General features: G+C 34.1%; 3 protein-coding genes and 1 non-coding gene across 6 annotated transcripts; 1 reads left to right on the top strand and 3 right to left on the bottom strand.

Moving 5' to 3' along the window:
- Positions 1-4,468: 4,468 nt before the first annotated feature.
- Positions 4,469-4,575, top strand: LOC139845804 (small nucleolar RNA R71). Its single transcript, XR_011758560.1, has one exon. It is a non-coding gene; the product is annotated as a small nucleolar RNA R71 (small nucleolar RNA).
- Positions 4,576-39,733: 35,158 nt separating this feature from the next.
- Positions 39,734-43,367, bottom strand: LOC139844220 (CSC1-like protein RXW8). Its single transcript, XM_071834442.1, has 8 exons — positions 43,090-43,367; positions 42,837-42,980; positions 42,534-42,597; positions 42,175-42,384; positions 41,627-41,809; positions 40,440-41,294; positions 40,105-40,338; positions 39,734-40,004 (listed from the first exon to the last, which is right to left on the bottom strand). Exons 1-8 carry the CDS (start codon positions 43,365-43,367, stop codon positions 39,735-39,737), a joined length of 2,238 nt encoding a protein of 745 aa, XP_071690543.1. The 3' UTR covers position 39,734.
- Positions 43,368-45,359: 1,992 nt separating this feature from the next.
- On the bottom strand, positions 45,360-48,191 carry LOC139844484 (uncharacterized). The gene is made up of 2 exons (XM_071834708.1): positions 48,157-48,191; positions 45,360-45,963 (listed from the first exon to the last, which is right to left on the bottom strand). The coding sequence occupies exon 2, from the start codon at positions 45,949-45,951 to the stop codon at positions 45,565-45,567; it is 387 nt and encodes a 128-aa protein (XP_071690809.1). The 5' UTR covers positions 45,952-45,963; positions 48,157-48,191; the 3' UTR covers positions 45,360-45,564.
- A 1,699-nt stretch (positions 48,192-49,890) lies between these two features.
- On the bottom strand, positions 49,891-60,315 carry LOC139904431 (coatomer subunit beta'-2-like). Of its 3 annotated transcripts, XM_071886367.1 has the most exons (27): positions 60,007-60,315; positions 59,732-59,752; positions 59,573-59,634; positions 59,342-59,396; positions 58,055-58,091; positions 57,627-57,952; positions 57,404-57,535; positions 57,162-57,310; positions 56,939-57,007; positions 56,473-56,623; positions 56,309-56,374; positions 56,003-56,191; positions 55,761-55,901; positions 55,597-55,671; positions 55,295-55,471; positions 55,117-55,208; positions 54,912-55,028; positions 54,626-54,740; positions 54,416-54,487; positions 54,040-54,236; positions 53,644-53,737; positions 53,125-53,231; positions 52,446-52,575; positions 51,883-52,030; positions 51,131-51,192; positions 50,173-50,235; positions 49,891-50,142 (listed from the first exon to the last, which is right to left on the bottom strand). In XM_071886367.1, the coding sequence occupies exons 1-25, from the start codon at positions 60,007-60,009 to the stop codon at positions 51,173-51,175; spliced, it is 2,745 nt and encodes a 914-aa protein (XP_071742468.1). In that variant the 5' UTR covers positions 60,010-60,315; the 3' UTR covers positions 49,891-50,142; positions 50,173-50,235; positions 51,131-51,172. The 3 variants fall into 3 exon arrangements, with proteins under 3 accessions (XP_071742468.1, XP_071742467.1, XP_071742466.1); XM_071886366.1 differs by lacking the exon at positions 49,891-50,142 and having other exon boundaries at positions 50,171-50,235; positions 51,833-52,030; positions 60,007-60,314; XM_071886365.1 differs by lacking the exon at positions 49,891-50,142 and having other exon boundaries at positions 50,171-50,235; positions 51,805-52,030; positions 60,007-60,313.
- Positions 60,316-72,089: the final 11,774 nt, after the last annotated feature.

Raw genomic sequence — 72,089 nt, 5'->3', positions numbered from 1 at the left:
TATCACATAATATTCACATGTTAAAAATATATAGTTTCGAACTAAATTTGTTAAGCAATCATTTTTCAAGTAAACACGGTCGAAGTCCAGACTCACTAATGCATCCTAACAAACTCGATAAGACACACTAATGCAAAATTCTGGTTCTCTAAGACCAACGCTCGGATACCAACTGAAATGTCCCGTTCTTATTGATTAAAAACGTTCCATATTAATTGATTTCGTTGCGAGGTTTTGACCTCTATATGAGACGTTTTTCAAAGACTGCATTCATTTTTAAAACAAACCATAACCTTTATTTCATAAATAAAGGTTTAAAAAGCTTTACGTAGATTATCAAATAATGATAATCTAAAATATCCTGTTTACACACGACCATTACATAATAGTTTACAATACAAATATGTTACATCGAAATCAGTTTCTTGAATGCAGTTTTTACACAATATCATACAAACATGGACTCCAAATCTTGTCCTTATTTTAGTATACAACAGCGGAAGCTCTTAGTATTCACCTGAGAATAAACATGCTTTAAATGTCAACAAAAATGTTGGTGAGTTATAGGTTTAACCTATATATATCAAATCGTAACAATAGACCACAAGATTTCATATTTCAATACACATCCCATACATAGAGATAAAAATCATTCATATGGTGAACACCTGGTAACTGACATTAACAAGATGCATATATATAAGAATATCCCCATCATTCTGGGACACCCTTCGGATATGATATAAATTTCGAAGTACTAAAGCATCCGGTACTTTGGATGGGGTTTGTTAGGCCCAATAGATCTATCTTTAGGATTCGCGTCAATTAGGGTGTCTGTTCCCTAATTCTTAGATTACCAGACTTAATAAAAAGGGGCATATTCGATTTCGATAATTCAACCATAGAATGTAGTTTCACGTACTTGTGTCTATTTTGTAAATCATTTATAAAACCTGCATGTATTCTCATCCCAAAAATATTAGATTTTAAAAGTGGGACTATAACTCACTTTCACAGATTTTTACTTCGTCAGGAAGTAAGACTTGGCCACTGGTTGATTCACGAACCTATAACAATATATACATATATATCAAAGTATGTTTAAAATATATTTACAACACTTTTAATATATTTTGATGTTTTAAGTTTATTAAGTCAGCTGTCCTCATTAGTAACCTACAACTAGTTGTCCACAGTTAGATGTACAGAAATAAATCGATAAATATTATCTTGAATCAATCCACGACCCAGTGTATACGTATCTCAGTATTGATCACAACTCAAACTATATATATTTTGGAATCAACCTCAACCCTGTATAGCTAACTCCAACATTCACATATAGAGTGTCTATGGTTGTTCCGAAATATATATAGATGTGTCGACATGATAGGTCGAAACATTGTATACGTGTCTATGGTATCTCAAGATTACATAATATACAATACAAGTTGAGTAAGTTATGTTTGGAATAGATTTGTTACCAATTTTCACGTAGCTAAAATGAGAAAAATTATCCAATCTTGTTTTACCCATAACTTCTTCATTTTAAATCCGTTTTGAGTGAATCAAATTGCTATGGTTTCATATTGAACTCTATTTTATGAATCTAAACAGAAAAATATAGGTTTATAGTCGGAAAAATAAGTTACAAGTCGTTTTTGTAAAGGTAGTCATTTCAGTCGAAAGAACGACGTCTAGATGACCATTTTAGAAAACATACTTCCACTTTGAGTTTAACCATAATTTTTGGATATAGTTTCATGTTCATAATAAAAATCATTTTCTCAGAATAACAAATTTTAAATCAAAGTTTATCATAGTTTTTAATTAACTAACCCAAAACTGCCCGCGGTGTTACTACGACGGCGTAAATCCGATTTTACGGTGTTTTTCGTGTTTCCAGGTTTTAAATCATTAAGTTAGCATATCATATAGATATAGAACATGTGTGTAGTTAATTTTAAAAGTCAAGTTAGAAGGATTAACTTTTGTTTGCGAACAAGTTTAGAATTAACTAAACTATGTTCTAGTGATTACGAGTTTAAACCTTCGAATAAGATAGTTTTATATATATGAATCGAATGATGTTATGAACATCATTACTACCTCAAGTTTAGTAGGTAAACCTACTGGAAGTGACAAGAAATGATCTAGCTTCAAAGGATCTTGGATGGCTTGAAAGTTCTTGAAGTAGGATCATGACACAAAAACAAGTTCAAGTAAGATTTTTACTCGAATTAAGATAGTTTATAGTTATGGAAATTGAATCAAAGTTTGAATATGAATATTACCTTGAATAAGAAAGATAACCTACTGTATATAATAAAGGTTTCTTGATCTTAGATGATTACTTGGAATGGATTAGAAAGCTTGGAAGTAAATTAGTAAACTTGAAGGGATTTTTGAAGTGTTCTTGAAGTGTTCTTCCTATGATGATTATAGCTTGATTCTTGAAGTGATTTTTGATGAAGATGATGATTAACTACTGGAAAAATACGTTCATAATAGTGTGTATGTGTTGAGAGAGAATTAGAAAGAGAATTGGAAGTGAAATGGAGTGAATGATGAGTGGTAATTGGTGAGTGGTGAGTGGGGTTAAAAGGAGTTCTAGTTAGTTGACTAGCTCATGGTAGAAGTTAAAATTGATTAGTCATACATGACATAATCAAGAGTGGAATCCCATGCTAGTTCCTATTGGTATATACTCATAGTAAGTACGTTTTGAAGCTGTGTATAATACGGGTAAGAATACGACTAGAATTCTTGATGAAAGAAAAGAATGGAAAAGTAACTGTAACCATTTTCGTTAAGTATGAGTGTTTTGATATATGTATTGAAGTCTTCCAAAAGTATTTTAATACATCTAAATACACTACTTGTATATACATTTTAACTGAGTCATTAAGTCATCGTTAGTCGTTACATGTAAGTGTTGTTTTGAAACCTTTAAGTTAACGATCTCAATTAATGTTGTTAGCCCATTGTTTATTATATCTAATGAGATGTTAAATTATTATATTATCATGATATTATGATATTTTAATATATCTTAATATGATATATATACATTTAAATGTCGTTACAACGATAATCGTTACATATATGTCTCGTTTCGAAATCCTTAAGTTAGTAGTCTTGTTTATATGTATATAACTCATTGTTAATATACTTATGGAGATACTTACTTATCATAATCTCATGTTAACCATATGTATATCCATATATATATATCGTCATGTCATTTTTACAAGTTTTAACGTTCGTGAATCGCCGGTCAACTTGGGTGGTCAATTGTCTATATGAAACATATTTGAATTAATCAAGTCTTAACAAGTTTGATTGCTTAACATGTTGGAAACATTTAATCATGTAAATATCAATCTCAATTAATATATATAAACATGGAAAAGTTCGGGTCACTACAGTTTGCTCGGCTTCAAGTCTCTCTTTTCTCATTTTACTCGGGTAAGGAAGTGGTGGTTGGTATGGTTTAACATAAGGTTTTGCCTTAACTGTGTTATCTTCATTAACCTTTTAAACTACCGGTTCTTTTTCCTTATCTTGATCAGAATGTGGATCTTGTGGAGTAGGAATAGCTTCATAAGAAATTACCGGTATTTCAGGTGGTTTAAGTGTAATACCACTTCTTGTGGTAATGGCTTTAGCTGTTTCATTCCGGGGGTTAGCATTTGTATCACTAGGTAGACTTTTCGGTTTTCTTTCACCTATTAACCTTGCTAGGTTACTTACTTCTTGTTCCAGATTTTGAATAGAAGCTTGTTGATTTCTAAATGCTTGAGCATTTTGTTCATTGGTTTGTTTCTGAGATGTGAAAAATTGCGTTTGAGATTCAACTAGCTTCGTCATCATATCTTCTAAATTCGGCTTTTTATCATCGGTTTGTGGTGGTTTGTTTTGAAAATTAGGTCTTTGCTGATTGTAAGTATTATTGGATACTTGTTGATTACTAGGACCTTGTTGGTTGTTGTATGGAACATTTCGATTATAATTCTAGTTTTGATTGTAAATTGGTCTTGGCGGTTGATAATTATTCTGATAATTATTTACAGGCCTTTGGTTTATATATGAAACATTCTCTCTTTGTTCCATTGTTAGTTCAACACTGAGACAATCTTTTGTCAAATGTGGTCCTCCACACTGCTCACAACTAATTCGTATTGAGTGTATATCCTTAGTCATCTTTTCCATTCGTCTCTCGACAACATCTATCTTTGCGGAAATGGAATCTAAGTCATGGCTAGAATCGGCTCTAGCTGCTTTAGATGATCTAACGATATCTTTTTCTAGGTGCCACTCATGTGAGTGGGAAGCAGTGTTATCAATAATTTTATAAGCATCAGTTTCGATTTTCTTCATAATGGAACCACCAGCTGCTATATCTATGTCTTTCCTTGTAGTGATGTCACATCCTTGGTAGAATATTTGTACTATTTGACAAGTGTCTAAACCATGTTGCGGACATCCTCTTAATAACTTACCAAATCTTGTCCATGCCTCATATAGAGTTTCATTTGGCTTCTGTGTGAAATAAATAATTTCTCCTTGAAGTCTTACGGCTTTAGATGCCGGAAAGAATTGTTTAAGAAATTTTTCAACTAAAACGTCCCATGTATCAATCGCCCCTTCAGGTAACGATTCTAACCAATCTTTGGCTTCTCCCTTTAAAGTCCAGGGAAATAACATGAGATATATCTGTTCATCTTCCACTTCTCTTATTTTAAATAGTGTGCAGATCCTATTAAAGGTACGAAGATGTTCATTTGGATCTTCCTTCGGCGCACCACTAAATTGGCATTGATTAGTTACCATGTGTAGAATTTGTCCTTTGATTTCATAATCTGGCGCATTAATGTCTGGATGAGTAATTGCGTGACCTTGGTCAATGCGTTTAGCTCTCATTCGATCTTCCATACTTAAAGGTTCCAGATTCTCCATGATTGAATTTGTTGAATCTGAATCACTAGAGGATTCTGATTTAATGGTTCGTTCCTCAACAATCTCTGTTTGAATGATTGGTGGTTTCGGAGGAAAGATTAATGGTTCAGGATCTATGAATTGTCCCTGAATATTCTCCGGATTCTCAATTGTGAGGTCGGGTTCAAAAAATGGATTATCGGAAATTTGAATTGGAGTACTTGGTCGACTGGATGACGATTCTAAAGAAAAATCAACGGCGACAATATTTGCTAGATGTCTTGATCGAGTTACAGGTGGTGAACGTACAAAAGGTGGTGAACGTTTTACTCGGTGCATTTACTGAATATCTTATTAGTTTTTAAAAAGAAAGAAAAATTATATAAGTTATCCAATTAATAGACTTTTCTGATTTTGCCCACGTTTCGAATAGCCAAAAGATGCAGCAGAGGGGCAGGATTCTTTTGGTCTTAATATAATTGAGTACTGTTTGGCTCCAATAACCCGGTCCACGTACAAATCCAACTATTACTACGAACCAGAAAATTTTGATGTCTATCAATTTAACCGCTTAAAATAATTTTTCGTTTGAAATTTAAAGAAATATTAGATAAGAAATAGAGAAAATTCTAAGTCCTAAAAACTAGAATGTCGAGAAATAAGAAAGAAAAAGTGCGCGTCGAAAAATAAAAGATTGAAAAATAATAGGCGTCGAAAAATAAAAATAAGAAAGTAGCGCGTCGAAACTTAAAAAGGAACTAAAAACTAAGAATTAAAAGTTGCGTCTAAAAATATTAAAGCTTAAAAAGAATTCTATATCCCAAATGGCAATATCTTAAAAAGGTACTAAAAACTTAGAACAGCGTCGCAAAATTCTAAAGCACCTAAATCTTAGTCTAAAGAAAAAGCACTTAAGGGATTTTACGGCAAAGCCTAAAAATCTAGAAATAAAAATAACTATGGCAAATACTATGATTTAAAACTAAATACGAGCGAAAAATACAAATATTATGCTAAAATAATTAAAAAGATACAAAATATAAAAATATACTTAAAGTTGTAAAAAGTAAAATTTTTATAAAAATATTATTTTTAGATTATTTACTTTATAAAACTATTAATTTTATAATTTAATTAAAACTAACTAAACTAAAATACAAATTAAATAATAAAAACTAAACTAACTAATTTAATACAAAACCCTAATTAGGGTTATAAATTAATTAATAATAATAATAATTACTCCGTAATGATTACAGAATTAGGGTTGTTTGGCGTGTCAGACACTCTCATGCAATCGCATAAGAAATTGCCTTCGGGCTCATGCGATCGCATGAGCTAGGGTTTCGGGCCAGTGACTGGGCTGCTACAGTACTGGACTCGAGTGTTTTTATTTTTATATATTTTCATTTCTGTTTTGCTGATTTATATATTTATAATATATTTATATAAATTAAATAAAACTTATATTTTTATAAAATAAAGATAAAGAAATTTTTTTAGAACATAAATATTTAACAAACTCTTAAAAATATTTATATTTTTGTTTTTCTTTTTATATTTTTGAATATTTAAAACGTATTTTTACAAAAGCTTATTTTTTATATAAGTAAACTAAAAAAAAATCTTTTTTTTTATATATAGCGTTGCGCTTCCGGCGTTTAAGCAAGAGTATATTCCCCGGCAGCGGCGCCAAAAAATACTTGATGTTATGCGAGGTGTATATGAAATAGCTTATATTTTACTAGAAAAAACTATTAAATACGATACAATTTTACACAAGATATTTATTTATTTATAGAATGGATATACTTAAACCTTGCTACAACACTTATAGGCAGTGTACCTAATCGTACAGTAGTGTAGTTTTTAGTAAGTCCGGTTCGTTCCACAGGGAAATCTTTTAAACAAAGCTTAACGCTATATTAGTTTTACTTTATAAAAATACAAATATATATATAAGTAATATTATTAATATAAAGGGAGTTTTTACCGTTTAATGACCGGTTTGTCGATTTTAAAACTTTAGTCACAGTTAAAACCTAATGTAAAATATTAAAAATAAATACAACTTAATTTAAAGCATAAAGTAAATAATGATAATGAAATTGCGATAAATAAAATTGTGATAATTAAAATTGCGATAATTAAAAAGTACGATAATTAAAAGTGCAATTAAATACAATGACAATAAATAAAAGTGCGATAATTAGAAGTGCAATTAAATATGAAAATAAAGGAATTATGCTTATTTAAACTTCCGTAATCATGATGTTTGACGTGTTGATTTTTAGTTTATTCCCATGGGTTAATTGTCCTTTGTCCTGGATTATTTAATATGTCCGTCTGGTTTTGTCCATAACAGTCCATCAGTCATAAATATAAAGTGCGAGTGTCCTCGTCAAATTATCCTTATACCCGAAGTCAAATATTCCAACTAATTGGGGACTTAAACTGTAACAAGGTTTTAATACTTTGTTAAATAATTACACCAGGATATCGACTGCGTGTAACCCAAGGTTTTAATATTTTGTTAACAATTATGCCAAGTGTCCTTGTACATAATTTCACCCTTGTTTTAATAAGTCTATTAACTATTAATCCATTCCCGTGTCCGGTTAAATGAACGATTATTCGTACATATAAATACCCTGCCCATCGTGTCCGATCGAGTGTATATGGTTATTTATAGGTATGTCTAATTGTAAATCTTTATATTAAAATTAACAAACTATCATTTAGTTAAACAAATATAAAGCCCATTAATATCCCATAGTCTACTTTTCACAAGTGTCGTTCTTTTGTCCAAACCCCAATTATGGTACAAAGCTCAATTACCCAATTTTAGTATTTAGCCCAACATCATGATTACTTCGTTTTAAATGAGCATAATAATAACTTAGCTACGAGACATTAATGTAAAAAGGTTGAACATAACTTACAATGATTAAAAATAGCGTAGCGTTACACGGACAGAATTTCGAATTACACCCTTACAATATTCGCTAACATACCCTTATTATTAGGATTTAAAATTAAAATTAAAATTGAAATTAAAATATATATACATATACGTTGATGAATGAAGAAGGAAAAAAGATGTGTTATATGATGCTCCAAACTGCGAATTTTATAGGCCTGTGAACTGAAAAAGAGGCTCATGCGATCGCATGAGTTTTGCTCCTTCAGCTCATGCGATATCATGGCCAGCTGGGGAGGCTCACATGTTGTTGTTTTCTTCTGCTGACGGTTTATATAATATAATATAATATAATATAATATAATATAATATAATATAATATATAAATTAATTTTAAGAATTAATTATATATTATATTATATTCATGTGCATAGTTGACTTGTAATTTTTAGTCCGTTGCATCGAGCGTTGAGAGTTGACTCTGGTCCCGGTTCCGGATTTTCGAACGTCCTTGCGTATAATTTAATATCTTGTACTTTGTGTTCCGCAACTTGTACTTTTGTTATTTTTAGACGTTTCTCATCAATAAATTGAACCACTTGGATTGTATCTTGTACATTTGAGCATTTTGGACGTTTGCATCTTCAAATCTTCGTTTTTGCCTTTTGTCTTCGCACTTATTTAATATAAATGATTACAACTTAAAATAAGACAATTACAACTAAATAATTTACATATTGGGAGGATATTGCTACAAAATATATGTTCAATTGGAGCACTATCAGTAATCCACCCTTGTTTTAATGAGTCCATTGACTATTAATCCATCCCCTTGTCCGGTCAAATGAACAATTATTAGTATTTATAAATATCCCGCTCACCGTACCCGATCGAGCGTATGTGGTTATATATAAATACGTCAAATTATAAATCTCTATATTAAATTAACAAGATATCATTTAGTTAATATAAAGCCCATTAATAGCCCATAGTCCAATTTCCACAAGTGTCGGTCTTTTGTCCAAACCCCAATTATGGTCCAAAGTTCAATAACCCCGTCTTAATAATTAGTCCAACATTACGATTACTTCAGCTCAAATAAGCATAATAATAATGTAACGACCCAACCCGTTGTCCAACCGAAAAACGACAAAACTTTTTTTTTAAAACAAAAGCAGCGAACCAACCACAGGTGCGGCGCTTACAACTTACAGCCGAAAAGCGGCGCTTTTACCTCCAAAAGCGGCGCTCTTGGACCTGAACATGTGCAGTTTCAAAATATATAAGAGTTAAACCAACCCATTAAACCCAATTCCAAATCCATCAATTTAGTGACTCAAATACAAGTTTAATATGACTCAAAATACACTTGTTCACAATTTAAGTACTCCATAACCATAATGATTCATTAGTTTGTAACAAAACGATCCGTTTCATTTAAACACGACAAAAGACCGAGCATGGCGATTGGAGATACGCTACCCAATCCTAATCAATCCAAAAGCACGTCTTCTAAAGCACCTATGCGAGTATACTAGTTCCCACGCTTACCCGAGCCACCCCCTCCATGCAAATCTATAAAAAAATTTAAACAACGAGAGGGTAAGCTAACGCTTAGTGAGTGAGAATATACTACATACATACATCTGCATAAAATGAACACGCCACATAAATAATCAAATATCACATACCGGGGCATCCAAGTATAAGGCAAACTAAGCATACCGTTCAACCGCTATATAACAAGCTATTAACATCAACAATATAAGTACACCAACGATGATTCGTACAACGCCAATAAGCTACACCCGGAGGGTTAGCTACATCACAACAATACAACAATAAAGTATAAAACGCCCAAGGTTAACCCCTTAACCCAATACAAAAAGTCAATTACCAAAATACCAAAATGAAGATTGGCCGAACTACACGAGCCTTAGTAAATCCGCATCCACATGAGATTACTATCTTCAATACCACCACAACATCGAGGTTGGCCGAACTACACGAGCCTTAGTAGATCCGCAACCACACGAGATCACTACCTCAATAAGATGACCGAACTACACGCGTCATCGTGAATTCGAACTACACGAGACTCACTTTCTCAATAAGATGACCGAAACTACACGCGTCATCGTGAATCCGCATCCACATGTGATCCACTTCTGTAATTACAACTCAATACTAACCCTTCGCCATTGGGGTTGTATAATCCACATCACAAGCATATGTGATAACGTACACACAAAGTGTGCACCTCGCCAAAAGTGGTCAACCAAAATGCACAATCGTGTCAATTGGACATATTACACAAGTTCGTCAGATCCACCAATATGTGAAGTGAGCTCTATCACCGAGAACCACTTCACCCGACCCGCACCCATTCTACACATACATATGCACATAGGATATTAACACTCACCTTGTCATCTTGATGAATGCAACCGAACAAATCTGCAAACGCCAATGGAACGTACCTATTCCATTTATCACATAACAAACAACACAATTAGGGTGGATTTACAAACCAACCCAAATTGACAACTAGTGCAATTTCGACCCAAATGCACTTCCAAACACAAACCGCGCCCAAACTAACCAATAATCACTAATACAAGTGAGAATGGTCTTAATACGCCAACTAAACCCAATCATAAGGGTTAAACACCCATCTTGCCCAATTTGACACCTAAACCCAAATTTTAACCCAAATTCAAAATTAGTTAACCAATACACCCAAAATTGTTTCCAACACTTCTATAATCACTAACACTAGTGATTATACACCATTTACAAGCCTTAAACATGGTTAAATCATCATCCAACCCAAAACCCACCAAGTATCAAAAATAACTAGTCACCATAAACCCACTTCATCATCTAAATGGGTTTTACAACTAACAAGCTCAAAACCCTAACTTGAATATCAAATCATAAAGATGAAATTTGGAGTTGAGACTTACCAATACCACCAAAATGATTCCGTTGACAAGTAGAATAACTTTAACACTGGCACTTTAACCCGAATCAACCTTCTTCTTCTCAAAATGGAGCTTTCTCTCACTAAAATGGGTTTCTCACTCTAGGGTTTGATGAAAGTGTTTGTATGGGTGAAATGAGGATAAGAATGATCAATGGATCAGTTTTAATGGCTCAAAACCAACCCCAAGTGAAAAGACCCAAATACCCTTCATTTAACTCTTTTAAAATTTCCAACAGCACTCACTCAGGACCAAAAGCGGCGCTCCTGGGCCAGGAGCGGTGCTCCTATAGCCTTCCAGCTCACAACTTGAAATTTAAAATGTCTGGGCTTGAATTACGGTCATCTGGGCTTTTGATTCGCCTCAATCCAAGTCCGTATGAGGAAGTTATGACCAAAATGGTGAAAGTGCGCATAACCTCTCTTTACACACTCCATTCTCCACGTTTCCAACACCCAACACCTGAAACATTATTTTATTAATAAAATAATATACTTCATCATTTAAACACCTCTCGGAACATTTGTGCTACGAAAAACGGGGTGTTATAACTCTCCTCCACTTAAACTGGATCGCGTCCTCGCGATCCTAGTCACTTAACCAATCCGGACCTACACTCTACGGTCCTTCAGCAGTCGTCTCAATCTGACTTTCCTAGGCAACTCTTCCCAATGAATCACCTTTAACAACTAAAATCATCCCTCGCAATTTATCAAATCACAATCTGAGCACTAAAACCTCGCTCAATCCCTCGCATCGGGAAAACTTAACCAATCTCGTACCGAGATATCAACCCCTTTAGCGTATGCCTAACAAGTACAATGCTAAACTAACCAAGTCTCGACCTAAGGTCAACAACCCAAACGATGAAGACCGAACAACACGGATCCTTACGAATACACTTACCAATCAACGTCTCTCGTAGTGCGCAACACGACTAATACGCAACTATCATAAAATCGTAAGCAAACGACTAAATTCGCTAGTGCCCCAAATGACTATGGCAACACAAACCCAAGGTGTACAAAATCGACTATTGTCACACCCGTAGCAACATGTGAGCGAAACACGGCTATCGCATCACTAATCATACAACATGGTCTTCACGACCCCACCATCGGCGTATAAAACAACCAATAGTTCACACAACATGGTCCTTACGACCCCACCATTGGCGTATAAAACAACCAATAGTTCACACAACATGGTCCTTAAGACCCCACTATTGGCGTATAAAACAACCAATAGTTCACACAACATGGTCCTTATGACCCCACCATTGGCGTATAAAACAACCAATAGTTCACACATCCAACTACATGAAGGCTGGCTGAAAACTACACGCGCCTTAGTGAATCCGCACCACACGCGACTCAACTACCTCCACCGCACAACAATCGGGATTGGCCGAACTACACGCGCCCTAGTGAATCCAAACTACACGAGAATCACTACCCCAAAAGAATGACCGCATCCACACGTGTCATTATGAATCCGAACTACACGAGACTCACTTCCTCAATATAATGACCGCATCCACACATGTCATTGTGAATCCGAACTACACGAGACTCACTTCCACAATAAGATGACCGAACTACACGTGTCATTGTGAATCCGCAACCACACAAGATCCACTTCCCAAAACTCCACACAGGAATGGTACTCCCATTCCCCATCGGTACTCGAATTTCCCGGTAACGTTATACCATACCGATATAACACTCCTCCCATGATGAAGTTAGCGGACCGAGTCACGGCCATAACCCACCAATCACATACGCTCTTTTTCCCTCAAACAACGAGTAGTGTAACATCGCGCACTGCTACACCATAGTGAACCCTAGCGGGATACACTAACCATTCACCATAACAAAGTATACATACGCATACTTAAAATCATTCCATACCGCATGGAATTTTCGCACACGAATCATACGCCCACGCGAACATTGCTATCACAATCGAGCAAGAACCACCTATATCGCACATAGGCACAAAATAATAATTCTCTTGAAGAGAATCCGATACACACATCCCTTAAACGAGGGATCTCACCTTGCTCGTCAACACGTCCATTATCTCTCAACGAGATTTACCACATTACCACCTCGGGGATAATTCAATCTGAAACCATAAGTATAATTTAACCAAAATTGTACTCTACCACAAATCGACCAAATCTAGGTCCCGTCACAAATTCTAGATCTACTAAGAGCACCATCCGAAATCTCACACTAAAACGTCCTCGTGTGGGAGTGTAACTCCCCCACTAGGAACCGCGTCCCATAACCGTATCTTGTACAACCGTACAATGCTACCAAAGGTAGACTTTACTAACAATTGGGTTCACACGACCCATCACCACATCTTGCTCCCACCTTGAGCACACGAAGAATTTTAACCTATCCTTAAACACTTCGAACGAAGAGTTCACCACAAACTACACAAACTTTACTCTTGCAATTATCTAATTGCTATAGTTTGTCAAATTTTAACCTAGTCACTCGTGTACCTAAGGGTTTCTCTCCGGTACCCTAAGTACAACGTAACCGCAACACCATCGGAGTCAAACACCACGCTAGTAGGTATGAAAGGGGCACCTATCGTTGCGTCCCATAGACTCCATTACCAACCTTCATCGAGATTCAAAACACTCGACCTCAAGGGTTTCACCCACCCGATGAACAACACGGTTCATCAACTTCAACACGAGAGCGAACACGCTCTAACCACCGAACACCAAAGCCCACACCCATGGCTTGGTGAAAACATTTCCCAACACTAAGGAATGCTTGGTTGCACCAAGTCTTACGCCCTTCATCCATCAATCCAAACGCCACCGTAGGGTAATTCCATTAGGAACGTCACCCATAGCAAAAATATGCACAACGCAATGCATTCAACAAACCTGAACTCATCGGCACAAAATAAATAATCAAAGGGCATATTTATTAAAACGAAACGTACCTTAATGTCTCCTTGCCGCACCCGTCCTCACTAACTCGGGACATTCTGACTTACGATGTCCTTCCTCTTTGCAATTGAAGCACACCGTGCCCTCACCCTTTGGCACCGAACATTCCCAAGACTTGTGACCCCTCACACCACAATTGTAACATCTAGACGCACTAGAATCTGATATACTCATCCGTGTACCACCCGTGCTCACACTTGGACCCTTAGTCCTCTTACTTGGAGCACCATATGAAACAACCCTTCTCTCACTTGAAGGTTCACCCATCTTCGATCGCGAATACGACTCGGAACCTCTAGCCATGGCGAATAATTCCGCAAACGATTTCGCGTAACCTCTGCTAATTTTGTTCTTCAAGTCATCATTCAAAGTTCGATAGAAATTCTCCATCAACAAACGATCATTTCCCAAATACTCCGGGCAAAAATGAGCTTTCGTCATAAAGGTCGTCTTGAGAGTATTCAAATCCATCGAACCCTGTTGCAAATTTCGCAACTCATTACGCAATTCTGACAAATCGGCTGAAGTTCGGAACTCCTCGAAGAATTCCTTCTTAAAATCATCCCACGATAATTTCATAAACGGTTCACCACCGACATGATCAATCTTACCACCCAACCAATCCTTCGCCCTACCCCGCAACAAACTAGTAGAGAGTCTTGTCCTTTTCTCGGGAGGGCAATCAATAGTACGAAAACTGTAGTGCTCCGTCCCAATCCATCTGGATGAATACATTACATTTGATTACATCGCGAGGTACTTGACCTCTATATGATACATTTTACAAAACATTGCATTCGTTTTTAAAAGACAAACTTTCATTTCATCGAAAGTTGACGGCATGCATACCATTTCATAATATACCCAACTATAATTGAATTAATAATAATCTTGATGAACTCAACGACTCGAATGCAACGTCTTTTGAAATATGCCATGAATGACTCCAAGTAATATCTCTAAAATGAGCAAATGCACAGCGAAAGATTTCTTTCAAACCTGAGAATAAACATGCTTTAAAGTGTCAACCAAAAGGTTGGTGAGTTCATAGGTTTATCGTAATCAATCATTTTCATAATTTTAATAGACCACAAGATTTCCTTTATTCAATAATCATACACTCACAAGTGTTTAAAAATCATTCATATGGATTGAACACCTGATAACCGACATTAACATCATGCATATAGAATATCCCCAAAACAGAAATCCATATGTATAATATAAACTCGAAGTACTAAAGTATACCATTTTCCAGTATGGGGGTGTTAGTGCCCGTAGATCTACCTTTAAGATTCGCGTCAATTAGGGTGTCTGTTCCCTAATTCTTAGGCTACCAAGCTAAAAGGGGTGATATTCGATTCGATAATCCAACCATAGAATGTAGTTTCGATTACTTGTGTCTATTTCATAAAACATTTATAAAAGCAGCGCTTGTATTCTCAGTCCCAAAAATATATATTGCAAAAGCATTTAAAAAAGGGAGCAAATGAAACTCACTATACTGTATTTCGTAGTAAAAATACATATGACGTCATTGAACAAATGCAGGGTTGGCCTCGGATTCACGAACCTATATCAATTATGTATATTAACACATATAATAACAACTAACAAGTTTATATATATATATATAATTTACATATCATATTACTAAATAAGTTATATTTATCCTATATTCTTTAAGTAGTAATTATTTATTTCTATAATACATTTATTAATATTAATATAGTAAATACTTATTAAGGTAGTTTAATAATATAATATTTATCATTTATCATAATATATTAAAACAAAAATTTATTTCAAAATTTATATATGATAAGAATATATATATTTATATTATTAATATATTTTATATATAGCTTACTCAATATCATTTTAATAATAAAAAAATTTAGTAATATGTAATATTAATATATTTGTAATCTATTTTTGTAAAATTATTTTTATTTGTAATAATAACAATAATAGTGATAATAATAATGATAGTAATAATAATAAGAGTAATAATAAATGCTACCTCACAAGAAAAGCTTCAAAAAAGAAATAAACTGCCTCAACTCGGGCTCGAACCTGAGACCTCTCGCTTGAACCACAACACCCATAACCATCCATCTATCACAGCTTTTCTGATTTAACTAGGATCTTAATTTTTTTTAATTCGTTTTCTGTTACCATCATCTCCTTCATTGATTTACACAGGCCTAATAACCATCATGATCATCATCACTTTATAATCATAATCATAACCATCTATCCTAATATCAACCTCATTATCTATCATTCTTGCTTATATTCTCATCATGCCATAATCACCATTAGTTCATCGTACAACATGATCACATACCCGTATCATCTTCATGGATTTTTATAACATCTATCACTATTGTGTATTATCATACATCATCAAATTGTCTTACCACTATCAATAACTAAGTATCATCCTAATAATAATTATATATCCCGTCCTCAACTCCATCCTAGTCCAATATCTCTCAGCCTAAACAAAATAAAGAAATGGCAGCCCAATCAACAAAATAATCACAGCCCAATTATGCAGTCCCTATAATAATTTCTTTTAAATTGTGAATGACCCAACAGTGTCATAAAGTCCAAGAACGATCGTTTAGCCCAACCAACAAACGTGATTGAAGAAGTCTGTGTTTTTAAATGAAAGTTTTATGGTTACATGTAAAGAATGGGTCCACGGCAAGTGGTTGTTGTTTATTGACTGTCGGCCATAAGAAAAAAAAAATCAAACCGTGCAGTGGCAGCAACATTGATTGAGCAGAAAAATATTTTAGCAGCAGTGATGGATCACGATATTGTGTGGGTTTCTTGTGAATTGAAAACATAAAAGCAATAACAAAACGCAACCGTACAGTGATGGTTATGGGTCGATAAAAAAAATGGTGATTGGTTTGTTGTAGGGTTTCGGTGTACAGCAGAAGCATAAAATTTGCTTGTGGTTTTGTGATGTTAATCGAAAGTTGAATCAAGAATATGAGCTACAGTAGAGAAACAATATAGCAGTTGCAAGTTTCGATCACTAGTAGTCTGTAATGAATGACTTTTGGGGGTTTCTTGACTGTAAAATTGCTGCAAAAAGTGTGTTAATATGGTGGGTTTCGACTAAGTAACAACAAAAATATATAAGAATAATAGGAATATGAATGGTGTTCGATTTGGACATAATTTAGAACAGAAGGCGGGAAAAGTTCGAGTAGTTAAAGGGTGTTAATTCTTAGGCGATGGTGGTTCTAAACAGGTTTTCGGTGATTGTCTTGGTGTTCGAGGAAAAACAGAAAAGAGAAGTATAGAAGGAGAATATGAATATGAATGTAAATGGGTCTTGGTTTAAACAGAAAAACAGAAAATTGTAAGTGTGGTATCATACATGGTTGGGTTACGTTTGGGTATCAACAGAAACAAAAAAATATAAGCAGCACAGTAGCGAAATAGATGGGTTTCGATGGTTGTTATTGTTGTTGTAGAGTGGTGGGTTGTTATCGATGGACTTTAAATAGAGTACAAAGAAATCGAGCATTATAGGGTCGATGGTTATGGTAGTGATATGTTAGTGTATGTGTGTGCTCATAAGTTTCATGGTAGTGGAGATGGTGAGGTGAACCCATTTAGGGTGGTTCTTGTGGTTGTTGTCATGAAAAAAATATGGTGGAAGGTGATTGTACTCGGTGGTTAGTCAAGGTGAAAGATGGTTGTCGATGGTTTATGATTGCAGCTGAATATGATTTGTTTTGGTCGACATATTCAAAGAGGGAAGTGGATGATGGTTGTTAAATTTCATCCCAAAGTATATGTATATGCTCATTATATATAACCTTTAGTTGGATAATGATTAGGCAAAAAGACAGTGATTTAAATCAAGGAATGAAAAAGGTAACAGTAATCAATGAATGAAATGAAATAGTTTAGCCACCGGTTGTTTTTGGAATATTACTACCGACAGTTTATCCCGAATGACTATATCGTGTCCATTGCTAAACAGTTACGGATAATTTTAATTCAGAAAAATCCCATATTTTAAAATTAATTATATTTATTTATTTTGGTCATTATGGTATAAAATTCGATCCTTAATTTATTAAATAAAATTTACATCAACTGTCCCTCTCAATTCTGGGTAAAATATAAAAATGCAAAAATTTTAATAACTAGATCCTAAATACATTTTTAGTAATTCTAAAATTTATAGAACTCATTTTCGGATCACCGTTTATTTTAAAATTATATAAGTGTGAATTTAACTTACTTAATATCGATTGACTGACAAACGAGTGTTATTATCGTTTACTAAATAGATTCAAAATCACAAAATATATTTAATATACTTTATTTATAAAGATGTGTTTTAAATAATAATTATCATAATATCATATTTTTATTTTATTTTACATAATTAATTTCAATAACAACAACCTACAATATTTAAAGTTATATTTCCAAATTATTATATTTATATATACATATATATTTAAATACACACAAATCTATTTACAATTATCTGTTCGTGAATCGTCGGAATTGGTCGAAGGGTAATTGCATATATGAAACAATTCAAAAATTTTGAGACTCAACCTAACAGACTTTTCTTATCGTGTCAAAAATATTAAATCGTATTGAGAGTTTGATTTAAAATTAGTCGAAATTTTCTGGGTCGTCACAAAAACACCCTTCAACATCCGAGATCCATGTTGTGCTAACCAAAGGATCCAGTTTCCCATCATACATCGGGAGTTTAGTCCTCATAAAGCTCTTAAGACAACACTCCATTTCCCCACTACTTTGAAGTTCGGAATACTTCCCATCCGTTTCTTCTTGAAACGCACCCATTTGCTCCACAACAACGACCGCAACTCTAGCGTTAAACTCAACGTCGTTCGTCTTGATCTCGTTTCGCGTCGTCATTCTTAAGAATTCAAAATGATTAGTCCACGAACGTATAGAACCGCATGCACAACACCGCCCCATCTTGCTAAACACTCGTCCTACATCACTTGTTAGACACGATTTGCACCCGTAATAAGGTTTGCAAGTCCTTATTACGCACACACGCCGTATCAACTTGTTAGTACAACGACTATTTTGCTTGATGATATTCGCAAAACAAACAATAACAAAACACAACGCAATAATATTAATAATATCCACATATTAATATAAACGTTAGTCCACCTACAACCAAGGCACTAACTACAACCCGTTCTGACCCGTAATCCCTACAAGTCCCGCAACAAATTAAGCACACACAAAAGTTTAAGTCTAGGCACCTATCTCAAGTCACCTAAATCCCTTAGACCATGCTCTGATACCACTTGTAATGACCCAACCCGTTGTCCAATTGAAAAACGATAAAACTTTGTTTTTAAAACAAGAGCGGCGCACCAACCACAGGTGCGGCGCTTTTGGGGACACAAGAACGGCGCTCCTATTTCAGAAAGCGGCGCTCCTGTCGACTGACCAAAAAGTCTACAACTTACAGACGAAAAGCGGCACTTTTACCTCCAAAAGCGGCGCTCTTGGACCTGAACATATGCAGTTTCGAAATATATAAGAGTTAAACCAACCCATTAAACCCAATTCCAAATCCATCAATTTTGTGACTCAAATACAAGTTTAATATGACTCAAAATACACTCGTTCACAATTTAAGTACTCCATAACCATAACGATTCATTAGTTTGTAACAAAATGACCCGTTTCGTTTAAACACGACAAAAGACCGAGCATGGCGATTGGGGATACACTACCCAATCCTAATCAATCCAAAAGCACTTCTTCTAAAGCACCTATGCGAGTTCGCTAGTTCCCACGATTACCCAAGCCACCGCCTCCATGCAAATCTATAAAAAATGTAAACAACGAGAGGGTAAGCTAACGCTTTGTGAGTGAGAATATACTACATACATATATATGCATAAAATGAACACGCCACACAAATAATCAAATATCACATACCGGGGCATCCAAGTATAAGGAAAACTAAGCATACCGTTCAACCGCTATATAACAGGCTATTAACATCAACAATATAAGTACACCAACGATGATTCGTACAATGCCAATAAGCTACACCCGGAGGGTTAGCTACATCACAACAATACAACAATAAAGCGTAAAACGCCCAAGGTTAACCCCTTAACCCAATACCACCAAAATACCAAAATGAAGATTGGCCGAACTACACGAGCCTTAGTAAATCCACATCCACACGAGATTACTATCTTCAATACCACCACAACATCGAGGTTGGCCGAACTACACGAGCCTTAGTGGATCCGCAACCACACGAGATCACTACCTCAATAAGATGACCGAACTACATGCGTCATCGTGAATCCGAACTACATGAGACTCACTTTCTCAATAAGATGACCGAAACTACACACGTCATCGTGAATCTACATCCACATGTGATCCAGTTCTCCAATCACAACTCAATACTAACCCTTCATCATTGGGGTTGTATAATCCACATCACAAGCATATGTGATAATGTACACGCTAAGTGTGCACCTCGAAAAAGGTGGTCAACTAAAATGCACAACCGTGCAAATTGGACCTATTACACAAGTCCATCAGATCCACCTATATGTGAAGTGAGCTCTATCACCGAGAACCACTTCACCCGACCCGCACCCATCCTACACATACATATGCACATAGGATATTAACACTCACCTTGTCGTCTTGATGAATGCAACCGAACAAATCCGCAAACGCCAATGGAACGTACCTATTCCATTTATCACATAACAAAGAACACAATTAGGGTGGATTTACAAACCAACCCAATTTGACAACTAGTGCAATTTCGACCCAAATGCACTTTCAAACACAAACCGCGCCCAAACTAACCAATAATCACTAACACAAATGAGAATGGTCCTAATACGCCAACTAAACTCAATCATAAGGGTTAAACACCCATCTTTCCCAATTTGACACCTAAACCCAAATTTTGACCCAAATTCAAAATTAGTTAACCAATACACCCAAAATGGTTTCCAACACTTCTATAATCACTAACACTAGTGATTATACACCATTTACAAGTCTTAAACATGGTTAAATCATCATCCAACCCAAAGCCCGCCAAGTATCAAAAATAACTAGTCACCATAAACCACTTCATCATCTAAATGGGTTTTACAACTAACAAGCTCAAAACCCTAACTTGAATATCAAATCATAAAGATGAAATTCGGAGTTGAGACTTACCAATACCACCAAAATGATGCTGTTGACGAGTAGAACAACTTTAACACTTGCATTTTAACCCAAATCAACCTTCTTCTTCTCCAAATGGAGCTTTCTCTCACTAAAATGGGTTTCTCACTCTAGGGTTTGATGAAAGTGTTTGTGTGGGTGAAATGAGGATAATAATGATCAATGGATCAGTTTTAATGGCTCAAAACTGACCCTAAGTGAAAAGACCCAAATACCCCTCATTTAACTCTTTTAAAATTTCCAACAGCACTCACTTAGGACCAAAAGTGGCGCTCCTAGGCCAGGAGCGGCACTCCTAGAGCCTTCCAGCTCACAACTTAAAATTTAAAAAGTCCGGGCTCAAATTACGGTCGTCTGGGCTTTTGATTCGCCTCAATCCGAGTCCGTATGAGGAAGTTATGACCAAAATGGTGAAAGTGCGCATAACCTCTCTTTACACGCTCCATTTTTCACGTTTCCAACACCCGACACCTGAAACATTATTTTATTAATAAAATAATATACTTCATCGTTTAAACACCTCTCAGAACATTTGTGCTACGAAAAACGGGGTGTTACAACTCTCCCCCACTTAAACTGGATCGCGTCCTCGCGATCCTAGTCACTTAACCAATCCGGACCTACACTCTACGGTCCTTCAGCAGTTGTCTCAATCCGACTTTCCTAGGCAACTTTTCCCAACGAATCACCTTTAACAACTAAAATCGTCACTCGCGATTTATCAAATCACAATCTGAGCACTAAAACCTCGCTCAATCCCTCGCATCGGGAAAACTCAACCAATCTCGTACCGAGATATTAACACCTTTAGCGTACGCCTAACAAGTACAATGCTAAAGTAACCAAGTCTTGACCTAAGGACAACAACCCAAACGATGAAGACCGAACAACACGGATCCTTACGGATACACTTACCAATCAACGTCTCTCGTAGTGCGCAACACGACTAATACGCAACTAGCATAAAATCGTAAGCAAGCGACTAAATTCGTTAGTGCCCCAAACGATTATGGCAACACAAACCCAAGGTATACAAAATCGACTATTTTCACACCCGTAGCAACATGTGAGCGAAACACGGCTATCGCATCACTAATCACACAACATGGTCTTCACGACCCCATCATCGGCGTATAAAACAACCAATAGTTCACATAACATGGTCCTTACGACCCCACCATCGGCGTATAAAACAACCAATAGTTCACACAACATGGTCCTTACGACCCCACCATTGGCGTATAAAACAACCAATAGTTCACACATCCAACAACATGAAGGCTGGCCGAAAACTACACGCGCCTTAGTGAATCCGCACCACACGCGACTTAACTACCTCCACCGCACAACAATCGAGATTGGCCGAACTACACGTGCCCTAGTGAATCCGAACTACACAAGAATCACTATCCCAAAAAATGACCGCATCCACACGTGTCATTGTGAATCTGAACTACACGAGACTCACTTCCTCAATATAATGACCGCATCCACACGTGTCATTGTGAATCCGAACTACACGAGACTCACTTCCACAATAAGATGACCGAACTACACGTGTCATCGTGAATCCGCAACCACACGAGATCCACTTCCCAAAACTCCACACATGAATGGTACTCCCATTCCCCATCGGTACTTGAATTTCCCGGTAATGTTATACCATACTGATATAACACTCCTCCCATGATGAAGTTAGCGGACCGAGTCACGGCCATAACCCACCAATCACATACGCTCTTTTGGCCTCAAACAACGAGTAGTGTAACATCGCGCACTATTACACCATAGTGAACCCTAGCGGGATATACTAACCATTCACCACAACAAAGTATACATACGCATACTTAAAATCATTCCATACCGCCTGGAATTTTCGCACACGAATCATACGCCCACGCGAACATTGCTATCACAATCGTGCAAGAACCACCTATATCGCACATAGGCACAAAACAATAATTCTCTAGAAGAGAATCCGACACACACATCCCTTAAACGAGGGATCTCACCTTGCTCGTCAACACGTCCATTATCTCTCAACGAGATTTACCACATTACCACCTCGGGGATAATTCAATCTGAAACCATAAGTACAATTTAACCGAAATTGTACTTTACCACAAATCGATCAAATCTAGGTCCCGTCACAAATTCCGGATCTACTAAGAGCACCATCCGAAATCTCACACTAAAACCTCCTCGTGTGGGAGTGTAACTCCCCCACTTGGAACCACGTCCCATAACCGTATCTTGTACAACCGTACAATGCTACCAAAGGTAGACTTTACTAACAATTGGGTTCACATGACCCATCACCACATCTTGCTCCCACCTTGAGCACACGGAGGATTTTAACCTATCCTTAAACACTTCGAACGAAGAGTTCACCACAAACTACAAAAACTTTACTCTTGCAATTATCCAATTGCTATAGTTTGTCAAATTTCAACCTAGTCACTCGTGTACCTAAGGGTTTCTCTCCGGTACCCTAAGTACAACGTAACCGCAACACCATCGGAGTTAAACACTACGCTAGTAGGTATGAAAGGGGCACCTATCGTTGCGTCCCGTAGACTCCATTACCAACGTTCATCGAGATTCAAAACACTCGACCTCAAGGGTTTCACCCACCTGACGAACCACACGGTTCATCAATTTTAACACGAGAGCGAACACGCTCTAACCTCCGAACACCAAAGCCCACACCCATGGCTTGGTAAAAACATTTCCCAACACTAAGGAATGCTTGGTTGCACCAAGTCATACGCCCTTCATCCGCCAATCCAAATGCCACCGTAGGGTAATTCCATTAGGAACGTCACCCATAGCAAAAATATGCACAACGCAATGCATTCAACAAACCAGAACTCATCGGCACAAAATAAATAATCAAAGGGCATATTTATTAAAACAAAATGTACCTTAACGTCTCCTTGCCACACCCGTCCCCGCTAACTCGGGACATTCCGACTTACGATGTCCTTCCTCTTGGAAATTGAAGCACACCGTGCCCTCACCCTTTGGCACCGAACATTCCCAAGACTTGTGACCCCTCACGCCACAATTGTTACATCTAGAAGCACTAGAATTCGATATACTCGTCCGTGTACCACCCGTGCTCACACTTGGACCCTTAGTCCTCTTACTTAGAGCATCATACGAAACAACTCTTCTCTCACTTGAAGGTTCACCCATCTTCGATCGCGAATACGACTCGAAACCTCTAGCCACGGCTAATAATTCCGCAAACGATTTCGCGTAACCTCTGCTAATTTTGTTCTTCAAGTCATCATTCAAAGTTCGATAGAAATCCTCCATCAACAAACGATCATTTCCCAAATACTCCGGGAAAAAACGAGCCTTCGTCATAAAGGTCGTCTTGAGAGTATTCAAATCCATCGAACCCTGTTGCAAATTTCGCAACTCATTAAGCAATTCTGACAAATCGGCTGAAGTTCGGAACTCCTCGAAGAATTCTTTCTTAAAATCGTCCCACGATAACGCCATAAATGGTTCACCACCGACAAGATCAATCTTACCATCCAACTAATCTTTCGCCCTACCCCGCAACAAACTAGTAGCGAGTCTTGTCCTCTTCCCGAGAGGGCAATCAATAGTACGAAAACACCCTTCAACATCCGAGATCCATGTTGTGCTAACCAAAGGATCCGGTTTCCCATCATACATCGAGAGTTTAGTCCTCATGAAGCTCTTAAGACAATGCTCCATTTCCCCAGTACTTTGAAGTTCAGAATACTTCCTATCCATTTCTTCTCGAAACGCACCCATTTGCTCCGCAACGGCGGCCGCAACCCTAGCGTTAAACTCAACGTCGTTCTTCTCGATCTCATTTTGCGTCGTCATTCTAAAGAATTCAAAATGATTAGTGCACGAACGTATAGAACAGCATGCACAACACCGCCCCATCTTGCTAAACACTCATCGTACATCACTTGTTAGACACGATTTGCACCCGTAATAAGGTTTGCAAGTCCTTATTACGCACACATGCCATATCAACTTGTTAGTACAACGACTATCTTGCTTGATGATATTCGCAACGCAAACAATAACAAAACACAACGCAATAATATTAATAATATCCACATATTAATATAAACGTTAGTTCACCTACAACCAAGGCACTAACTACAACCCGTTCCGACCCGTAATCCCTACAAGTCCCGCAACAAAATAAGCACACACAAAAGTCTAAGTCTAGGCACCTATCTCAAGTCACCTAAATCCCTTAGACCATGCTCTGATACCACTTGTAACGACCCAACCCGTTGTCCAACCGAAAAACGACAAAACGTTTTTTTTTTAAAACAAGAGCGGCGCACCAACCACAGGTGCGGTGCTTTTGGGGACATAAGAACGGCGCTCCTATTTCAGAAAGCGGTGCTCTTGTCGACTGACCAAAAAGACTACAACTTACAGATGAAAAGCGGCGCTTTTACCTCCAAAAGCGGCGCTCTTGGACCTGAACATGTGCAGTTTCAAAATATATAAGAGTTAAACCAACCCATTAAACCCAATTTAAAATCCATCAATTTAGTGACTCAAATACAAGTTTAATATGACTCAAAATACACTCGTTCACAATTTAAGTACTCCATAACCATAACGATTCATTAGTTTGTAACAAAACGACCTGTTTCGTTTAAACACGACAAAAGACCGAGCATGGCGATTGGGGATATACTACGCAATCCTAATCGATCCAAAAGCACGTCTTCTAAAGCACCTATGCGAGTCCACTAGTTCCTACACTTACCCGAGCCACCGCCTCCATGCAAATCTATAAAAAATGTAAACAACGAGAGGGTAAGCTAACGCTTTGTGAGTGAGAATATACTACATACATATATATGCATAAAATGAACACGCCACACAAATAATCAAATATCACATACCGGGGCATCCAAGTATAAGGAAAACTAAGCATACCGTTCAACCGCTATATAACAAGCTATTAACATCAACAATATAAGTACACCATCGATGATTCGTACAACGCCAATAAGCTACACCCGGAGGGTTAGCTATATCACAACAATAAAACAATAAAGCATAAAACGCCCGAGGTTAACCCCTTAACCCAATACCAAAAGTCAATTACCAAAATACCAAAATGAAGATTGGCCGAACTACACGAGCCTTAGTAAATCCGCATCCACACGAGATTACTATCTTCAATACCACCACAACATCGAGGTTGGCCGAACTACACGAGCCTTAGTGGATCCGCAACCACACGAGATCACTACCTCAATAAGATGACCGAACTACACGCGTCATCGTGAATCCGAACTACACGAGACCCACTTTCTCAATAAGATGACCGAAACTACACGCGTCATCGTGAATCCGCATCTACATGTGATCCACTTCTCCAATCACAAATCAATACTAACCCTTCGCCATTGGGGTTGTATAATCCACATCACAAGCATATGTGATAACGTACATACAAAGTGTGCACCTCGCCAAAGGTGGTCAACCAAACTGCACAACCGTGCCAATTGGACCTACTGTAGTGACCCTAACTTTTCCATGTTCTTATATACTAAATGAAATTGATATTTTACATGATTAAATGTTTCCAACATGTTAAGCAATCAAACTTGTTAAAACTTGATTGATTGAATTGAGTTTCATGTAGACAATTGACCACCCAAGTTGACCGGCGATTCACGAACGTTAAAACTTGTAAAAACTATATGATGACATATATATGGATATATATATATATATATATATATATATATATATATATATATATATATATATATATATATATATATATATATATATATATATATGTATATATATAGTTAACATGATATTATGATAAGTAAGTATCTCACTAGGTATATTAACAATGAGTGTTATACATAAAAATGAGTTATTGAATAAAGAAACTCGAAACGATATATATAACGATTATCATTATAACAACGTCTTACTAAATACATATGAATCATATTAAGCTATTGATACACTATGTTTAAACATGATAAATGATAAGTAAACATATCATTAAGTGTATTAACAATGAACTACATATGTAAAAACAAGACTACTAACTTAAGGTTTTCGAAACAAGACATATATGTAACGATTATCGTTGTAACGACATTTAAATGTATATATATCATATTAAGATATATTAATACATCATAATATCTTGATAATGTAATAATTTAACATCTCATTAGATATAATAAACAATCGGTTAACAACATTTAACAAGATCGTTAACTTAAAGGTTTCAAAACAACACTTACATGTAACGACTAACGATGACTTAACGACTCAGTTAAAATATATATACATGTAGTGTTTTAATATGTATTTATACACTTTTGAAAGACTTCAAGACACTTATCAAAGTACTTCTACTTAACAAAAATGCTTACAGTTACATCCTCATTCATTTTCATCAACAATTCTACTCGTATGCACTCGTATTTGTACTCGTACAATACACAGCTTCTAAATGTATTTACTATTGGTATATACACTCCAATGATCAGCTCTTAGCAGCCCTTGTGAGTTACCTAACCATGTAGGAACCATCATTTAACATCTATCATGAAATATCTCACAAAATTACAAACTAATGGAGCCTATATGGGAGCATCAAATTCACGTAAAGTAGCATACTCACAAACACATTCACTTTGCAATTTTTTTGAATCAAATTACTCTCTCTCTCTCTCTCTCAAGTGTTCTTCAATTGTTCTAAGTGTTCTTCATCATCTTCATCAAAATCTAGCTCAATCTAGTTCATAAATCCATACATAAACCAAGTTACAAAACAACTACTCAAGAACATACCAACAACACTTCTAAGTTTGCTAGCTTACTTTCAATCTTGCAAATCCATTTCAAGTGATCATCCAACCTCAAGAAATCTTTCTTATTTACAGTAAGATATCTTTCTAATACAAGGTAGTACTCATATTCAAACTTTGATTCAATTTCTATAACTATAACAATCTTATTTCGAGTGGAAATCTTACTTGAACTTGTTTTCGTGTCATGATTTTGCTTCAAGAACTTTCAAGCCATCCAAGGATCCTTTGAAGCTAGATCTATTTTTATCATTTCTAGTAGGTTTATCCACAAAACTTGAGGTAGTAATGATGTTCATAACATCATTCGAATCATATATATAAAACTATCTTATTCGAAGGTTTAAACTTGTAATCACTAGAACATAGTTTAGTTAATTCTAAACTTGTTCGCAAACAAAAGTTAATCCTTCTAACTTGACTTTTAAAATCAATTATACACATGTTCTATATTTATATTATATGCTAACATAATGATTTAAAATCTGAAAACACGAAAAACACCGTAAAACTGGATATACGCCGTCGTAGTAACACCGCGGGCTGTTTTGGGTTAGTTAATTAAAAACTATGATAAACTTTGATTTAAAAGTTGTTCTTCTGGAAAAATAATTTTTTTTATGAACATGAAACTATGTCCAAAAATCAAGGTTAAACTCAAAGTGAAAGTATGTTTTCCAAAATGGTCATCAAGACGTCGTTCTTTCGACTGAAATGACTACCTCTTATAATATTGACTTGTAACCTGTATTTCCGACTATAAACTTATATTTTTCTGTTTAGATTCATAAACTTAAGTTCAATATGAAACTATAGCAACTTGAATCACTCAAAACGGATTTAAAACGAAGAAGTTATGGGTAAATCAAGATTAGATAATTTTGCTTGTTGTAGCTACGTGAAAATTGGTAACAAATCTATATTAATCATATCCTAGCTAACTTATATTGTATTATACATGTATTCTAATATATTATGTAATCTTGGGATACCATAGACACGTATACAAATGTTTTGACATATCATATCGACCCATGTATATATATTATTTGGAACAACCATAGACACTCTATATGCAGTAATGTTTGAGTTAGCTATACAGGGTTGAGGTTGATTCCAAAAATATATATACTTTGAGTTGTGATATAGCTTGAGACGTATATACACTGGGTCGTGGATTGATTCAAGATAATATATATCGATTTATTTTTGTACATCTAACTGTGGACAACTAGTTGTAGATTATAACCAACTGGGCAGTAGCTTGGTTGGTACCCACCTCCTTTGATCCCCGGGCCCACTGTTGGATACCCTTACCAAATATGGGGTGCAGGTTCAATTCTGGTCTGCGCCAACTGTTGGGTATTGGGGGGAGGAGTTTTACCTGGCATACTTAGTCCTTGTGGGGTGGGCGGTATGGGTTGTCAAAGGCAACACAGGGCTAAGGTGTCCCTGCCAATCTACACTTTGTTACCAAACTAATTGTAGGTTATTAACGAGGACAGCTGACTTAATAAACTTAAAACAGTAAAACGTATTAAAAATTTTGTACATATATTTTGAACATACTTTGATATATATGTACATATTTTTTATAGGTTTGTGAATCGACCAGTGGCCAAGTCTTACTTCCCGACGAAGTAAAAATCTGTGAAAGTGAGTTATAGTCCCACTTTTAAAATCTAATATTTTGGGATGAGAATACAGCAAGTTTTATAAATGTTTTACGAAATAGACACAAGTAAATGAAACTACATTATATGGGTGAATGATCGAAGCCAAATATGCCCCTTTTTGCTTGGTAGCCTAAGAATTAGGGAACATCACTAATTTTGAGAATTAGTGCACCCCTAATTGACACAAATCCTAAAGATAGATCTATTGGGCCTAACGAACCCCATCCAAAGTACCAGATGCTTTAGTACTTCGAATTCATTTTTATCATGTCCGATGGATGTCCCAGAATGATAGGGGATATTCTTATATGCATCTTGTTAATGTCGGTTACCAGTTGTTCACCATATGAATGATTTTTATCTCTATGTATGGGATGTATACTGAAATATGAAATCTTGTGGTCTATTATTACGATTTAATATATATAGGTTAAACCTATAACTCACCAACATTTTTGTTGACGTTTAAAGCATGTTTATTCTCAGGTAATTATTAAGAGCTTCCGCTGTTGCATGCTAAAATATGGACAAGATTCAGTGTCAGCATGACTGTATAATATTGTTTAAAACTGCATTCGAGATTTACTTTATTGTAACATATTAATATTGTAAAACAATATGTATTGGTCGTGTGTATGTGTGATATTTTTAGATTATCAACTCTTGATAATCTAGATGGTGTCCTTTTAGCCTTCCCGATAAAATAAAGGTTATGGTTTGTTTTAAAAACGAATGCAGTCTTTGAAAAACGTCTCATATAGAGGTCAAAACCTCGCAAAGAGATCAATTAATATGAAATGTTTATAATTGATATGAATGGGACATTTCACCTATTACACAAGTCCATCAAATCCACCTATATGTGAAGTGAGCTCTATCACCGAGAACCACTTCACCCGACCCGCACCCATCATACACATACATATGCACATAGGATATTAACACTCACCTTGTCGTCTTGATGAATGCAACCGAACAAATCCGCAAACGCCAATGGAACGTACCTATTCCATTTATCACATAACAAACAACACAATTAGGGTGGATTTACAAACCAACCTAATTTGACAACTAGTGCAATTTCGACCCAAATGCACTTCCAAACACAAACCGCGCCCAAACTAACCAATAATCACTAACACAAGTGAGAATGGTCCTAATACGCCAACTAAACCCAATCATAAGGGTTAAACACCCATCTTGCCCAATTTAACACCTAAACCTAAATTTTGACCCAAATTCAAAATTAGTTAACCAATACACCCAAAATGGTTTCCAACACTTCTATAATCACTAACACTAGTGATTATACACCATTATAAGCCTTAAACATATTTAAATCATCATCTAACCCAAAACCCACCAAGTATCAAAAATAACTAGTCACCATAAACTCACTTCATCATCTAAATGGGTTTTACAACTAACAAGCTCAAAACCCTAACTTGAATATCAAATCATAAAGATGAAATTCGGAGTTGAGACTTACCAATACCACCAAAATGATGCCGTTGACGAGTAGAACAACTTTAACACTTGCACTTTAACCCGAATCAACCTTCTTCTTCTCCAAATGGAGCTTTCTCTCAATAAAATGGGTTTCTCACTCTAGGGTTTGATGAAAGTGTTTGTGTGGGTGAAATGAGGATAAGAATGATCAATAGATCAGTTTTAATGGCTCAAAACTGACCCTAAGTGAAAAGACCCAAGTACCCCTCATTTAACTCTTTTAAAATTTCCAACAGCACTCACTCAGGACCAAAAGCGGTGCTCCTAGGCTAGTAGTGGCGCTCCTAGAGCCTTCCAGCTCACAAATTGAAATTTAAAATGTTCGGGCTTGAATTACGATCGTCTGGCCTTTTGATTCGCCTCAATCCGAGTCCGTATGAGGAAGTTATGACCAAAATGGTGAAAGTGCGCATAACCTCTCTTTACACGCTCCATTCTCCAGGTTTCCAACACCCGACACCTGAAACATTATTTTATTAATAAAATAATATACTTCATCGTTTAAACACCTCTCGGAACATTTGTACTACGAAAAACGGGGTGTTACAAATAACTTAAATACGAGACATTAATTTAAAAAGGAGAATTTAGCTTACAGTGATTATTAATCGCGTAGCGTTACACGGACAGAACTTCGACTTTAAAACCCGTAAATAATCTTTACATTACCTAAACTAACTAATATAAAACTAAACTAATTTATATTATATTATATATATATATATATATATATATATATATATATATATATATATATATATATATATATATTATACATATGGATAGATAGATTAATGATGGTGTGTGTAATTCGGCCAGAAAACATTGCCTTTTATAGAACCTAGCCTGCTACAGTAAGCCATGCGATCGCATGGTTTTTGTGCTTCCTGGCCATGCGATCGCATGACCAGCCTGTCCAGCTCCAATTGCTTCCAAAACGTGGGCGGCTGCTCGATTTATTTAATATATAATATAATATAATATATATAATTTTATATAATTATATATATATATATATATATTATATTATATTCTTGTGCAATGTTGACTTGTGATTTTAGGTCCGTTATCTCACGCGTTGATACTCGGTTTATGTCTCTATTTCGGATTTTCGAACGTCTTTTCGTACGCTTAGATATCTTGTATTTTGCGTTCCGCGACTTGTACTTTTATCAATATTTAGACGTTGATCATCAATAAATTGAACCACTTGAAGTGTATCTTGTACATTTGAGGTTTTTGGACGTTTGCGTCTTCAAATCTTCGTTTTCTTCTTTTGTCACCGCACTTGTTTATTTAAACGATTATTACATAAAAATAGAACAATAGTAACTAAAAGCTTTACATATTGGAAGGATATTGATACTAATATATGTTCATTTAGAGCACTATCAAATATCACCACACTTGAACGTTGCTTGTCCTCAAGCAATACAGAACTTGAAATTAAATCACACTTCACTTGAATCACCTTTTTTATTCTCACACTTTATACATAAGTGATTTTGATACGGTGGTATAAACAATGATAGTAACAATGTGGTTTACAGTCCCACATGACTATGAAAATTTAGATCCTTTAAGGAAATTGGATCTTTATGAAAACATTTGATCTTTTGAAAATTCATTCTAGCTTTTACCCTAGATGATTTTTCCAGAATAACCCTTCACCGGTGTTTACAAAATATTTTTGTGGGTTTTGTGGGTTTCAGATTTGAAAATTTTAGCTCAAAACTTATGGTTTTGTGTCACCCACTTGCTAATCCTTGTATTAGGAAAGCACACGTCCAGTTTACTTGCTCCGTATATTACCTTTTGGTAAACTACCATCCGGTTGTAATGTTAAGGCAATGTCTAATGACATGCAGATGTTCATGGTTCACAACGTGTCGGATGCAATTACTATCCTTTGTAGGAGCAAAAGTAAAGATCACCCTATAATTTTTCGGTCTGGCACAAGGTCCTGTCTTCGACCATGCTATGCAACCACCGTTCTTACGGTTGATACCTGATTTGGTTCAGGTGACCTAATGAATTCCAGGTGAATTTCTAAGATTTTACGTTCAATGGTAATGAACGCATTGAAAATAGGTTTTCAGAAAACAAATCGGTTTTAATTTTGATCAAAATATTTTCTCGTTCAAGCTCGAGTTTAGATATCATTGAATTCCATGAGTTTGTAATTCTCAATCTTTAAGGTCAATCTCAAGGATTGATTAATATCAGGCTTAAATGCTGATTTTTAATCTTTAAGGAGATTATCCTTTCTGGGGGTCTGATTCATTAGTCTTATCAAGCTAATTTGCACGGCGCCCTCCCCATTTTACGAGACAGATCCTCTCATGGTTAGGATAAGTCTGACCACTTGGCGACCCTGTTTGATGTTGAGGTCCATGGATTTCCTGCAGATTTTAGAGATGACTTTTCTAGATTTTTCGTCAACCTACATCTGGTCTGGACGACAACTTCTTGACCTAAATCAAGAAGCGCGTGTCTTTTTCGGAAGACTTTACTTCCTTTTAATGATGGAATTGATTCATCGTGTAGATCCATCTTTTTTTCAAATATATTACAGTAAATCGGGTAAAACTAATTAATATCGTCCAAAACAAAAGTACCTGCAATAACTTTACAGAAACATGTGATAGATAGTTTTTTTAATTGAAAAACTTGGTACATTCTCCCCACACTTGGCTTTTATTTGTTTATTTCTTTGCCTTTTTATTCTCCTATTTTCCATTTTAAATGAATTCAAGTATTTTAGGTTGTTTCTCAATTTATGTCCTTTCCGAGGTAACGATAATTTCGGTATTAACACCTAGTTTTTATCGTTCATAAATATGTATAAATATGATTTTTAATTCATTTAGCAAAAAAAATTTCAAATTTTCACAAAATTTAGAAAATAAACCAAGTATAAACCCGAGAGAATTTATAACCCTTCCCCACACTTGAGATCATGCAATGCCCTCATTTGCATGAAATCAGACTATAATTATAAATTCATGAGGGTGATTAGTGTAGAAAAATGATTAAAATACCCTGTTTGTAATTTCAAAGCTCGTCGAATGATAGATGGCGCGCCTCATCGTTCATTACTTTTGTTATTTTATCACACATGTTTTTCTTCAAAAATGGTTGCTTTTCTGAACTGTTTGCTAATCTTTGAAAATGCGTCTTTTACCCTAACTTATCATGCATTTTTGTTAACGAGTTATGCACTAACCCGAATCCCGAATTTAACGTTAAGTGGGGTTAGACATCCCCACACTTAGCTGACGACATGTGAAGTCGGTAGAATAAGTTCCACGAATTAGAATAGTGAGCCAGTTATTTACATCTCGGATGGTATAAAATATATCAATGGGTTTAAAGTTTAAACCCACCCGATCGTCACTACTTAATTCTTTTTTAAGTGTAGCTTTAAGTAAATGGATATGTCTCTTTTCTGGTTCTTGGTCAAATGGATCGCTATACACCGACATACATATTTCTTTAGGGTGGACAATTCCTAATATTTCCTTCTGTTCATTCACGGGATCAAAGTTATTACCTATATTACCCAATTGGGTGAAATCCGAGGTGTCAATATCTATTACAGCTCGTAGTTCATCTTCGGTAGATGACTCGTCTATTGAGAATATTGGGTTGGAATGTTGTGGAATGGTGAATTTCGGGATCGAAGCAAATTCTTCTTCATTAACGGTCCTTATCGGTCCCACCATTTTGGTCTCGAGGGTAAAATTTTCAACGTTATCATTTTCCCAATAGTACCAATTTGTCACCCTTACTTCTTCTTCATCTATTGATGGATCGATGATTTCGTCGGTAGAGGTCAATGTGTCGGTATGTTGTGAAATTGGTAAAACTGAATAAAAGGTATCATCAGGATAATTGGTGATTTCGGAGCTCTCGAATTCAACAAAATTCGATGATATGGGATTTTCTTGCACAATACTCCTCAGATTAACAGGTGTGTAATCTGATAGAGTTTCAGCTTGCCTATTTGCAAACTCTCTCATTTGTTCATTTTGAGCATCAAATTCTTCGAGTTTGATTTTCATATAATCTAAAAAAATTTCAGACACATAATTTTTCTCGTCTTCTGGTTGTTGAGTTTGGATATATTCTTGGGAATAATCCCAATTTGAATCTTCATAATCGTTCCATTCAGGTTCCATGGGTACATAATTTTTTATAGGAACGTAATAATAACATTCCCATATTGAATGATAATCTCCACAGATTTCACAACCAGTTATTGTTTCGTTATTCGTGATCCAAGATTGACCGAACAAATTTTCATCAATACTCGTTTGAGAGTATTGATTTAATTGATTTTGCATGTCAGAAAGAGTTTCCAAAATATTTTCGAGATTTTCCATAATACGCTTATTACTAAATTTTAGCTACAATGTAGTGCATTTACTAATTATCCTAAAAATTATATAAGTTATCAAATTAATAGACTTTTCTGATTTTTCCCACGTTTCGAATAGTCAATAGATGCAGCAGGTAGCCAGGATCCTTTAAATCGGAAAATCCAGAACTCGCCACTAACAAATCCAACTATTACTACGAACAAGAAAATTGGTGTCTATCAATTCAATCGTTTACAATAATTTTCCTTTGAAATTTAAAGATAAAAAAAATTCTATGTCCTAAAAACTAGAGCGTAGAAATGAAAAAGAAAAAGCGCGTCGAAAAACCAAGTAGTCGAAAAGTAAAAATAAGAAAGAAAAGCGTCGAAACTTAAAAGTCTAAAAACTACAAATTGCGTCTAAAGGTATTAAAGCTTAAAAGGAATTCTATATCCAAAACAGAAATAACTTAATTAGGCACTAAAATCTATAAATTGCGTAATAAAATTCTAAAGCGCCTAAATCTTAATCTAAAGAAAAAGCACTTAGGAGATTTTACGGCAAAGCTTTAAAGATCTAGGAATATAAAAATAACTACGGCAAAAACTAACTTAAAACTAATTACGAATGACAAATATTAAAAACTATTAATTTAACCGAATAAAACGATACAAAATATAAAAATAAAACTAAAGTTATAAAAATACAATTTTTATAAAAAACAAATTATTTTTTTATTATTTATATAAAAGTATTGATTTATACATTTAATAATAATATATAAACTTAATATAACAAATTATATATTAAAACTAGAAATATAAATATGTTAAATAAATAAACCCTAAATAATAATAATTAAATTTAAACCCTACTCCGTATTAATTACCTCGAATGTGTGTCAGACCAGTCATCCATGCGATCGCATGGTTTTAAGGTGTTGGGCTCATGCGATCGCATGGCCCAGCAAACCAGAAATGATTCGGGCTTCTTAAACTGACTCGGCCCAAATTTATAATTTATATATTATTTGATTTATTATTATAGAAAATATTTATATTAATTTAAATAAACTTATATTTTAAAAAACTGAAATAAAAATATATATATATATATATATATATATATATATTTTTTTTTTTTATTTTTTTTTTTTTTTTATAAATTATAAACTAAATCTTTGAAAATATATATTTTTTTTCTTATTTTTATATTTTTTTAACACTTATTAAAAATACAAAATATTTTTACAGAATAAGAAATTATATATTTTTTTTACAAAAATATACTTTTAATAAAATATAGCGTTTTTTTTTCCACCGAGTCCCCGGCAACGGCGCCAAAAACTTGATGTGTGCGAGGTGGCGTACGAAATACTATTATTAATATTACGAAATACGATACAATTTACACAAGTTTTAATTATTTATTTACAAATGGGATATACTTAAACTCTGCTACAACACTATAGGCAGTGTACCTAATCGTAGAGTAGTATAGTTTTTAGTAAGTCCGGTTCGTTTCACGGGGAGACGGCTTATGTTACACTATATTTTAAACAACTATATTTGTACAATATATATATATATATATATATATATATATATATATATATATATATATATATATATATATATATATATATATATATATATATATATATATATATATTACAATTATTATTATTATAAAAGGGGTGGTTTTACCGTTTAATGACTGGTTTGTCGATTTTATATTTTAAGCGTAAAGATAAATGACGATATTTAAATAACGATAAAATAAATAACAAAAATTAAAATGACAATAAATAAAAGTACGAGGAAATATAAAATAAAATATATTATGCTTATTTAAACTTCCGTAATCATGATGTTTGACGTTTTAATTTTAATTTATTACCCTGGGTTAATTGTCCTTTGTCCTGATTTATTTGAAACCTATCTGGTTTTTGCCCATAATAGTCCATCGGTCATAATTATAAAATGCTCGTCAAATTAACCTTATTCCCCAAGTCAAATATCCCAACTAATTAGGGATTCGAACTGTAACAAGGTTTTAATACTTTGTTAATAATTACACCAGGTTATCGACTGCGTGTAATCCAAAGTTTTAATACTTTGTTAACAATTACACCAATTACCCTTGTATGTAATCCACCCCTGTTTTAATGAGTCCATTGACTATTAATCCATCCCCGTGTCCGGTCAAATGAACAATTATTAGTATTTATAAATATCCCGCTCACCGTACCCGATCGAGCGTATGTGGTTATATATAAATACGTCAAATTATAAATCTCTATATTAAATTAACGAGATATCATTTAGTTAATATAAAGCCCATTAATAGCCCATAGTCCAATTTCCACAAGTGTCGGTCTTTTGTCCAAACCCCAATTATGGTCCAAAGTTCAATAACCCCGTCTTAATAATTAGTCCAACATTACGATTACTTTGGCTCAAATAAGCATAATAATAACTTAAATACGAGACATTAATTTAAAAAGGAGAATTTAGCTTACAGTGATTATTAATCGCGTAGCGTTACACGGACAGAACTTCGACTTTAAAACCCGTAAATAATCTTTACATTACCCAAACTAACTAATATAAAACTAAACTAATTTATATATATATATATATATATATATATATATATATATATATATATATATATATATATATTAAATATAAATATATATTATACAGAGGGAGAGATAGATTAATGATGGTGTGTGTAATTCGGCAGAAAACGCTGCCTTTTATAGAACCTGGCCTGCTACAGTATGCCATGCGATCGCATGGTTTTTGTGCTTCCTGGCCATGCGATCGCATGGCCAGCCTGTCCAGCTCCAATTGCTTCCAAAACGTGGGCGGCTGCTCGATTTATTTAATATATAATATAATATAATATATATAATTTTATATAATTATATATATATATATATATATATATATATTATATTATATTCTTGTGCAATGTTGACTTGTAATTTTAGGTCCGTTGTCTCGCGCGTTGATACTCGGTTTATGTCTCGGTTCCGGATTTTCGAACGTCTTTTCGTACGCTTAGATATCTTGTATTTTGCGTTCCGCGACTTGTACTTTTATCAATATTTAGACGTTGATCATCAATAAATTGAACCACTTAAAGTGTATCTTGTACATTTGAGTTTTTTGGACGTTTGCGTCTTCAAATCTTCGTTTTCTTCTTTTGTCTCCGCACTTATTTATTTAAACGATTATTACATAAAAATAGAACAATTGTAACTAAAAGCTTTACATATTGGAAGGATATTGATACTAAATATATGTTCATTTAGAGCACTATCAGATATGTTTGATGATTATTTAAATGTGGGTGAGAAAACACGATATGTTTGTCTAATAATTTTTCTAAGTGTATAATTGACTTATATGGTAGTGAATATTTGAGAAAGCTAACGGCAAACGATATTGCTCGATTCGGCGCACGAAGAGAAACACGGTTTTAGATGGATGTTTGCTAGTATTGACTGTATGCATTGGGAATTGAGAATTTGTCCCAATGAATGGAAAGATCAATATACTAGAGGTAGAGGTGATCATGTTACCCTACGATCATGCTTTGAAGCGGTTGCTTATACGATATGTGAATTTGCATGCATTTTTTGGCATGACTGGTTCTAAAACTATATAAATGTTTTACATCATTCTTCGTCGTTTGATTCACTTGAAAATGATACATCTCCACCATCACCGTTTGAAGTAAAGGAAAATCATTATCTTTTTGATTATTATCTAGGAAACACTATATATCCAGATTGAACAACAAATAGTAAAGGGATATACGCAAGGTTGAAGAACTCGGATCTCTGGGAGAACTCGGATCTCCGGGAGATCTCGTTTGGACATTTTTGGGGAGATCTCGACATCTCAGAATGATCTCGGAAATATCTCGGACGTTGACTTTTCATTTTTCTAATATAAATATGTATATATATATATATATATAAATAAATAAATAAATATATATGAATTTATATACATTTTTACGAAATTTTACAAGAAAATCCGAGAAATGAGCTAGAAATTACAAGATTTTACAACAAAAATCGAAAAATGAACGAAAATATCCGAGAAATCGTGGTTTTGACCGAGTTTGACCTCATTAACCGAGAATCCTAATAGTAATTCACAAATCATACATATAAATCTCTTGTACGTATGTACAACAATCCATAATCGTCATCCATTTCATTCTAGACTCCCAATTAATTTATCGAAACAATTTTCGGTTCGGGTTCAGGTTCAAGTTTAAGTGGAGATGGTTGTTCCTCCCCAGACGGACTACCGGGCTTCTCAATCTCCAAGTCTTTAAGACTTTCATTACTATCCTTTTTAGATTTTGGCTCCTCCTCTTGTTTCGGCTGAGTAGTCGGATCTTCACATAATTCAAACTGATTATAACCTTCTGGCAGTTTTTCAACAATCTCTTGCAGCTTCCCAGTTTTTTCATCATCACGATCCATCTCAATAGCAACCTATAAACACAATAAAATAATTTATAATTGAAATATCAAGGTTTTATTAATCTTTATCAAAAAAAAAAAAAAAAAAAAAAAAAAAATTAATTATACTTACTTGTATAGCTCTGTTTTTAAAAAGTGGTAAAAATCTGTTTTTGCAAAACACATTGAAAAGAGCGGTGCAGATAATCAATGGGATTGTAGAAGTTGAAGCACTGCTTGATTTTTTCATTCCAAATAATATACCAGCTACAACTTGTGTTAAGATCAAAGAAAATATTGTAGCATTATGTGCAAGAGGCCAGTAACTTCCATCTGTTTGGTATTTTACATAGTAAACATTCATAATCTGCAATAAAAAAATATATATATACACAACATTATCATCAGTATGAAAATATGAAATTTGATAATAACGAGTTAATGAGCGAAAAAAAATAAATTAAGCACCTGATTTCGATATACAAGAAAGGCAAAGCAAAAGTAGATGAGCAAGAAAGGCAATATCAAAGGTGCCAAAATGCAGAAGGTGAAACCAAGTAGACCAAACAGAAGGACACGTGTGACTTCTGTATGGAACGAAAAAGTGACGGGACGAACAAAATCTTCTTCCTTCATTAAAACACATTTAAACAGCCAATTTCCGATTAACGGAACGGGCTGCAACAGTTCACATGACAGCCCTGTCCAACCTGATGTCATCACATACGTCATAAAGAAGGATGCTTGTTTGGGTATCAATTCGGCAAGTAGTGTAGCCAAGTCTTTAGGGCTAGTAACCGTAAGCTTACCCATTCTCTCAATCCAAGAACCCGAAAGGATATTAGAAAAATAAACGTTCCAAAACATGAATATAAGGACTTTGACACACGCACTTCGTTTCCTAACACTTCGAGACACGGCTCCCTCAAGAGTGGAAAATAGCATCATTAGAGGTGGGACGATTGTAAGAAACACGGTAAGAACCAAACTTGGAAGATACCCGGTAATAAGGTTGATATAGTTTTTGTCCGAGACTCGTTTTAGGAAAGGAAATGCGTACTGTAGATGCTGGATTTTGGTGAGACCTTGAACAAATGTAGTAGGCAATAAAAACAAGATGCTGAAGACAATGGATGCAATGAATACTGATATTTTACGTATCCATAGTAAATTGTAAGGTACGCAAAGGTTTTGCCAGTACACATCACGAGGCTCGGGTGCTAATTCTGTGACCCATAACATCGGGTCTGCTGATTGGATAGTGTGTGCTACCACTAAAGCATCATATCGACTCCTAAAGAACACCAATGCCGCTTCAGACTCCTACATTCATTTAACATATTTAATTCATTATTTGCACTTACTACATCTAGCATATACTCCCTCCATCCCATATTGTCCTCAAAAACATACAGTTTAAGAAATGTTATTTGTACTTTTTGTTTACTTTACAGTTTTACCCCTTACTTTTTAACTAACTTTTTGTATTACATGCATAAAGTAAAGGTATAATGAAACTTTACCTTATTTTTCTTATTTATTTATAGAAGTGCACAGTTAAGTTGGGACATTTCAAAATGAATTACTGGACAATTAATTAAGGACGGAGGGAGTATATAATTAGTGAATGTACATGTAAGATATGATATTAATACCTTTTCTCTGAGTTCATCATCCATGTTACGACTCGTTAACTCATTTCCTGATTCTCGACCAACCATTTTAAAAGATTTTGATTTTCCTCCACAAAGCCCACACTTTTCAGAATTGGGTTCGCAACACTGCTTATCGGTACCAGGGACCGTTGTCATCACTTTATACATCTTCTCTGCATCCTCCTGCAAAAAGAAGATAAATAATAAAGCCCAACCTGTTATATCTTCTAGGCACTTAACCTAAGGACTGTTTTTAGCCCCAATCTTACAAATTAAGCCCACCCATCACCAAGATGGCCAAGTGGTTGACGTCATGACTCACAAGATGTCTCTCAAGTTCAAACCTCACTAGCTACACATCTTGGGGTGGCCTGGAAGAGGCTTGAAAATGGTCACAGGATACCCCAGTTAGACCACGTACGGGTGACTAAGCTTGTATACATATTTTTGAGTTTTTAAAGTTTCATTGTGGGATTTGTGGTTTATACCCGATAATGTAAATATTAAATATAAATGCTTATAGAGTTAGATAATATAGGAGTAGTTACCATAAGTTGTTGAACGGCACCAAATCGATAGACTATTTGGTGGGAAATGTAACTTGATGCGTAGTAGTTGCTAAAGAACTTCCCGACAGACTCACTGTAAGATTCTACTGAAGACCATGGGATGCCACGTACAAGAACCGTGAAGTTACTTGGTCTTGCTGGAAATCTATTAACTTGCTCCATTCTCATTTTCGCAATGTTTTTATACTCCTATATATATAGTAGCCACATCACAACAATAATGATAATGATTAATATAATATAATATATTCTTCTAGTAAATCAAATAACTATACAGTACGTCACTAACATAACATAATTTATCAGATTATGTTGATGACGATAGAAAACCCCCTTACAAAGTACAGAAGAGTGCAAGCACAAGCAGATATAACATATAACGTGAAGCAATGGGCCCACAACCTGAGAAATAGAAGAGGTATAAGTAATATATTAAATTTACATTATTTAAAAATACAACAACGACAACACCTAATCCTGCGCTTGCAAGGTATGGGTCATTATTTAAAAATACATGTCAGGTATATCAACTATTAGCAGGCAAGCAAATTTTAGAGATGCATATCTATTTGCATCTATGTGTCTATCTATATACGTATTATGTATATTGTAATATAATTGACACCATATTATATACATACCATCTAGAACCTTCTCCGACATTGCCAATAGTCAATAAATCCATGGGTGTTGTATCTTCGGCTTGTTGCATCCCTTGGCCAAAGTAATTTAGTGGAAGCACAAGAAAGGTGCAAAGAATAGTAGCAATCGCAAAAATACGAATACTGCCATTTAATTTATTAACAATAATCACATACTATAAACTAATAATGAAAATAATAGTAATGTACGTAATATATTGGAAAGAATGGTTAATTAGGGATAGGTTGGGACCTAAAAACAACGATCCTGAGGAAGACAACAGCATCTATACCGCCAGAAGCAAAAATATCTTCTTCAGTTGCTTGCCAAGCTTTTAAAATCCAGCTTGCAGAAGGAACAAATTTTTGAATACAGATATCATCACTGCGTGTTCGACCCTGGGCAACTCGTTGACCAAAATAAACTCTAACATTCAGGGGTTGTTTTCTCAATATGGAATACAATGAGAACATCCCCACCGAAATCCCTATGTTCATACCAGCCGATGTCAATAAAGCTGGTATGTCCATCTTTCACCGATTAACCACCTACTTATATAACTTATGATGATGATGATGATGATGCTTGATTGAATAATTGATTTTATCTCCAATCTTGTATGTCGTTTAAAACCTCATTAACAACCTCCTGCACCACAAATTTATTTTACATATACATAATTCAATTGAAATATTGAAATATAACTTATAGAAATATAAACAGAAAATAATATACATAAAGAAAAGAAAAAAAAACATTACCAACTAATCATAAAACTTGCAGCCCCAAAAAAATAATGCAGTTGCATTCCCGTTGGCGTTGTATTCAAATCAAATAACAAAATGATAGTTTGATGATTTTGCAGGAATCACAAAAGTGTTGTTGGGCGTCACGACGAATATGAATATGAATATGAATAATATTAATAGTTGAGACATAAATTGTAGAAATTTGCTCACAAGGCAAAAGGGAATTAGGAAAAACAAGGGTTTGATTCTTCCTGTTGATGATTTAAGAGGTCAATAATTCCCCAGAACACAAACATACATAAATAAATATAAACTATTTTTGGCGTATGTATATATTTGATATTTGATTGGAATTTGATGATTTACCGTAAAGAAAAGATAGAATGATCGAGGTGTTTTGAAATCAAAGAAAAAAATTGAGCGTTATTTTGGTACCAATCGGCCACGTGGAGTATTATGAACGGACTTGGTGGAATTTGGTTACATAACCGTTGGTATTTCGCATTCGCCACTAACCGCCCATAGATATAGATGGACCCTCGTTATTTTTCATTTTACATTTTTACTACTGTTGGACTAGTATATGCTCCCCTCTCATTTTAATAATAGACCACATTTCCATTTTGCGATGTTTCAATTTAACAGTGCACTTTGTATTTCAACTAATCAAAAAAGTTTATTGTAGAGAGAAACGATATTTTATTGGTGAAAAAGAATTGAATAAAGTTGGTAAAATTTCCTATAAAACTACGTATTTTTTGTTTGGATGCTATTAAATTGAGACAGAGTGAGTATATATTTTTTAATGAAACTCACACATCAACACAAATATTTACATAATAGTATCATCACCTGGACTTGAACACATGGCCTCAAGATTAGAGGGGCTCCTTGATACAAATAGACCAAAGGCCCTTTGGTTATTGAACTACTACTATATAAATATAGATAGCTATCTAAAGAGATTCTTATTTATATTAATAAGAGATGAGTTCCATAATAAATACCAACATATTCATGTTTTTCTAGCAGTGGTTTAACCTTCTTATCATGAAAACGCCAACGGTTACCATAGTAGTTGCATGAATAAAAGCAGATACTAGAGCGGGATCCTTCATAGCTACTGATGGGACCCACCAGAAATGAAGCCACTCACCTGCACATATCAATGTCATGTGTCATGTCGGGAGGAAACCACGGACCCGCACCCATAGGGTAACGCGGCCAACTGGAAAAACCACATGAGGTTCAATCTAATGACGTGTCGCAACCTCTGAAACCAGAGTATCTCTTGGGATCTGGGGTTATCTAGGGTACCACTTAGCAAAGTGCGCAAGCAACATGACCTCAAGATCAGAGGTTTTGGGCTTTTGATAGCTCTAGGCCAAAGGCCCTTGGTACCAACATTTTCATGTTAAACTACTCTTTCAACTAAAAGTACCACATAATTAATTATGCATGTTACTATTTTAAGATTGCCCTTAGGCTTTTAACTTGATCTTGAAAATGTCATCTCAGCCAGTGAGACGAACACAGTGCTTCACGGCTTGTTGGCATGGTTGCTGAGGGATCTTGTAATGACCTTAACCGCTTCAGTACTGCTATATTTCATAAAACCCAATGAGTTTCAAGCAAATTGTAAAATTTAGAAGTTCCAATGATCACTGCCGGTTCATAATTTCAGTTTCAAGCATGCTGTAAATAGTCACAAGATCCATCAATTTTTAAGTAAACAGTCAAATTGCCACATCTAATGAGAAAAAAGCATGGTATACTAACTACTCCATGAGAATAAAATTGTCAAATTTAACTCATCGTTAATATGGATTCGTATGGAACCCACTGAAGAGTACCAAGCTTATAGCTTGATTTGCAATTATCACAATAACAAACTTAACATAATCAAGTACTAAAAAGGCTTAATCCAGTTTTTATGAAAAAGTACTAAAAGAGCAATCTTGAAGATCATAAAAATGAATCAGTTCTTGGCCCTGATAGAGTTGTTTTCCTTAATCCTTGATCGATTGTCAAGCTTAACAAATCGTTTGAGGTCTTCATAAGGAAGAGTTTCTATATTTTTTCTTCTAAGTTCACTCAGAGCTGGTTTTTTGTCCAAAAGGTGAAATAGCCAGTCGGGATATTCAGAATCGGGCAATATTTTAGGATCTGTTCCATCTTTAAGAATATTAGCCCCGAAAACTGTAGTAGACTTAACTTCTTTGCTTAAAGTCGACTGTTTTGGTGCATCAGAAGCTGCACCACCTTTGCCCTTTTTAGCTTTACCACCAACAGCAAATGTTCTAACACCTCCTAACCCACTCGTACCAGGAACATTTCTCAACGATTTGATGCAGTTCATTGCCATGTCAGCTTTTTCCTAAAAGGAATTCATATTATGCATTAACAAAACCCTAACAGAAGATCGTCTAAGAGTTCTTAAGTCAACGCATTAAAATATATCATTTTAATAAGAAAAACACAAATCAAAACATCAACTGACGTAGTCGTATAACATGATTATATAATTTGGCTAAAAATTATATTGTTTGGAATAAGTAAAAGAACCACATTTACTGGAACCTAGAGATTGGTAATTCATTTACTTATAGTTGATTCGGCTCGAGGTATAGTTTATCTCAAATGGGTTCAACTAATCTTGAGCTAATATTAAAACAGGTCAAAGTGTTGCAAAATCGCCCAACGTGTATTCTTAATGCTCTACAGCCAGCTAGACCAATTCATTACCTAAATTGACTATTATCGTTTTTGTATCACTTTAAGGGTCTAAACTATTAGAAAAGGTTCAACTAAATCTGGTGTTTAACACCAACCTATTTGTACCAGTAATACAGATGAATCTTTTTGTTTTGACCCATTACACAACGTTGTAAGCAAATTGATTGTAAGTATGCTTACATCCCATCAACATTACAAACGTAATAAACTGAAGGCGAAATATTATAGGCCTATGTTTTAAGTTTCAACATCTATTGCGTTAATTAGGAATAACCGAAAAGCATTTTATGAAAACTGTCCGTCACAACTTGACCAAGAATATCATCCTAACAAATAGTCAAATACAAATCTAAACCTACTAGTTGAAAGCTTGTATGAATTCATTCAGAATTCAGGACATAACCTAGAATCATTCACAAGACATAACAGTTTTAACAGGATTAATATTTAGTACAGATGTTTATATATATTTAGACCTTATACTTTAGTAATTCTAATCTTGGACTTCATCAATGACGAAACTGAAGGGAAGAATAATCATTCATTTATGTGATGTTTGATTTGTGTACCAAATAATATCATTCTGCATACACTTTGACAGACACAGACATCAATAACGTTTAACATCTAACTCGATAATAGAGTATGAATCATACAGCCAAATAGCACAAGTACTAGAAAGGCTTCAAGCTAATGAAACAAATTCATTTAATTGAAACAAACTGCAGCAGTTTAGGGAAGAATATTATATCAAAGATTATGTTTATCCTGTGATTAACGGTAGCAAGATTCAAGCTGATAATTGATAAACCACAGTAAAAAAATTCCCTTTCGTGGTTGCAATGATGAAAGCTAATGAAAGTTTGAATGAACAGTTTTGCTAGCTACAGAGCTTCTTATTCAAAATGTTTACGTAACCTTATCTCTCAAACTCTAAAACACGCATAATCGTCAAACACTCAAATTATAGCTTATCAAATTCTTCCATTTCGGAACAGCATAATCAAAGCCATATCAACAATGTCAGTTGATTTTTATTTTATTTTTTTGCCTTTCATTTTAAATGCACTTACTATTACAAGTCAAACAGCACAGTTTCAGTGTGCATTTCCATGTGTCTCAACACGAAAGACAAAAAGCAAAAATAAACATCAACTCACATGGTTGATAGACTTGTGCATCTTCTCTTAAAAATATTAAATAAAAAATCACAATCAATTCATTAAAACCCTACTTCTATACCTCCAATTAAGTCTTTCCAATCCAAATTAACATTTTAACGTAAAAGAGCTTAACCTAATTTTTCAGCTCAGTCTTCTTAAACTTATCGCCACACAGAATGAAAAAAGAAAAAAAAAAAAAAAAAAAAAAAAAAAAAAAAAACACACACCTTAACCTAGTTTTTCAGCTACGTCTTAAAAGAATGAATATAGCTCAAAACTATTCGAACACCAATGAACAAACAAAAACCAAAATAGTCACCTTAACTTTCAACTCTTCAGCTCCATCTTAATAAAACTATAGCTACAAACTGTTCGAAAACCCGTACACGAACTAAACTAATATAAACACCAAACTCTAGCACAACAAACAGTGTAAAGTAAACGGGGTAAATAATTAACAATACAACGAACATTAACACGATTACCTGCATGACAGAAATAACTATAATAAATCGATCACAAATAATAATTAATAATCTAATTAAGCAGAAATGCATAAAGTTCAACGTTTACAAAATATAATAGCAGAAAACAATACTGAAGGTATCCAGCAATTAACGATAGGTATACAGAACGATAATGAAAAACAACAATATGAACCGAATACGTACCTTGAAAAGTCTTTGAGAGATGTATAAAATCTGAACCCTAGCAACAAAATGTTGTGTATTTCCCCCATTTTATATTTGAGTTAATTATCTTTTATTTTAATTATATTAATTAATAATTAATTATTAATTATATAATTTTTATTATTAAATAGTTATTATCAGGATGTACATGGTATAGGACCGGACCAACTAGTTCTATTCGGTTCTGTCTCGAATATCAATTTATAATAAAAAGTGGTACTGAGAACCAGATCAAATGTGTTCGTTCATGTCCAGTTATTTTTACGTTAGTAAACTGGACTGAATCCGCTCGGTTCAGAATCCGCTCGTTTCTTATTTTCTGTTCAATTCTTCATTTTTTCCCGAACCGTGCAAACCTCTACTTTCACAGTTTCACACATAAGAAGGTTTCACACATATAAAGAAAAAGGAAAAATAAAATGAAAATTAGAAACAATAGCACAGGAAAAGAAAAGTACTCTGGGTATATAAAACCCCTTCCCAATTGCTCCCGCACGATGTGCGAAATGTATCCTTGGGTGGAATTCAATGGTTAAGGGGCAACCTTGTGTGCAATGATGCACCTCACAGGAGTCAAACTCCTGACCTCTCGCTAAGAGAGGCAGATTACTAACACATGAGCTACAACACAAGGTTAAACCAGAATAATCATTTATTGAATTCACCGAGATTTTGACAGGTGCTCATAACACGAATTAAGTTACACAATGTATCTTTACATATATAGTTAAGTTACTAAAAATTCACTATAGTTAAGTTACTAAAAATTCACTTTGTAACACGTTTTACAAACCACGAAATGATGAACAGATAAATGTACAGTAAAACTATTGATTACTTCGACAACTAAAACTAGCGGACCGTCAGGTTTTTTGTTGTAAATGTTGACATGTTGAAACTAGGGACGGCAATGGTCACCCGATCTAGTGGATATCCACCCGATCCACCCAATTTTAATGGATATGGATGAACCTAAATGGATATGGATACGGATATGGATGAACCTAAATGGATATGGATATGGATGAAAAAGTATCATCCATGGATATATCCATTAAAACCCGAAATACATATATTAATACATAAATATAGATATATGTATACACGTCTACTATTAAAAATGCATTTACTGTTACACATACATTTTGCTTGCAACCATATAATAATTTAACTATGATATTTTATAATAAAACACCTATATCTAACAAGATAAATATACAAATTACACATTTAATTTGTCATAATCTATTTTTGATGGTAAATCTAACAAATTGTGTTCTATTTTCGACAAAAATACACGTTTTTGTAGGTATTCGGAAATATTATAACAGTTTTTGAATATCCAACGGATATCCATTAACCCGCTTAATCCAGTGAATATGGATATGGATATGAATATGGATGAACAAAAACTAAATGGATATGGATACTGCACCACTCGATCCATATCCGATCCATTGTCATCCCTAGTTGAAACATAGAATGCTTGAAACCAAAGTTATCTTTTTTATTTGTTGTACATGTTGAAAGATAGAATGCTTAAAACCAATGTTATCTATATAAAATTATTGTTGATTGAAAAGAAAAAAACCAAGGAAAAAAAAAGTTGCTGTAAATGATTTGTTTATCATAAGTCACAAGAAACAAAATCTGGAAGAGCATAACAACCGAACCAGGGGAATATGAAGTCACCCATCAAAACAAGTATCCTACAAGTGCAATCAAACACAGTACATTACAATTGTAGATAAAAACAGTCATATAATTGTTGTCACCTCGCACCCCAAACAAGCTATACTGCTATAGTCGTCGTTTTTTACATTCACATTCACAATAACATATAAAATAGTAATATGATCTGAAGGATGAAATTAATCGCCTAAAAAAGAAAATAGATACGGAGTGCCTATAGAACAACTAAACTCAGAGTTACTAAACTGAAGGGTGAAGTCTATATATATATATATATATATATATATATATATATATATATATCATATGATATGTCCCAACATACAAAAATCGACGTGCTTACAAAATTACACCACGAACAGGTACCTGAAGAAAAAGAGAAGTAAATTAAGTACAATGCACATAACAATAATTAAAGAGGTTCATTCTAACATGTTTAAGTATTCTGAATACTAAAACTTAATCTTAGTAAACTCCATTACTAGGAGCTCAACCCAGTTGCTTTTGAATGGGAACTTCAAGATGCATTGTATCGTTTAAGGGTAGTACATTTAGATAAAACAGTTAACAGGGATACGGCTCAAACGGGGTCCGAAGTTTATTGAGGCATATATAATGCATGAAACCTCCTAAATGGTATAGGAAATTGATTTAAACTAACAAGTCAAATGCGTAAACATAAAAAAAATTCCATTAAAATTGTAATGGTCAAATTAGGTGAAAGGATTGACGGGAGTCAGTTAAATTGACCCAACCAAGTGTATAGAATCGTTTTATCTACCGAATACAAACCAAGTATTTGAAACCTCCTAATCATATTTCACTTATTTATTAAAAGAAAATTAATTAAATGTTACTAGTCAATATCCATGCCAAACCATTTGACCCATATAAAAAGATCCACAGTGTAGTAAATCGTTTTTCTATGAGATTGAAATCAACAATTTAACTTTTCCTATTCATAATTCAAGCTTCCGTGATTAATGCAAATTACAAAGAATGTTTATCAGTCATCCCAAGTTCCCAAATCCGAACCCATTTGACCTGTATTGAAACCTACCCATCCTCACTTAAATCCGTTTGGCATAGAAAACAAGAAATCATATTGATACCATAGAGTTTATGTGGAGGTGTTCACGAAACCAGTGGATAGAGAGGATCAAAAGATGTTGATATAACGTGTATGTATGCATGTGTCTGTGTCTCTATATATACGTATAATGCATGCATGTATGATAACTGATAAGTAATCATATCCCACCTGAAGGAGTTGTGAAGCAGGAAAACAACGCCTGGAGCCAACTTACTGACGTGGTGTAAGCACTGCAATTTAAGAAATAGACGGTGAGGCAAAATTAGATAAATCCATAGAGCTAAAAATGAAATTAGACGCACATAAACTGGAAGAAAAAAAAACAATATTAGGTTCCCCAGAAGGTAAAAAAATAAAGCGGCTGGGAGAAACCAAAAATATGAAAAAGATGCCTGTAAGTGTACTTACACTATACAAATATACACATATATGGAGTACAAACAGATAATTTTTACATATATAGTATATGAGTTAATGTTGACTCAATTATCTATACATGGGTCGATTTGAGTTAAGTTAAAGTAATCAGCTAAAGAGAAACAAGCCAAGTGGGTCAGAACAAGTTTAAAGCCACCTGAAGTCTATACAAGTGTATATATTGGTTGACCCTCCTAACTTGATACAAAGGGGCCTATGTTGGAGTTGCTGAAATGTGAGTCAAAGATGGCATTAAAGAACCAAAGAGCCAATGGCTTGGCGGAATCCCTTACAATCTTGAGGTTGAGGGTTCGAGTCCTGCTTAGGACATTTCGTGGTGTATATATTCGTGTTAGTATTAGGTGGGTGGGTGAGTTTGCCTTTCAAAATAAAGATGGCATTAAAGAGAAATTCAATTTAATCACCAGAGCAAATAAATAAGGAAATTCATACTGCCCCAACCAATTCCTTTTAGGCTGACGGATTTGCTGCATTATTCGTACCCCACTCTTCTTCTTCTTCTTCACCCTCGTTACCATTAACGAGTACGGCGCCGTCTGAAGAATCATTATCCATTGCAACGCCGTCTTCTTCTTGGCTTGCATCTTGACCAGCAACAAATTCCCCTTCATTTCCGTTTTCTTCAACGTCCTGTAGTTACAGCAGAAGATCAGTAAGAGAATAATGTTAGAAATAATAGGGAAACGTAGATGTGGCAATTTCAGAGCATTTACTAAAAGATGGGTCAATATGAGTTGTGATTTTATCTTAAAAATAAAGCTGAGAGGTATATAGGCCCAACAGGTTAACAGACATCTGATGTCTAGATATTCGAATATTCAGATAATTATTTAGTCTTTTAGAAACGAAAACTAACACATTATTTATTTTATAAATAAATTTACATAAGATAAATAAAGTTTGTGGGGCCAGGCAACCCAACCCATTTTGCTCCATATACAGATGGTTGTTTTGGATCGGATTGTTTCTAACTGTCTCCCAACCAACCACAGCCCCTCACATGTTGCCACATCTAGCAAACATAAGAGAAACTGCATAAACATACCTCATGATCCAGCTCTCCATTTTCATGTAGTTCCTCATCGTCAAGTTGCATGTGTTTGAAAACCTCCACAAGGTTGACATGAGATCTATCAACATAGTTCACATATTCTGTTGCAGGAGGATAACTACCCCTGCATTATATTTAACAGATGGGCGTGTTAATATAATATACAGTTTCAAAGGTCCATGCAACAGGTCAAACACATAAAAACAAGAGCTTAGAAGGGAAAGTCGTGGATTATTAATGTTGTGCTTTCTCTCAAACTAGACAAAAACATATAAACAAGAGCTTAACAGGGAAAGGGTCGAAAAGATCACTCAGAGTGTATCTTTATTGTATAATATAGTAACTAAACAATATTTTCAAAGAATTTTTTTTTTTTTTTGAAAAATTGATACATTTAGCGTTTTATAACCCAATTCAATTCAATCCAATCCAAACAGGTTTTGACCCAACTCACCCCACCAGCCCCTGATACAAAATTTCAGATGTAAATTTAAAATAGTTCACATACATGTTAATGGGGCAATTTACAAGAGTAGCAAACAACTTCATAAGCTTTACATAGCTACACTTGCCCTTTAACATGAATAATATTATATATCTTAATGTTGGCCTCAATTCAAACACACAACATAAACATGAAACACATGTCTGAGGCATAGATAAGCATCAGAACCTTGTCTCTGCAGCTCTTGCTTCAACTTCAAGTGCAACTTGCCAGTCCTCAAACATATTTGGGTACTCTTCAGGATCGGCTAAAGACTCCGCCGCTTTTTGGTTAACCTGCATTTCGATAACATCAACCTAATTGCAGAACTATGATATCCTTGCATGCATCTACTACAACTAATGTAGCCAAAACTTGAGATCTAGAGATATTGTTTAGGCTTTGGACAGCCTTTGCTAACGGCGGAATATACGGAAAAGCAGACTACAATAATGATCATCTAAGTTGAATAAAAGGTAGATTGATTATTTAAGAACATAGATAAACACCAAAAGCACACCACCTTGAAGATGTAACATAATTAACAAGGGCCAAAAATAGAAGGATTCTTAAGGGGTATTTGTATTATGTAACTTTTGTACATATATGTAAACCTAGTGTGATTGAACAGCACATGTAATGTCGAACACATGACTTAAAATGAAAGGATAAAATATAAACGGAAAGACTAAACAATTTAAAATGAACCTTGTTAAGGTCTTTTCTCCATAAAGCAACTATTTCTGAAACCTTGCTTGGAAGATAAGACCGTGCCATCAGAGCAGCCTCAGGTATCCGATTGCTGACAGAAAGATAGTAAGAAAGATAATTCAATAATTGCGTTTTAAGCCCTATCTTCATATTTATGTTGGTTTACACAAGGAATTAGAGGCGTAATTGTTGATCGTATAACCTAATAAATCACTTTATTCAAAAAATATATAATGTTATTGATATATGATGACTGATAAAGATATATGAAACAAACTGTTTACAAAAAGTCGCATTTTTTGGGAAACATGTAGTCAACCATTCAGCCCGGTCTATTTAGACGTGTTGTGCAGCACCAGTTTTGCCACCTGTATATGATATGTAAGGACTAACCTGTCAACCAACAACTGCAGACAATCTTCCAATTTACCCAGCATAAATAGACAAGCAAAAGCAACATTGTTTTTCCCACTCTCTTTTGCAAGAGATGCAAGTTTTTCTATCTCATCGGCATCTCCCAGAGAAGAATAGAGCAGTAGCAGACCACTCAAATCTTTTGCATGCTTTAAACAATCTTCGGCCAGGTCCAACTGCACAATGCTTAATAATGTTAGAAATGATCACATACAGCCATACAGGACATGCAAACTTATGCGTTCATAAAAGGTATACGTTACCTTAACAAAAGTTTAGTTCTTTAAATGGCAAACTTTCTAAAAGAATATCTATCTGTGATTGGGAAGTATACAATACTGAAATAAAAACATACCAGTCCAGTAGACATAGCTAATTCACCCAACTGCTTCCATTTCGACTCGCTTTGTGCAACGAAGGCAATATCCTATATACACAGAAACAAATGTATCATGCAATTTAAGAATATGCAAGCATCCCATGATAGCTAATGAGATATATTTCATACAATAAGGGTACTTGAAATTCCTCTTTAAGCAGTCGAAGTTTGGTAGAGTTCAATTACCTTAGCAATCTCTAGTTTACCAAGCTGAATTGCCAGCTCAAATCTATAGTCCGGATCTGTGGCAACTTCTAATGCCTCTTCAATCATTCCTCGTGATTCCAGAAAATGAGCAACACTATCAGAAGATTCATATATCAGATTGAAATCCAAGATCTCAAATACAAAGTCCATATGCTTTCATGTTCCAAAGTAAGCATCTTAATTAGCAGAGTGTTCCACCCATAATGAAAATATTCAAATCATGTCAAGCTTTTGCATAGAATTAGATTTAGATAACCAACCATACCTATTATGATGCTCTTTTGGAATTGATGGCAATACACCACTAGCTCGTTCAAGGTCTCCACGCATAACAAGGGTCTTATACTCGATCAAGGGGAGCAACAATGTGTATCCAATGACACTAAAACATAACGAATAAAAGAAAAGGTTTTAGTCATAAGTTATAAATGCAGTATATCCAAAAAATATGAGCATCAAAGCCTACATACTTAAATTCCTTGTCAATGAGATAAACCCTGCTTTGATTAGCTAGATATCCTAGAAGATACATTGGTCGATCCAAATGAAACATTGTGGTTACCTGCATAAAAATCAGACAATTATAACCACATGACATTATACAAAAACTAATATAGATATTATGACAATATTGATGATAGAATTTACCTCGCCACCAACACAGTAATTCAGGCGTCCTGAAGAATTAGTGTAAATAAAACAGTCCCCAACCCACAATCCAGTTCGAACTTTTTCGCTGACTTCAGATAAAATGTCAAAAGATTCTTCAATACCATCCTCGTCTACAGGTCTTCCACTATCAAGATGTGCAGAAACAACATCACGCTGCAACAAATTCCAAGTTATAACACCAATCAAACTCTTTGCAAAACCAGAATTAGAAAATAAAAAGCCCAATATATGTAGATTTGACGCACGTACACACGGTTATAGATATATAAGGATCTTACATTGTACTGTAATATGTGAAACGACGAATCACTGGCAATTGCCACCATATCACCACCATCAGCCCAATATATGTTCTGGAAATACATACATGCTGAATAAGCAAGTAAAATAACAGATTAAACATGATGTATAATTGAAAAAAAGAGGGTTAAGAGTTGCTTGCCTTGACACCAACATCGATCCGTTGAATCAATCGACACTCAGCCCAATCATAAAAACATATAAAATCATTCGAGCATATCGCCAACAAAGAACCTCCGTATATGCGCTCGGCAGAAAATGTTGGCCGTATACTCTTCTTTTCCTGCTCAAACATAGCATCCAAACAATCATACCCGTTACTGGCGTACATAACTAACAAATAAATTGTTTTTAATTCAACAAGGTAAATAAATGTTCACAAACCTGAAAAGATTTATTGAAAATCTTAATCTTAGTTGTACTCTCCCTAACAGCATATTCACCATCAGATGACCAAACAATCTCCAATGCAGAGCCAAAGGACCTATTTCTCCATGCCAAAGCTGTGTATATAATGTACTCACCATCACCGCATACAACAACAAACCTCCCATTTGGGTTGTGTTTCAAGCTCTGAAAAAATACAAATAAAATGCCAAAGACATATCAAACTCGGAATCAACGAGTTACAGTCGGACCATTTTTTATATTTAAAAGAAAAACTACAGTATGAAGACAAGCGCAATTCACCTGTGGGTAGAGATCACATGTTCCCAACTCTTTAACTGCTAAAGGCAATCTCTCTCCGTCAGTAACCTGAGATGCAAAGGAGAAAACAAGTTTAACATTGACACAAAAAAGAACCATTTTTCAGTTCATCTTTAACAAACCTAGAAAGCATATGTCAAAAATACCTCATACTCAGCTCCCACACTCCTAATGTTAACAGTCTGAATTTCATTATGCTTAGCCCATATTATTTTTCCACTGTTGTCCATGCTAGCTACAGGTTCTTCCCTACCAACTTTTACCATTATAGTCCCTTCATCGTAGCCGATAGCAATCCTGTACAAGAAAATAAGATAAATAAAACAAATGCATGATCACTATTTTCTGATAAATGTTATAGCACATACTGATTGCAAATCTCTTTCTCCAAATATTCCAATTAAAATAATTAAATTATATAGTCTTACATACCATTAACTAAATAATGTTGAATAAGAATTGAAGAATTCGAGGTCTAAAACATACAATCACACAACAAAGCAATCTACATTAAACTGTAATAAAATAACTGCTAACACGTGCGATAATACTCTTATACACACACAGAATTAAAAAAAAAAAGAGAGAGAGAGAGAGAGAAATGAAAATTACCGTCGTGAACTTTTCATGTATCCAATAGCCCAAACCCTTTCAAGTCCGTAGTTCAAAGTGTTTTCCAGTCTGCACAAAAATAGAAAGCCTGATGAATTAATATAATGTAGACAAAATTAAACATTGAGATCTTTTATGTTGCAATAACACAATTCTCATCTGGATTAAGAAGAGGCATGACTTATCACCCACAAAAATGCAAAGATCACAAATTAGAGCATACCTATAAGTAGTTGAATGCCATATACGTACAGTACCATCCTCAGAACCTGTGATTATAATTGGAAGCTCTGGATGAAAACATACTGCTGAAACGTTGTGTGTGTGACCTTCTAAGGTCTGGACACATGTTTTGGTTTGATAATCCCACACCTATTTCAAATGTTATGTATGTAACTTCAGATTCCAAAATATATATATAAAAAAAATAATAACACGAGCCAAAATCAGAACCAAGACACAGACCTTAGCAGTATGATCATCTGACCCAGTAATAAGGTAAGGTTTATCACCACCTGTGAAATAATCCACACAATTCACACCTTTTAGATGGGCATCTAATGTGAAGTTAGGATCAGGTGAGCCAAGATTCCAGATCTGAAAGGTAGATTAAAATGATGCATAACCAATCATTATGTTACGTCAAAATGACAATGTCATTTACAACCAAAAGACCTTATAAAAATACCTTTATGGTGCGATCAAGTGATGCACTTGCAAAAGTATTGGTGTCTTTAGGATTAATCGTCACTTGCATAACGTAATGGGAATGTCCCTCGAATATTTGTGTGCAATACCAACTCTTCTCCCAGTCCCAAAGCTTGATAAGCATGTCATCAGAAGATGAAAGTATATATGGGAGGGTAGGGTGGACAGCCACACACCGAATATAATCTGTATGCGCCTCGTATACTTTCACTTTATCCATTGTATTGTAATTGTATACACGGATAAACATGTCATCTGCTCCAGCAACAACCCACTGTTTGCGGGACACAAACTTTGCTGATCTGACTGTAAATACAATGTGTGAGCATCAGATACCATGTTTAATTTAAAGCATGAAGAAATGATGTATGGAGATATGATCATGCAACACAGATAATGATCGCTGACCTGGTAACTCAGTAACCTCGAAGGATTTAGCCATAGTCTGCCATTATTAACATGATATAAGGATACAAATAATAAATTATACGATGGTATTATAACTTCAGTGATAATATTAATCACAGTAAAATATTCTACACAATCTATAACAAGGAGTTCAATCAGTATAGTCATCTAGCATATCTTCTAACGTTGGAAAAAACATCAACGAAATAACCTACCAATTACCATAACTAAATATAGTAATCAAAATGTCTTACTAATTACTTGAATAACCATAACTAAATTATACATCTCAAAAACTGCATGACTATTGTCTAAATAACCATACAAGTTATGTTCATCATAGTATGTGTAGTTTGATTCACAAAGTATAATCATCATATTTTGTGTAGTTTGATTCACAATGTTACACAGAATGGAACACTGCAAAAAGTCAAAGCTTTGCTACTTTCCCTTGTGGCCTTGTGTATTCTTTGTTTCATATCAACATAAAGTCAATTATTCATTTAAAAGCTACAAACAAAACAGAGGCTGTTAATATCAACCACAACTATATATCTCTAACACGGACATTACAAAGTTAGAGGGGAGGCGTAGCTCATAAGACAAATCTAAAGTCAAGTACAGTAAGTTTGAATACCTTAGCATGGTTATGTTGTTTTCTCATGTCGAAAATCTTACATACTTACACTTAACTTTCGATTATGTTGTTTCTTTGAATCTTTGCTCAATAAAGAGGTTAATATCACCCTACACACTTTATATTATAGATGATACTAGCTACTTCGTCTACCATGATCCCAAAATTAAGCTGAGTTGACGAAAATACTACACTCACTTTCTGTGACACATCTGATAATGTATGATATGTATCAAAACACACTGCTAGTCGTGCTGCCTGCAACTATGTTCACATCATTATCTTTTATCACCAAAACTTTTCTTGCGTTTCCAGTAAGTATTGTCAGCTATAATTAACCACAAATCTATGTGCGTAATATTCTACATAAGACTAGGGAATCTACTCCATTTATGACGAGTGGGGACAGAGGTGAGAGGACTATTACTGTATTATATATATTAAAATAAACAAAATTATATGTATCATAATTTTGTTAGCTGTACCAAATGTAATGATACTTCATACAACAACAAAAATATCATAAACTCGAGAATGCATGTTTCATTATATTAAATAACTGAATTCAATAATCTATTAGAATCAATCTACGCCATAAGGCCCATAACTAAAACATATTTTTCCTATTAGTTTTTTATATAGTTTCATACCTGAGACTGATAATCCCAGATACAGACAGTTCCTGAATACAAACTTGTGAGAATCCTGTACAATCACAAATACAAATATCCATTCATTAAGCTGATAGACACATGAACCACTTAAACACTAATCATTGAAATTTACTCAATATGTAAATATAAATATAAATATAAATATAAATATAAATATAAATATAAATATAAATATAAATATAAATAAAATTGTAACAGGTACACTACCATGGCTCTGTTGGATGCAGATCCACAGATTTAACTCTTTCTGATCTTTGAGCAAGTTTCCTCTACATATACATCACATATAATTAGCATATTATCAACCAAATAACTGTCTAAATTTAACAATAACAAGATTAATCCAAAATATTAAACCAATATTACCTTGATCTCGAGTCTGAGAGGCTGGCGAAATCATAAATACATACAAAACAAATTAGAGCTTCCATTAGTAAATTAGATCCGTGTGATTCAATATATATACATGTGTACGTGCAAGTATACATATATACAGATACACATATATATCATATATCATAAGTAATAAAACAAATTCAACAATGTGATTATATCAACGACCATTTAGAAATAGAACTAGATCTGAATCATGATCTAACAAAACCTATATCAAACAAATACACTATAACGTATAACCTCACCATTGCTGCAAACTGAGAGTTAGGTTATTGATTTGAAATTCGTAACTGAATCCTGAAACCCTAAGATCCGAGTGTGAAATCCGGTAATACCACCGAGAGGGGTGTAGATACAGATACACTGTATTTACGCCCGAATTAAAAGATTTGAGTGTATTAAATGAAATTGAGATCGAGATCAAAAATCAATAACATGATCCAGATGTAGAGATAGAGAGGTTTTGTATGTTTACTTGGACCTGGGTAAAATTGGTTTGAGAAAAAATATTAAAAGAAAATTAGGGTGGGGTTTGACAATCCAACTAAATGTTGTTCTTGTTTATAAACTTTGATGTGTGAAATGCAAGGACCGATGCTTTGATCATACGAAATAAATATTTCTATTACTCGGTATTATTTTATAAATGTATAAATTTATAAAGTTATGCAATATGTTGTTTAGTGTTCATTTGATACACTGAAATTGACTTTGGTGAAAAAAATGTAGGTGTCGACGTGTCGTATTTATTTATTTTTTAAGTTTTGATGAGAGAAAATATGATGTGTGCCAATAAAAAAATGAATTAAGTAAAAATAAATAAATAAAATAGACACTTGTTTTTCACCGTCGAAATATTAACATTAACAAATCGGCAATGAAATGGACATTGAGGGGGTGTCGATGCGACGATGTCCCCAGCGTTCATTTTGAATAACGGTGAAAAAAACTCATCGACGCTCGGTGCTCTTACTATTCTACCGTTAACGTGTATAAAGAAATACTTCGTATAAACCAGCAAATATATGTGTGTGCATTGTTACGGAAATAGTTTCGATCGATCGTTTTGAGACGATTCTCAAAAACAACGAAACAAGTGGCCTGATCTCGATCCATCTTGCATTAACGTTTTAGAAAAGAATGATTTAACATCAAATCTCCCCTGAAAAATATTCCCTTTTTGAGTCAAGCTTTTGTTGAAGATCGACTCCATCAAAACTTTATTCAATACAACCTTGGCTAAATCAAGAAAACACAACTTAGTGAATTATTCAATACAACCTTGGCTTTTATTGTTGACAACTAATAATTTATAGTCGTATCCATTGGAACAAAACTTAATACACCATTATTTGAACATTAGCATAAACTACTTTTTTAATATTAGTTATGAAGCGACACATCCTAATTCATAAGAACGAATACAATAACATATGATTTCATTGCGAGGCATTTGACCTCTATATAATACATTTTACAAACATTGCATTCGTTTTAAAAGACAAACTTTCATTACATCGAAAGTTGACAGGCATGCATACCCTTTCATAATATATTCAAACTATAAATGACTTAATAGTAATCTTGTTGAACTCAACGACTCGAATGCAACGTCTTATGAAATATGTCATGAATGACTCCAAGTAATATCTCTAAATGAGCAAATGCACAGCGGAAGATTTCTTTCAAACCTGAGAATAAACATGCTTTCAAGTGTCAACCAAAAGGTTGGTGAGTTCATTAGTTTATCATAAACATTCATTTTCATCATTTTAATAGACCACAAGATTTCATATATTTAATTGTACACGTAACCCGAGTACAAAATAACACGCGTAACCCGCGAATTAAAAATCATTCATATGGTGAACGCTTGATACCCGACTTAACTTTAATGCATAGAATATCCTCAAACAGAACCTCTCGTCTATATAATAATAATAATCTCGAAGTACTAAAGCATCCGTACCCCGGATGGGACTTGTCGAGGTCCATAGATCTATCTTTAGGATTCGCGTCAATTAGGGGCCATACCCGTTTCCTAATTATTAGGTTACCAAGCTAAAAAGGGGTGATATTCAATATTCATAATCCAGCCATAGAATGTAGTTTTTGATCACTTGTGTCTATTTCGTAAAACATTAGTAAAATTAGCGCATGTATTCTCAGTCCCAAAAATATATATAAAAAGGGAGTAATGAAACTCACAATACGATATTTTGTAGTAAAAATATGCATACGACGGAATTGAACAATGCAAGGTTGGCCTCGGATTCACGAACCTATATCATTTGTATATTTATTAAAACATGTACTTGTAATCGGACGAATTTATATATTATTATTATTAATAATATACTTGTTATATTATGTTATATAGATAAACTTAATATCTTTGATTCATGCTTTGTATATAATTAATACTTATCTTATTAAATTTTAATATAGCTTAATTAATAACAAAATATAGTATTAAGTAATATTAATATAATGCTAATGTGTTTTTATATATATGTTTATTTGTAATTATAACAATAATAATAATAATAATAATAGTGATAATAATAATAATAATAATAATAATAATAATAATAATAATAATAATAATAATAATAATAATAATAATAATAATCCGTTTTAAATCTTACATATAAAATGCATAATAACATTGATATTCGTATTTATAATTTTCATATTTATAATCTTAACAACATTTTTAAAACTTTTATTTTCATAATCATAATAGTTTTTACAATAATGATATTGATAGCAATAATAATATAGTTGTAATAATATTAACAATGGTAAAAGTAATAATAATGATAGTAATAATAATATTACTTATGGTAACAATAATAATACTACTAATAATGATAATGATGTTGTTAAAGATACAATAATAATAACAATATACATGATTATATATTAATACTAACAACAATCTTCATAATAATAATAATAATATTAATAACAATTATGACATTGCTAATACCTAATAATAATAATAATAATTGATATTTAATACTTATATTGATAATGTTAATGACAGTAATAATTTTAGCACTAATATTAATAACAATAACAATAATAATCATAATAATAATACTCATATTAATAATAATAATGATAATAATAATAATAATAATAATAATAATAATTAATAATAATAATTATTATAATTATAATGATAATGGAAAAGAGGATAAAAGTGTATACCCTTTTTAATTGTTTTTCTAAAAAGAAATGCTCCAGACGGGACTCGAACCCTAGACCTCTTGCTTAAACACCCACACTTTCTACCATCCATCTGTCATTACTTTTCTGTTCTAATTCGACCCTAATTTATTTTAACCCATCGTCGCCATTCCCTTTGACCTGACCCAGCCTTCTTTTGGCCCAACAGAGAAGTTCACGGCCCAACAATAGATTTTTGGCCCAACAGCTGTTTAATGAACCTAATTTCTACACAAGCCCAATTAGTTAACCCATTTATTTGATCAATTGGGTTTAATAAGCCCAAAACTATAAAAATAATCTATTAAGTGGTTATGTGTGTGTTGGACTCGATCAAACATAATCTCGTACCGCTTCATCGTCACGATCACATCATCCCATCATCATCATCTCAACTTCATGATCATCAACATACATATCATCATTCTTCATCATCATAATAATTTCCATCATGATCATCGTGTATCATTTTCATCACGCATCATCTGCTCATCGTTATCAACATCAATCTCGCCATCATCATCTTCGAATATACATCATACCTGAATCATAATCACATCATCATCGAGATTCTACTGTTCATCGTCTCCTTCCTACATCAACGTTACTGTTTCAGTCGAATAGTAGCTTCAGTAACCAAGGGGTGTTCGGATTGGGTTTATATCGGGCAAGTGATGGTTTCGGTTAGGAACATAAATCAAAACAGCAACAGTAACTGTGATCGTGTGATTGAGCAGTGAATTAAAAGCAAATATGGTTGGAAGATGGCAATGGTGAAAGGTGATTGGGGTTCGAACAAAGTGGTTGAAACAATAATCGAGTAGTCAGTGAAGTTTTCAAGTGATGGTTGGTTGTTATGGTGGTACCGGTGGTGTGGTGGTTTGCATGGTTTCATCAAGACATGCTAGTAACGAGCAACAGTAAGTCAACAAGGATGGTGGTAGAGTTTAAAGATTGAAGATGGTGGCGTAGAGGTGGTCAAGAACGGAAGCAGTAGCATCAAGCTAGTGAAAGGGTGTTGGTTGGTGACAGGGTGGTCGACGGTTGGTGGTTGAGGTGGCCAAAGGTGATGGCTCATGGTGGCGGTTTGGTAACCAGAGTATAAGAGGGAAGGAGATGGGTGGCGATATGGTGAAGTATAGTGGTACATTTTCTTCGATTTACATGGGTTTTGTGTTTTTGTTGTTCATGGAGTTCGATTGTGATGAACGATGGAGTTGGTGTTTATGGTTCATGGTGAGATGGTGTTCAAAGATGATGGTCATATGGTGAGGGTGGTGGTCATAGTAGGTTAGAAGATGGATGAGATTTAAATCGTTTGTATATGTATATATATATACACTATAATTTGAAATGGGTTTCATGGGTATGGTTGTTGAAGTGTGCATAAACAAGAAGAGAAATAGGAGGCAAGTTTGTGGATTTCCTTTATTCAGTGTATACATGTGTGAAGTGTATATATAATAAGAGATAAGATAGATAGGATCACGGAACACAAATGAGTAAACTTTCAATTAGCTATAGTACAATAATAATATAATAATCATCATAAAGTTTGATGAATTGAAATGTAATCGAGTGTACAGCAAAGCAGACAACGAATTTGATTTTATTCTACTGACAGTTTTCACGGACTATTATTTCGTAGTCCGTTGTAAATCAGGGGCGAATAAAAGCCTTCGGAAAAATCCTAAATTTTTAAATTAAATATATTTATTTATTTTGATCATTATGGTATAAAATTCAGTCATTAATTATTAAATAAAAATTACATTAATTATTCACTCCCACCCCTAAGTAAAATATAGTTATTGTTAAAATTTATCAAATAACTTCTAAATATATTATTAATAAGCCTATAATTTATAAAACTTATTTTCGGATCACCGTTTATTTTAAAATCACATAAGTTTCTTTTTAACTCGTTTGTTATTGATCGAATGACATTTGAGCGTTACCGTCGTTTACTAAATAACTTCGAAATCACAAAATATATATTTAATATTCTTTCTTTATATATATAGATATGTTTTAAATAATGATTATTATATTTTGATTTTTATTTTGTATATTTAACTTTAATAACAACAATATATTTATTTCTAATTATATTTCAAATTATTATTATATATTCATATATTCAAATATATATGTATTTAATTACAAATAGTGGTTCGTGAATCGTCAAAAATGGTCAAAGGTTAATTGAACACATGAACATAGTTTTCAAAGTTTTTGAGATTTCAACATTACAGACTTTGCTTATCGTGTCGGAAACATATAAAGATTAAGTTTAAATTTGGTCGGAAATTTTCGGGTCGTTACAGTACCTACCCGTTAAAGAAATTTCGTCCCGAAATTTGATTGGGATGGTCATGACTGACAATAAGTATGTTTTCATGGCGCATACGAGCTAAAAATTAGAGTTTTATCATCATTGAGTAATATGGATAAACCAATTTGATTGCGTGAAGAGTACGAGTGAAGCTATCACAAAAGAGTGAAATGAGTAAATACAAGTTCATCGTAACCGGTGACGTAGTCACGGTTGATTTTCGAAATTCAAGGGATTTAAAAGAAATCCTCGTAATAAGATTTGATTTTTAAGGAAATTAGAATCCTCTTTGGTTAAATGTGATGATCTGTTTCGATTGCTCTGTCAAATATTTCACTATAAATCTACTCCATTCGTTTCCTTTATATTTTGGAGTTCCATCCTTTTGTTTTCTCTTCCCGACTTTAAGTCAAGCGAATAATGGTCCAGAATTCATAGATATGATTTTCGGAATGAATATAGTTAATGTTCTAAGAGAGATTATAACAACACGATCTTGATTGGTTAAATTACCAGAAAGATAGAACTATCAAGAAATTTTGTTCTTGATATGTTTAGAGATTAGGTAGAATGTAAGAGTCGTGTAACATGGCACATAATGACGGTATGGTCTGTGAATCATCATGTTTTATTAGAAACTCAGCATGACTTACTGTAATATAATCACGTTGATCAAGTGTCATTATATTATACTAACTCATGCTTCAGTTCCCAACATTACTTCAAAACATTCATATTTTAAATTTGAAGTTTTACAGAATATAGAAACTAAAGTTGTTTTCTTTTATGATATAACACAGATAGCGCGGAGAGGTAATTAATATCGGACGAGAATATTTGTGAAGATATCTTCAGAAATATTGAGGATATTTATAATGAATGATACGATGATATCATAGAATTTCTAATATCGATGGATGATGATGAAGATTTGTCCGTAAAAGTGTAGAGTCAGAAGCAAGTTATTCGTTAATGACTTCAGCAGATACTGAATCATTTGGATTCTTTGAAGGCAGGTTTAGTCTTTTTGATTTTTCCACAGCCTCCTTCATGGGTTGCTCAATCCGTTTTCCAGTTCCAACATTTCCGAGCTTTGCCAACATACAATTCTTTATCATCAAACTTTTGGCTGTTGAGGCAGTCTTCAGTTTTCACTGCTTCATCAGCTTTTTCAAAATTCAGTGTATTGATTCGTAGACTGGTTGCTTTTCAGAATTACAGAATAGAAGATCTTAATTCTAAGAGATAATTGTTATATGTATACATATAAATGTTGATGTAGAAATGCTGCGAGATTCAAAATACTGATTGCTGATTCCCGGTAATTGGTATGGTAATTCTCGTTATAAGATGCGGATGAATGTATGATAGGGTTTCGATAAGTGTAATGACTTTTCAGAAAGTCCAAGATCAACAAAGTTGTTGGTAAGTTTACTGCTAATGTGGTGGGATATAAACGGTTCTTCGGTAACGTTGATGAAAGGCAAACTTATATATCAAGGTTATAATAAGGCTAATTCGAATGAAAGTCGAAGTTGATTTGCTGGAGCTGTGACAAAATTGACTAATTTAAAAAAGGATTGCATTGTTATTTTCGGAAATAACAATGCCAAAGGAGCTAGCACAGATACGTGTTAAACGTTTACTCAGGTTCCGAGTGTTTTTAGGTGCATAACTATATGCATCAATCTTTTCTTCCATAGATGAAGTGCGGTTGGTTCATCCTCTCGATTGAGGTGTTTTCAAGAATCATGAAAGGTTTGAATGCAAATTGTAATCGTCAAGATACAAATGATGTTTAAGATGAAATCAAGTGGCAAACTTGAAGAAATGTTTAGTTTCATATGTTATAATCAATATTTTAATTCATTTTAATTGTCCAATGTTAGCAGTCCACAGTTAATAGTCCATAGTTAATAATTCAATAATTCATATATAGTTTAATATATAATATTCGAATTAATTAATACGTATCGTGACCCAGTGTATACATGTCTCAGACTCGATCACAACTCAAAGTATATATATTATTTGAGAATCAACCTCAACCCTGTATAGCTAACTCGATCATTACCGCATATAGTGTCTATGGTTATTCCAAATAATATATATAGATGCGTCGATATGATATTGATGTGTCGCGAGGTGTATATAAAATACTATTAAATTTTACAAGGAAATACTATTAAATACGATACAATTTTACACAAGATATTTATTTATTTATAGAATGGATATACTTAAACCTTGCTACAACACTTATAGGCAGTGTACCTAATCGTACAGTAGTGTAGTTTTTAGTAAGTCCGGTTCGTTCCACAGGGAAAATCTTTAAACAAAGCTTAACGCTATATTAGTTTACTTTTATAAAAATACAAATATATATACAAGTAATATTATTATTATAAAGGGGGTTTTTACCGTTTAATGACCGGTTTGTCGATTTTAAAACTTTAGTCGCAGTTAAAACCAAATGTAAAATATTAAAAATAAATACAAGACTTAAATTAAAGCGTAAAGTAAATAACGATAATGAAATTGCGAATAATAAAAGTGCGATAAAATAAACTTGCGATAATTAAAAAGTACGATAATTAAAAGTGCAATTAAATACAATAACAATAAATAAAAATGCGATAATTAGAAGTGCAATTAAATATAAAATAAAGGAAATTAAATATGAAATAAAAGAATTATGCTTATTTAAACTTCCGTAATCATGATGTTTGACGTGTTGATTTTAGTTTTATGCCCATGGGTTAATTGTCCTTTGTCCTGGATTATTTAATATGTCCGTCTGGTTTTTGTCCATAACAGTCCATCAGTCATAAATATAAAGTGCGAGTGTCCTCGTCAAATTATTCTTATACCCGAAGTTAAATATTCCAACTAATTGGGGACTTAAACTGTAACAAGATTTTAATACTTTGTTTAATAATTACACCATGATGTCGACTGAGTGTAACCCAAAGTTTTAATATTTTGTTATCAATTATACCAAGTGTCCTTGTACATAATTTCACCCCTGTTTTAATTATTCTAGTGGCTATTAATCCATTCCCGTGTACGGTTAAATGAACGATTATTCGTACATATAAATACCCTACCCATCGTGTCTGATCGAGTGTAAATGGTTATTTATAGGGACGCCCAATTGTAAATCTTTATACTGACATTAACAAACTATCATTTAGTTAAACAAATATAAAGCCCATTAATAGCCCATAGTCTAATTTCCACAAGTGTCGTTCTTTTGTCCAAACCCCAATTATGGTACAAAGCCCAATTACCCAATTTTAGTAATTAGCCCAACATCATGATTACTTCGGATTAAATAAGCATAATAATAACTTAGCTACGAGACATTAAATTAAAAAGGTTGAACATAACTTACAATGATTAAAAATAGCGTAGCGTTACACGGACAGAATTTCGACTTACACCCTTACAACATTCGCTAAAATACCCTTATTATTAGAATTATAATTAAAATTAAAATTAAAATATAAATTATAAATATAAATATTACGTATGAATGGAGAAGAGAAAGATAGATGGATTTTACGTTCACCAAACTGCGAATTTATAGGCCTGTGAACTGAAAAATGAGCTCATGCGATCGCATGAGCTTTGCTCTTCAAGGCCATGCGATCGCATGGCCAGCTGGGGAGGCTCACATTTGGTTGTTTTCTTCTGCCGACGGTTTTATAAATAAATATAATATATTAAATAATTATAAGAATTATTTAAATATTATATTATATTTATGTGCATAGTTGACTTGTAATTTTTAGTCCGTTGCGTCGAGCGTTGAGAGTTGACTCTGGTCCCGGTTCCGGATTTTCGAACGTCCTTGCGTACAATTTAATATCTTGTACTTTTTGTTTTGAATCTTGTACTCTTGTAATTTTGAGACGTTTCTTATCAATAATTGGAACCTCGTTGATTGTATTTTGTACTTTTGAGCTTTTTGGTCGTTTGCGTCTTCAATTCGTCGAATCTATCTTTTGTCTTCACCTTTTATTATTTAAACGAATATTACTTGTAAATAGAACAATTGCAACTAAAAGCTTGTCTTTCTTGAGGAATAATGCTATGAAATATATGTTCGTTTTTAGCATTATCAAATATTCCCACACTTGAGCGTTGCTTGTCCTCAAGCAATATCGTCTTGAAATACTAGAATCACTTCTTTATTCTTCACACTTTGTACATCAGTGATTTCTATACGGCGGTATAAACAATGGTAGTAACGATATGGTTTACAGTCCCACATGACTATAAAAATTTAGATCCATTAAGGAAATTGGATCTTTATGAAAACATTTGATCTTTTGAAAATTAAATCTAGTTTTTACCCTAGATAAGTTTTCCGGAATAACCCTTCACCGGTGTTTGCAAATTCTTTTTGTGGGTTTGGTGGGTTTCAGATTTGAAAATTTTAGCTCAAAACTTATGGTTTTGTGTCACCCACTTGCTAACCTTGTATTTGGAAAGCAACACGTCCAGTTTACTTGTCCCGTATATTACCTTTCGGTAAACTACCGTCCGGTTGTAAAGGAAAGCGTTGAACAAGCAACTGTTAAGGCAATGTCCCCTGACATGCTTTTAATTATGGTCTATAACGTGTCGGACGCAATTACTATCCTTTGTAGGAGCAATAGTAAAGCTCACCCTTATGATTTTTCGGTCTGGCACAAGGTCCTGTCTTTGACCATGCTATGCAACCACCGTTCTTACGGTTGACACCCGATTTGGTTCAGGTGACCTAATGAATTCCAGGTGAATTCCTAGGATTTTACGTTCAATGGTAATGAACGCATTGAAAATAGGGTTTTCAGAAAACAAATCGATTTTATTTTTGATCAAAATATTTTCTCGTTCAAGCTCGAGTTTAGATATCATTGAATTCCATGAGTTTGTAATTCTCAATCTTTATGGTCAATCTCAAGGATTGAGTAATATCAGGCTTAAAAGCTGATTTTTGATCTTTTAAGGAGATTATCCTTTCTGGGGATCTGATTCATTAGTCTTATCCAGCTAATTTGCATGGTGCCCCCCATTTTACGAGATAAATCCTTCTCATGGTTAGGATAAATCTGACCACTTGGAGACCCTATTTAATGCTGAGGTCCGTGGATTTCCTGCTGATTTTAGTGATGACTTTTCTGGGTTTTTCGTCAACCTACAGCTGGTCTGGACGACAACTTCATGACCTAAATCAAGAAGCGCGTTTCTTTTTCGGAAGACTTTACTTCCTTTTAATGATGGAATTGATTCATCGTGTAGATCCATCTTTCTTACAGTAAATCAGGTAAAAAATTTTAGTTTAGTCCAAAGCAAAAGTATTTTCAGTTATTTGTTACAGATATATGTGACATATGTTTAAGATAACTTGGTAAATTTTCCCACACTTGGCTTTTATTTTCCTTTTTATTGTCCTCTATTCCATTTTAAATGAATTTTAACATTTTGGTTTGTTTCTCAATTTATGTCCTTTCTGAGGTAACAATAATTTCGGTGTTAAAACCTAGTTTTATCGTTCATAAATATGTATAAACATGATTTTGAGTTCATTTAATTGAAAATTTTGAAAAATTTTACTAGAATTGGGTAGTCAGTATATAAGACTAGGGCTGTTCTTTATTATCAGAGAGCACTAGATTCTAATACAACTACTACGTTACTAGTATTTTTAATGGTAACCAAGTGTATAAAGATAAAAATTTTAAAAATCCGAAAGAATTTAACCCCTTCCCACACTTAAGATCTTGTAATGCCCTCATTTGCAAGAAATCAGTACAATTTAAATTATTGAGGGTGATTAGCGTAGAAATGATTAAATTTTACCAAAGTTTCCAAACATATTGGCGTTTGTTTGCTGAATGATAAATGGTGCATATCATTTGTTCATTTCGTCTGTTGTTACATCACATTTATTTGTCATCTTGTCGTCAAAATTAGTAGCTTTTGCTGAACTTAATGCCAGTCTTTGAAAATGCGTTGTTTTACCCTGTTTTGTACAATCGACAATATACATACATACAAATATAATCATGCATGGCAATTTGAAATGGGACTTAATATCCTACTTTCAAATTCTAAATATGAAATATTAGTACACAATAATAATAAAATAATAAAAATTACACAAATATATCCAATAACATAAGTTTAAACATGAAAAAGTCAAAAGATAAAAACATAAAAATCATAAAAATAACCAAATGGAACTAAATCAGTCTGGATATGGGTTCCAGTTCATCTCGTCAGGTGGGTTCCATTGTTGGTTATAGGTGTTTTGATAGGCTTGGTTATAGTCATACCGGTTAAAGGGTGGTCGAATATCGGGGCTATGTGGCGGAAAATGAGCAGGTCGCGTAGGTACATAGTTATTTGGTACCTGATATGATAGCTGGCTCATGATTTGGTGCTGATGAACTAACCAGCTATCGTGTTGGCGTCGCCTATAATCCTCGTATACTCGCTCGGAGTTCCACTGCTCATACATACTATGTCTTGCCGCGTTCGTCATTGCTTCCTCATCTATACGAACGTGGACGTCAAGAATAGCATCTCGAAAGACATCCCTAATGTCTTCCGCCTCCTCCATTTCCTCGTCTGAGCCTCTCTCTACCTGAGGATGAGATCCCTCATAGGGTACTGCCTGGTTACGTCTACTTTTCAATACCTTAGCACCCACATAAACTTTCAATCCTAAGGGCTCAACCTGTTCTCTACAAATCTGTAATGGACCCC

The sequence above is a fragment of the Rutidosis leptorrhynchoides genome, chromosome 4 (genome assembly GCF_046630445.1).
Source record: "Rutidosis leptorrhynchoides isolate AG116_Rl617_1_P2 chromosome 4, CSIRO_AGI_Rlap_v1, whole genome shotgun sequence".
In the NCBI taxonomy this organism is placed as follows: domain Eukaryota; kingdom Viridiplantae; phylum Streptophyta; class Magnoliopsida; order Asterales; family Asteraceae; genus Rutidosis; species Rutidosis leptorrhynchoides.
The sequence above is the reverse complement of the archived record's forward strand: the minus strand, read 5'-3'. Positions and strand labels throughout refer to the sequence as shown.

Bases quoted from the DNA above. Each gene is read 5' to 3' on its own strand.
- LOC139904431 (XM_071886366.1), bottom strand. The intron at 56,375-56,472 runs GTATTTTTGACA...TTTGCATCTCAG, and splicing joins GTGTGGGAGCTGAGTATGAG to GTTACTGACGGAGAGAGATT. The intron at 55,672-55,760 runs GCAAGCAACTCT...ATGTATTTCCAG, and splicing joins GGATCGATGTTGGTGTCAAG to AACATATATTGGGCTGATGG.
- LOC139844484 (XM_071834708.1), bottom strand. From the start codon at position 45,951: ATGGCAATGAACTGCATCAAATCGTTGAGAAATGTTCCTGGTACGAGT.
- LOC139844220 (XM_071834442.1), bottom strand. From the start codon at position 43,367: ATGGACATACCAGCTTTATTGACATCGGCTGGTATGAACATAGGGATT. The intron at 42,981-43,089 runs GTCCCAACCTAT...ATTAAATGGCAG, and splicing joins CTCAGGATCGTTGTTTTTAG to TATTCGTATTTTTGCGATTG. The intron at 40,005-40,104 runs GTAAGTATAATT...TTGTGTTTATAG, and splicing joins TTAAAAACAGAGCTATACAA to GTTGCTATTGAGATGGATCG.